Here is a 59,696-nt window from a genome sequence, read left to right on the forward strand (position 1 = left end):
CCAGGATACATGATTGCTCCTTCTCTGATGTGTTGTGCGTAGGCCGGACAATGTGCGCAGGGTGAGACCACCTATCATCCCTCAACGTAGACCGCTCTCTGGCCTTAAAGTGCGTGATATATTCACTAAAATTACTTTATCTCACCTGAGGGGGCTACTTCTTGGCAAGAGAATGCTGTGTCTGTGTTCTAATTATTTTTGGTTCAAAGTGTGTCTAAATATATATTACTCAAGCCTTTTTATGAATCTATGAGTTTCTTTGCATTGGTTGGTGTCTGTTAGTATGTTGTGAGGGATAGTGAGAAATCACACAGAGACGTTAACTAGAGTAGACAAATTTTTAGTTTTGCCTTTTTGTTTTTTTGTTTTTGCTTAAAGGCAAACATAATTTTGCCATCACACAAATTTGGCAATGGCCAAAATGACCCTTTGGGCCTTCGTTAACTTGATGTAACATTAACATAACAGAAAATAACTGCAACAAACATTATGCAATAACAACATTGCTGCATGCCTACATTAACCTGGATTAGGCAACAAAGGGTGAGCTCCATCACCAAAATAAAGTCAATAAGATAACACTCACATTTCCTCATAATGTTTTCCAATCATAGAATGATTCCACCATGACAGGCAAGGCTACCTCACATCTTTCACACAGATATTACCTGTCTGTAGAACAGACAATATTTAAGCATGCTATACTGGAAAGGATGAAAATACAAAACTCACTTGTTAAGACATAGAGAGAGCGTAATATTGTGAATGCTGTTCGCCTCAAATTAGTTTACTAGAGATTGCTAATAACAAAGTTGACTACTTAACTAAAGGCAAGCACACCTTTCCTATGCATTAACAAGTGATTAGTGTATTTTCATCCTTTCATGTAACAGTATAGCGCATTTAAATATTCTCTTTTATACACATGTAATATCTGTGTGAAAGGCGTGAGGTAGCGTTGCCTGTCATGATGGATTGTTTCATATGTTTGGAAAACATTGTTTACAAATGTGAGTGTTAAATTATGTTCTAAATGTTGGTGATGGAGAACACCTGTTTTTTTCTCTAGATTAGAAGCACCAGTTACATGTCACTGGACATCTCCAAAGTTTGGATTCATAAATCCTCATATGTAGGGGAAGGGGAACGGGGAGGAACAGCCTGGGGGTGCTGCTGGACATTGTGGCCAACATCGCCCTGTGTGGGGCCATACTGTTGCCCATGATGCTGTTGTTGTCCAGCCTCCTGGGCCTGTTGGTGATACTGCCCAGAGTAATAATGATGATGGTGAGGGGCTTCTTGTTGGCTATGGTAGGCCCGTGGATCATACCCACCAAGATAGCCAGATCGTCCCCAACCAGGTTGGGACCAGCCTCCAACACTGGGTGGGTACAAGTGGCCATATTGGTGGGGTTGGCTTGCTGAAGACATTTGGGGCTGCGGAATAGAAGGATGGGTAGGGGGAGGAAGGGGTTGAGGTGTTGGCCCACGTATTAGGGGCTGTTCAGACCCTGCTTGAGCAAGCATCTGTGTGGATGGTCTCATGCGCATTAAATTTCTTGGTGAGAGCTGCCACCTCTCCAGAAATTCAAACACCTCATATGGGGTATTGGGGGGGGTGCTTGCATCAAGCCGGATCTGAATACACCCCCTAATACGGAGCCTGAACTCACGGGTAAGGGCACGGAGATAAAGGGTGAGGCTACGTGCATAGGCCTCCTCACCATCATCTGTAGTGACTCTGGACAGGTAATTCAGCACCCCAGTGTCCACATTGGTCCTGCTCTCTTGAATGGCGACCTGGCGCCTTCTTCTTATTCGCCGTGTTGCTAGAGCAGCCTGTGGGGAGGGCCTGATCTGGGCAGTTGGGCTGCTGCTCAAGTTGCCCATCTCTTCCAGGATGGGTGAGGTTGCAGCTGCAGACCGTCCTGGTGGTGTGTTTTGTCGGGCAGCCATTGTGTGCTCTTGTGATGCCTCCTCTTCAGACATCCTTCTTGTAGGGGGAGAAGATGGGCCAGCCACCTCATCCCCTACAGGATCAATAACGGGCTCTGCCTCTGAGGCCATTCCTCGATCCGTAAGGTTGGATTGAGTTCTGTTATGAAATAGAACAGAGGCAAAAATACATCAATATTTTTGTCCCTGTAAAGTATTTGTGTAATGTTTTTGTGTCATGTGGTGTGAGGTATGTACTTACGGTCTCAGAGCCAGAATTGGGGCGAGGAAGTTCAGCCGGTCATAATATATATATTTCAGCTTTACATGGCCAGCATCCCCACTCCTGGACCGCTGCTGGCGTTCCCGGCGGTATTGGTCCCGGATGCTTCTCCACCGTTTCATCACATCTTCAACTGCAATGTGACAGGAAAGATTGTCAAAATCACATATTTGAGTGGTCACATTTTCAAACAGTAGTCTAGGCATGGGGCCTTATGGGGTGTGCGTTCTACCCATGGTGGCATATGTAATTGGGCCGATACCCAGGGTCTCATTAGCTCCCCTGAAAATAATTTTTGTGGCTAGGAGGATGAGGAGCTTGTGGCCTAACCCCTAATTATGGCTGTGTGAAGCCACGTGTCACATCCTAATGTAACGGCCTCATGAGGCTAAAATTACATGCCCAGGAAGGGGGGGGGGGGCGCTGATTGTAGAGTCATTTTATAGCGCGCGCTAACGTTAATTATATTTTTATGGTTGCACTTACGAATTTTCTGCTGCTCCTCACGTGGTCTGTCACCGAAGTCATGGTACATCTGGCGACAGATGCGCCTCCATGACGCCTCCTTTCGTGTGCGGTTCGCATAGTTTGCGTCGCGTGGGTCCCATATTTCTGGACGCTCCTGCACCAGCACAATTAGCATCTCCACATTTATGTAAGTGGACGCCATGCTGCTGCTGTACTCCGTGGAGGCGTACTTCCTGGATGTCTGGAGCGCTTTTTGAGCTCATTTGCATGTCTACGCTTCCTGATGATGGATTGGCCCATTTCCTGTCACCAGCCAAAAGACCTGCGTATTGCTCGCAGGTCACACGTGTGGTCAGTGTGTAATCCGTATTTTTTGCGCACCCATTGACTTGCATTGGCGTGCTAAGGGCGTAGTACGCTGACAATCGCAGCATGCTGCGAGTGGCACGGAGCGTAGGATACGGAGGAGAAATATACGCCTGGTGCGAGTGACCCCATAGAGAATCATTGGTCCGTGTCTAATGCGTGCTTTTTGCGCCTCGCATGCACCCGTATTCCTCGCCAGTGTGACTCCGGCCTAAGGAATCCCCCTGGTCTTCCCATCTTTCCCCCAAAATACGGTATGGTCTTTGATGCAGTATAAAACCTAACAAACCCCTGATTCCAAAGGGTAAAGACCCAACAGGATAAAATAATTGCAATAACACTCTACTAAATAAAATACCATTATTGAAACAGGTTTAAAAACCTGATCAAAGACTGTAAAAAAAGCAAAGGTCATCTCAATAGGACACACCAAGATTGGGCAATAAAGTGTGTAAACTGATAGACACATTGGTTTCAGTCCACGATGACACAGTAGGCTGGAACTAAAGTTAATGTCAAAAAAAGAAAGTGACCAGCGTTTATGTTCTTAATATTTATCCAATAGGTTAGCAGGGAAAGTAGTAGGTAAAAGAGCAATATTAAGTAGGAAGTGGTATATAATATTAAGGTAGTCAAATAATGGCATTCGGTCTATTTTACCAAGTCCCCATGCCTAGAAGCTGTTTAAAAACAGAGATTGTGAGGCTAGATACAAAGAGTGACAAAGGGGAATTGTTAATGCATCTGGAAATAGATTACATATGTATAGTGAGGTGGCCTATGTAGTCCCAAGCCCCGACGCACGTTTCACCGTGCTTCTTCAGAGGGCATGTGTGATGGGACTAGAATACAGTACATTTCTAGATGTAGTGTATTGTAATGCTATTTGTATGTATCAACAAACAGGTAAATGGTTCAAATGATTTTCTGCAATGTTATTCAGCTACTTAATACTGTGTAAAGCAGCAATCACTGTGTTATCTAAGGGGTTACATGCAGGTACTTATCCATCATGTACTACCATCAGGGAGGCATATGAGTGCCTCCAAATTTATTCTGAATTGTGATTTACAATTTTTATGTGACCAATACATTTATATGTAACTGTGCCACACATTAACATATACTGTATATTGCTTATATAAATACCGTAGATATATCTAGTACTACTTATGAAAACATATCATACAAAACTATGCACTGTATATACAAAAATACATGTGCAGCTACATAATGTAGAATCACTATAAAGAAATGCATTATGCACATACAGCGAGTCAAATAAGTATTGAACACATCACCAATTTTCTAAGTAAATATATTTCTAAAGGTGCTATTGACATGAAATTCTCACCAGATGAATGTAATAACCCATCCAATCCACACAGGTAAAGAAATCAAACTGTAGCTGTCCATAAATTAAGTGATGTAATGAGAAATGGCACAGAAAAAAGTATTGCGCACGTTTGCTGAAATTTATTAATTCTTTGTACAAAAGCCATTGGTGATGATGGCTTCAAGACGCCTCCTGTATGAAGAAACTAGTCGCATGCATTGCTCAGGTGTGATTTTGTCCTTTTCACTCTTCAAATCCTGAAGCTCCTTCTATAAGCTAAGCTTTTTCTTTCCATATATTTTCTATTGGATTCAGGTCAGGTGATTGGCTGAGATATTATAGCGGCTATATTTTCTTTCTCTGAAACCAATTCATAGTTTCCAATCCTGTGTGTTTGGACTCATTGTCTTGTTGAAAAGTCCACCCCCATTTCATCTTCATCATCCTGGTGGATGGCAGCAGATTTTTATCAATGTCCCAGTACATTTGTTCATTTACCCTTCGTTCATTTATATAACGTTTGCCAGTGCTGTATGCTGAAAAACAGCCGTACACAATGATGTTCCCACCTCCAAACTTCACTGTTGGTATGGTGTTTTTGGAGTGATATGCATTGCATTTTAGCCTGCAAGCATGAAGTGTATTATGGCATCCAAAGAGTTCAAATTGTCTCATTTGACCAGACTTTATTCTCTCAGTATTTCACAGGATGTCTAAAGGGGGCTTTACACATAGCGATATCGTTAGCGATATTGTAGGGAAGGTGACCTGACGGACGGACGGACTTGTCAGAATAGAGAAGGAAAGGTTTGCACAGGTTAGACAGGTGTCAGTTACTACAGTAGGGAAATAGCTAGGAAAGTGTAGTGGACGTGCAGTACCTTGGGTTGACCATTAGAGGGCAGGGAGGAGTGTGAGCAAAGGACTTGACATCAGCTTAGGACTTAGGAAACCGTTGGTCATGGGGGCGGAGTTACAGGGAATCGGGAAAGATATAAATTTGAAGGAGGGTTCCAGAAAGTGCCAGTCCCCCAGGGGGAGCTCCAGTGACAGGAGGACTACGACCGTTTGTGTGCTGTGAGGAAAACCGTACCAGGGGGACTGAGGAGAGGACTTGTGTGGACATTCCCGGTACCCCAGGGGTTCCACGGCTGTGGAGCCCTTGCCACTGACCACTAAATAGTGGAAAAGACTGTCAGGAGTTCGGTGCACTGTAGGGCAGGTTACGAAGACCATTTTAAAAAAAAAAATGTGCTTTAGTTGTTCAATATTTTTGTAGTATGATATTCCTCTTACAGGATGGGTTGTGTTTAATTGAGAAGCATGACAGAGCGGGAATACAGAAGAAGGGTGTCCATGTCCAAGGAAGGGGGGAAGAAGAAGACATGCAATGTTTTGTTGTAACATGTTGGTTGTGAAAGCAAAAGAAAATGAAAAAAAAAAAAAAAAAAATGGGGTACTTGTGCTATTATAAAGTTGTTTGATGTATAATATGCAAAAGTAAAATGCAACAGGTAAGGGAAGGTCTGAGGGACCAGCGGGAAGTGTGAGATCCGAAGAGGGTGTGAAGAGGGTCTGGGAGACCAAGACGCCGACCATGACATGTAATTGAAAGAAAGGTACAAGAGGTGGAAGATGTGAAAAAGACAGCCATCCTAGGTCAGGTCCCCGACACCACGGACATCCCTGAAGGAGGAAGGTGGACGCCGGTAATGATCTGGTTGGTGTGAGGCCTAGATCATGGCGTACTGGACAGTGGAAGGTAACAGAAGGGGGAGAGTAGGGGAAGGTACACGCCATAGAGAGAATATGGGTGTACCTAGCCCAATTTGGAAGACTTTGTCATGTGGCGTGCGGCTGGTGAGTAGCAGTAGGCTGCTCAGAGCATGGTGCTCCCAGTATGGTTCGGCCCCCTGCAGGTAGTGGGTTTGGCCCAACAACTGGTCCGACAACAGAGTGTAGGTGAAGCTTCAGAACGACGAAGGCAGGGATTACAATTGTCGAGGACGACAATAGACAGGAAGGGGGAGTGTAGGGAAGGTGACCGGACGGACGGACTTGTCAGAATAGAGAAGGAAAGGTTTGCACAGGTTAGACAAGTGTCAGTTACTACAGTGGGGAAACAGCTAGGAAAGTGTAGTGGACGTGCAGTACCTTGGGTTGACCATTAGAGGGCAGGGAGGAGTGTGAGCAAAGGACTTGACATCAGCTTAGGAAACCGTTGGTCATGTGGGGCAGAGTTACAGGGAATCGGGAAAGATATAAATTTGAAGGAGGGTTCCAGAAAGTTCCAGTCCCCCAGGGGGAGCTCCAGTGACAGGAGGACAACGACAGTTTGTGCGCTGTGAGGAAAACCGAACCAGGGGGACTGAGGAGAGAGAACGTCAGGGGGGTGGTCCTGACAGGAAGAACCGCAGTAGAGATGAGGCTCTGGGTGTAGGACACCGTATTTGTAACGACGAAACCGACCAGTAAAGTGCTGATGGTGTACGGGCCTAAGGCAGCCACAGTGACTGAGCTGGCAGGATCGTCACAGCGTGAAAAGGGGCAGTACGTATAAATATGTCCCTGGTGTAACCCAGAATCTGTCTCCATCTTGTCTCTGTTTTGTCTCTGCGCGGTAAGAAGAAGGACCACCCCCCAGCTCGGCCCACCGACCCTACAATATCACTAAAGCGTCACCGACCGGCTCCCGTGCTGGCTATCGCTGATCGTGTGAGATCGTCCACGACCATTTCTCGCCGTCGGCTTCCTGCTGGCGCCGACGAGCAAGCTATGGACGCGGGCGGAAGACGGCGGTCATCGCTTCGTCTGAAAGGTAAGTACGACCGCCGAGCATCGCTACATCGCTGGCGAGATCTGCCTGTGTGGCAGCTCACTAGCGACCATTTAGCGATGCACCAGCGATCCTGACCGGGTCGTATTATGGTCGGGATCGCTGGTGCATCGCTAAATGTAAAGGGGCCTTAAATGTTGAGCAAACTGTAAAAGCGCTTGATCATGCTTTTTGTTCAGCAATGGAAACTTGCGTGGTGCGCGTGCAAACAGGCCACGGAGGTTGACTGCATTACTTTTTGCTTTCTTAGAAACAACTGTACCTGATGATTCCAGGTCTTTCTGTAGGTCTCCACAGGCTCTTGTACAACTCTTCTGATAATTCTTTGCACTCCTCTGTCTTACATCTTGTGGGAAGCATACAGATAAGCATGTATTACAACTTTTAAAACTAATCTGTAACCTTTATTCACAAATTACTATTGTAGACATTGCACAAAGATTAGATACGGTATACAGCACACAGACCCATTAGATCCATGCTGCGCAATGCTCTCTGCTGGCTAGTAGCTGATGTTGGCGTGCCTGTGACGGGGGGAGCTTAGCAGTGACGTCCTACGTTCCCGTTGCCCGCTGAAATCAGCTGCTGGTTTAAGAAGACAACTCACTTGGTGGGGGGAGCGAAGGGAAGGCGCGCATATTTTGGTGTTTTTTTTTTTTTTTTTAATTTGTAAGTACACAGTGCCTGTGGCCATACTACTACATCGATTACTATAGGCTGTGCATTATTTTAGAGGGAGGGCTTATAGGGCGGGACTTATGGCGAAAGGCGGCGATACCAAGTGACTCAAACACGAGCCGATTCAATCATGATGATTCGGAGACAAATGAGTTCCCCATGTATGTCTTTGCTGGTGACAAGAAAGAGAGTGTAACCAATGAGGCAGAGATTCCTGAATTGGGTGTTCCTGGGGGGGGGGGGGGTGACTTTGAGACTACTCAAATGTAGGATCTTACTTTTTAAAGTGGCATATGACAATTTGAGTCTTGTAAATGGGGCCACTCAAGAACCAGTGGCTGACACTAGGTTTCCATATTTAGCATTAAGTGAGGAGCTGCTATATCGGATCACTAAACTGAGAGAGGAAGTGATAGAGCAGTTGTTAGTAGCAACTCCCTATCGGCATAGGTTACTAGACCTGGACCTGTCTTGGGTGGGCAGCTGGGATTCGACAAAACTCTGGAACAGGTCCTTCAGAGGTTCTACTGGCCTGGGTGTCAGGGAGAGTGTTAACTACTGCAGGTCCTGCCTTACCTGTCTGCTAACTGCTCCCGTATCCACTTCCGCAGTCCCCTAGTGTGTCATTGCCTGTTATAGAGGTCCCATTTGACTTGATTTCCATGTACCATGTTGGGCCCTTAGTTAAATCAACACCAAAACATCCTGGTGGTGATGGACTATGCAACACGGTACAACTAAGACACTTCTCTGTCAGAAATATAGTGTAAGAGCTAGTCCATATTTTCTCCCAGAGGGGCCTGCAAAAAGAGAGCTCGATGGACCTAGGAACTCTTTTAATGTCCAAAGTGATAAGGGAGCAGTGTAAGGCTTTCCAGATAACTCAACTCCAGACATCAGTGTACTAGCTGCAGATGGATGGCCTGGTGAAAAGGTTCAACAAAACCTTAAAATCCATGGTTAAGAAGGTCGTGGAGAAGGATGGCAGAGACTGGGATTGTCTAATGCTGTACTTGTTGTTCTCTATTAGGGAAGTTCTACAGGCCTCTACGGGGTTCTCACCGTTCGAGATGCTATACTGATGGCATACACAGGGATTTCTGGATATTGCGAAGGAGATCTGTGAAGAATAGGTTACACCCCACTGGAGCATCATCGAGCATGTGGCCCAGATGCAGGACCGGATCACAAAGGTGATGCTGATTCTGAAGGAGAGCCTCCTTCAAGCACAAGAGGGCCCAGGCAAGAGTCTACAATTGGACAGCGAGGCTGAAACAATTTAGCCCTGGAGACCGTGTATTGGTGTTGGTACCCACGGTTGAAAGTACATTTCTGGCCAATTGGCAGGGGCTTTATGAGGAAGTCAAAAGCTTGAATGATGTAAACACCAAGGTCCACCAGCCAGGGAGAAGAAAGCCATACCAAGTGTATTACATCAACCTGTTGAAACCATGGTGAGACAGGGAACAGGTGGAAGCTACATGCCTAGAGGCCATTCCTGAACCCAAGGTCGAGGATGTTACAATGGCAGAGACACTGTTACCGGCCCAGAAACAGTGCCGAGAATTGCTTTAGCAGAACCGAGACCTGTTTTCCGAGTTGCCAGGACGTATGCAGGTTATGAAGCATGAAATCCTGACGGAACCAAGTTTGGGTGAACCAAAAGCTATATCGGATTCCTGAAACCTGCTGCGAGGTGATCTCTGACACACATGCTCATTGTTCTCCTCACCTTCTTCGAGGAGTCAAAGAACGGCTGGTCCAGCCTCATTGTCCTGGTGCCGAAGCCTGATGGATAATGGCACTTTTGTAATGATTACAGGAAGTATCCTATACCCCGCATTGATGAACTCATTGAGAGGCTAGGATCTGCCAGATACATCAACACACTGGACCCGACGAAAGGGTACTGTCAAATCCTCCTGTCTCTAAGTTCCAAGGAGAAGACTGCTTTCTCTACACTGGACGGGCGATTTAAGTATACCAGGATGCTGTTCGGTCTGCAGGGAGCCACAGCTACCGTGCAGAGAACTATGGACTGGATCCTCCCCTCACACAAAAAGTACACCGTAGTTTACCTGGACAACATTGTGATCTTCAGCCCGGATTGGGAAAGTTGCCTGCCGAAGGTCCAGGTGGTACTGGATGAGCTGAGGATGGCAGGTTTTATCATAAACCCAAAGTAATGTGCCATGGGGAAAGCAGAGACAAAATACCTGGGCTACATCATCGGAAGGGGAAAATAAATTCACAAGTGAAAAAGGTAGAGTGAAACCAGAATTGGCTGCAACCCGTCTCCAAGAAGCAGCTTAGGACATTTCTGGGAATTGTGGGATACTATTGGTGATTTATCCCCAATTTCGCCATGATATCCACCTCCTGACTGATCTTCTTAATGGCACAAAGATGTCGCTGGCCAAATGGTCCTCTGAAGCAGAGATGATGGCTCAGGAGTTTAAGCTTGCCCTAGTTAAACAACCGGTCTTGGTTGCACCCAACTTTACTAAGGAGTTCTTGTTCCAGATGGATGCTTCAGAGGTTTGTTTGGAAACTGTGTTGTCACAAGAAATATATAGGGACAAACATCCAGTCCTGTGTAGGAAACTCTCCTCCTGTGAAAAGAACTACGCCATTGTAGAGAGAGTGCTTGGACATCAAATGGGCAATTGACACCCAGAGGTACTACCTGTTAGGCCTGACGTTTAGGCTAGTGTGAGATCATACTCCCCTGAGGTGGATAAGGGAAAGGAAGGGGAATAATGAGTGGTTTCTAGTGCTTCATAACGATTAGTTTTGATGTGGAGCACAGGCCCGGAAGCTACATAGTAATGCACACAGATGCCCTGTCTAGACTTCCCTGTTTGGTGACTGAAAGTGCCAAAACAACCGACTTTTGGCGTTGGGGGGGGGGAATTCAAGACAAAGTCACTGGCAAAGGACTGCAAGGAAGATATGTTCATCTGAGGCTGTTGGCTTCAAAGATCTGAAACATAGACACTTGCTCCAGTACACAAAGTGCTGAAAGGGGCTAATCGGCCATTTTAAGAGTTAGGCTTTTAGTGGACAGCTGTAGAGCTGGGGGGAGGCTGTTCACCGTATCTCCTCTCCAGGGTGGAGTTTAGAAGGTAAATAGACAGCCTTCTGAGTTCTCCGGTGTTTGGTGTGTCTGGAGCGGGCATGTCATGATCCAAGGTGGATCTGACAAGTAAATGGACAAAGTGAACTTTTTTTTTCCTTTAGCTTGGTGCCAAAGTGGGTTCATTGCCCCCGGTGGCCATTAGAATTATTACACATGGTGTCGTTCATTCTAAGTTGCCCCGGTAGTGGTGAGCGGTAGTGCACTTTAGTTTCTTTGGTTTAATGTGCACTTAATTACAAATCAGGTGTGAGGCTCTATAAAAGAGTTCAGGTGTGTTTGTCACGGTTGGTGATATTGGGAGTTAGTCATTCTCAAGGAAGCCTGGGTGAAAGAAGGAGCTGAATGAGAGTCCTGGGCAGCCCAGCCAGAGGGGTTGAGTCAGCTATGGAGTCTGCATGGAGGGCTGGCATGGCGTGGTGGAGTCGCAGTTTATGGTGTCAGCAGGAGGTGCTTGCATGGCTTGGTGGAGTGGCGACGATGGTGAGAGTTGCACTCAACATCCTGGACTTGGTTGCTGAAAACTGGACTCAAGCATGCTGGACTTTTTGGCAGAAGCTGGACTCATCTTTGGGACTCTGTTTACTGGGCAGCTGCAACTGGTGGTGGACTCTGCTCCAAGGCTGCACTATGGTGATGGATCCTGTTATGGTGATGGATCCGGGTGGAGGAGAAGATGCATGCAGGTGGTGGGCTCTGTTGCTAGGATCGTGCGCAACAGAGCAAAGCTAAGTGGTGTTCCCCCTGTATTGTCATTTTCCCTTGTGTGTGTTTAGTGCAGTGGTGGGATTAGTTTCTGCACCGACCAATTCCCTAGTGAGGGTTTAGGGTCAGGGCGAGTCAGGGTTTTAAGGTTCCTGTGCGTCACCCGGTGCGGAACCGGCATAGGGAACATTAGGAGTGTAGGGACTCTGGCTCAGGGGAGTGCAGGAGGTCTCCACGTCCCTATTCCCTATCGCAGGGCCCACCATTGTTAATGTTACCCAAGTTCCCCTTTATTTAAATTCGCCTTACTGGAGGCGGGGTTTCCAGATTATTGTATAAATACGTGTAATACCTAAATTCGCCAGTTGGAGGCGGTGTATCAAGCTGCACGTCTTATTATTTAAATTCGCCCAACTGGAGGCGTGACACGGCAGCTCCTGAGAAGTGTTTGTATTAAACCGTACTGAATCCGGTTTTTATATCCTGAGTAGGCAGATATACAGTCTCTGAAGCTGTGGAGATCTGATATAATTTTGTCTTGTTTTCCTGTTTGGCTCGAAGGGCTGTTTATTTTTAATTCGCACTGGTTTATGCCACATGTATATAATAAACTAGTGGAAGACTTAAAGAGACAGTCTACCTGTTTCTTCCTCTGTGTGCAGCAGTGAGCCGATCCACCACGATATACAGGTGCTTCTCACAAAATTAGAATATCATTTATTTCCGTTCTTCAATCCAAAAAGTGAAACTCATATATTAGTCATTCCAAACAGTGATCTATTTCAAGTGTTAATTTCTGTTAATGTTGATGATCATGGCTTGCAGCCAATGAAAACCCAAAAGTCATTATCTTAGTAAATTATAATGCTTTATAACACCAGCTTGAAAAATGATTTTAAAATTTGAAATGTTGGCCTACAGAAATGTATGTCCAGTAAATACACTCAATACTTGGCTGGGGCTCCTTTTTGCATCAGTTACTGCATCAATGAGGCTTGACATGTAGGCGATCAGCTTGTGGCTCTTGTGAGAGAGTCCCTGGCATAGTATGTGAAGGGAAATGCGTGTCACTGCGCATACTGCGGTCAGTGATTGTAAAGCCAGAGTGTTTTTGCCTCCAGCATGATAGGTGCTGAGAGGGTTAATAGTAACCTACGTAATGGGCTGGTTTTGGTGAACCTTCATAGAGTGGGTGAGCAGAGGTTTTCTGTATCTCCACATGCAGAGTCTTGACAGGACCTGTGATGTCATGGTCATGTGACCATCACATGGGTGTGACATACCTGGCCCTGAGAGTCAGTATGTGTTGTATTTAGGAGAGCAGTAACTCCCATATAGCTCCCGGAGGAGTTAAAGGACTGAGCGGGATAACTGCAGGTGGATCCTGCAGGGAATGGATTCGTAAGGACTGTGTTTTTGTTTTTTATAGTTATTCCAGCATGGCTCTTTCTTTTTTTTTTTTTTTTTTTTTTAACCCTGCCAAGGTTTGTCATCCCCCAATATACCAGCAGGTGATTCTATTCTCTTCCAGAATGGGTTTCTATCTCTACTTGAGGAAGCAGCTAAGATTATCAACCCCTTATACACTGCTGAGGTGTTATGGAAGCCCAGGTTGCTTTGATAGCAGCCTTCAGCTCGTCTGCCTTGTTGTCTGGTGTCTCCCATCTTCCTCTTGACAATACACCATAGATTATCTACTTCATTGTAGTATCTATCAAAAAGTCAGTTGAGGGCACAAAAAACAAGCACACACAAAGATCCATCGAACGAAAATTGAAAACATTACAGGTGTCAGAAAACACATTTCAATTTTTAATAACTTTTGATAATCTTATGAACCTGGATAATCATATTGCCAGGTCATTTTTGTCACATAATGAATGTTCTAAAACAAAGCCTCAAATACAGTGACAGAATTATTTTAATAAATATAATAAATAATAAAATTTATGGCTCTTGAAAGGAATAAAGCGCAAGAACGGAAAAACGTCTGATCGGGAAGGGGTTGTCCAATACTCGAACAATTCCTTCTTAGATAATATATTCCCTAGAAAAAAATAAAAATAACAGGTACTCCCCTCCCGCACAGGCGCAATTCAATCAGAGGTAGCTGTAGGCTTCTTCATGAACTCTTCCATCGAACGATGACAGCATTATACACCCCTTGAACTCTTTCTAGCAGCTTCATCCGGTGATCACCGGAAATAGCTTTCCAACAGTCTTGAAGGCGTTCCCAGAGATGCTGGCACTTGTTGTCCAAGACAAGGAACCAAAGGGATTTACATAGAAAAAAAGAATTGCCAGCTCACCAGTTTGATCCTCCCGGTAGGGCACGGAACTTGGAGCTTGTGTGGGCTGTAGTAGGGGTGGGCCGCACTGACGGGATGGTCCCTCGTTTACCGCGCACAGATGTCATAGACACAAGATGGAGGCAGATTTCGGGTACAACAGGTCCAAGTTTATTAAGTCGTCCGCCTGACGACCTCAGCAGTACACCGCAATTCTTCCACAGCCCTCCATTTCCAGGCCCGGGAACATACACTGTACTTCTAGCGTAGTGACGTTCCTCCCAGCTTGGTCACTGTGGCTGCCTTAGGCCTGTTCACCAATAGCACTTTACCGGTCAGAGATCGTCGTCAATTTGGTATGCTTCCCCCGGGGCCTCGTCTTTACTGCGGTTCTTCGTGTCGGGGCCATCCCCCCTGACTTCCATTCTCCTCAGTCCCCTAGTTGAGCTCCCCTCACAGCACATACTCCTTCACTGACTCCTCTCCTCAGAGCTCCTCCCAGGACTGGAACTTTCTGGAACCCTACTGTCCTTTTTATAACCTTCCCAGTTCCCTGTAACTCCGCCCCCATGACCAACGGTTTCTCTAACCATAAGCTTCTGTCAAGTCCTGAACTCACGCTCCCCTTCTGTCATAACTAACATCTGTCTAAAGTGCACAAACCATCCCTTCTTCTTCCTGACAAGTCCGTCCGTCAGGTCACCTTCCCCACAGGGCAGCAGTACGAAGACAACTTTGTGTAGGAAGGTGTCGAGGAAAAGATCTGGTAGGATTAATTAAAAACAAAAAATTCATTCCAAACTATGGCCGACTAAGAACGTGTGAGCTTGAGCCCCTGCTTATCACTGGGACATGCTATATTTAACAGTAATTTTTAAGTTTTTCTATTAAATTTGTTTTTAATTATTCTGATTGGATCTGTTGCTGGACACCTTCCTATACAAAAAATGGACCAAAAAGGGTATACCAATAAATAATAATAACAAGAAATATACGAGGTAACCCCAAGTGCTATAAATGTGACTTCTGCAAGGGTTTCTTTGCTATATGGATTTGTAGCACCTATTTTTCCACATTACAGGGGTGGTGCCAACACATTTGTTTTTCTAATGTTAGGTCATTAACCCCTTAACAACCAAGACATTTTGTATGTTAAAGACCAGGCCTTAATTTTTAAATCGGACCACTGTCACTTTATGTGCTTATAACTCTGGAACGCTTCAATGGATCCCACTGATTTTGAGAATCTTTTTTCGTGACATATTGTACTTCATGTTAGTGGTAAAATTTCTTCCACATGACTTGCGTTTATTTATGAAAAAAAAATGGAGATATGGGGAAAAATTTTTAAAATGTGAAATTTTCAAACTTTTAATTTCTATGCCCTTAAATCAGAGAGATATGTCACAAAAAATAGTTAATAAATAACATTTCCCACATCGCAGGGATGCCGACCTGAGGCAGAGGGAGCCCCTACCCTCTGCCTCCCCCTCTGAACATTGTGATTGCGCTTGATCACAGCAGAGAGGGGGTTAACAGCTAGGTGTGGTGGGTACGCCGCTCCTAGCTGTCAGTGCAGAAGCTCAGCTACTGTAGCGCTGAGCTCATGCACTGAGATTGGGCAGCAAAGGCTCAAATTTCAGACTATCCTGCCCGATTGCTGCTGTGTTTGGTCAGCAGGGGCGTATCTAGGGGGGGCAGCCGGGGCAGTTGCCCCGGGCGCAGCCAGCAGGGGGCGCAGTCCGGGCCGCCTAATGCAGCGGTCCGCAGTGTCCTCCCTGGCGGCTGCGTTCTGCCGCCCCCCCCGGCCTGGGAGTCAGCGGTTCTCTGTGTCAGCTGTCAAGCTGACTGCTGGCGCAGAGAAGGTGCGGCATGCCGGCTCCCAGGGAGCAATTGTACTGGCGTCTGTATAGATGCCAGAACAATTGCAGCTCTGACCGCCGGGCCAGAGCGACGTCAGCAGCGTGCATGTCATGTGATCACGCTGCTGACGTCACTCCCCGGCGCCCAGAGCGAACGCTCAGCGCTGGTGGTAAGTGTGCTCCAATGTGGAGCTGAAGAAACCACCGGCGAGGGGGGTTAATGAGTGGGGATGGGGTTAATGAGTGGAGATGAGGTTAATGTGGGGATGGGGATTAATGAGTGTGGGGGGTTAATGAGTGGGGATGGGGTTAATGTGTAGTGGGGTTAATAAGTGGGGATGGGGGTTACTGTGTGTGGGGTAAATAGTGGGGATGGGGTTAATGAGTGGGGATGGGGGTTAATGTGTGGGGGGTTAATGAGTGGGGATGGAATTAATGTGTGGGGGGTACATAATGTGTGGGGGGGATTTGGGAGTATGGACGGGGGGGTTAATGAGTGGGGATGGAATTAATGAGTGGGGATGGGGGTTATTGTTTGGGGGGGTTAATGAGTAGGGATGGGGTTAATATGTGGGGGATTTGGAGAGGGGGGTACATAATGTGTGGGGAGGATTTGGGAGTGGGGGTTATTTAATGTGGGGGATTTGGAGTGGGGGGACATAATGTGTGTGGGGGAATTGGAGTGTGAATGGGGGGGTTATTTAATGTGTGTGAGGGATTTGGAGTGGGGATGGGGGGATTTAATGTGTGTGGGGAGATTTGAGGAAACAGTATGGGGGTTCGGTGCAGACAGTATGGGGAGCGAACGGGTTAATGTATGTGGACACAGTATGGGGAGTCAGGGGTATGTGTGAGCAGACAGTATAGAGAGTGAGGGGGTAAATATATGAGGAGACAGTATGGTGAACAAGTGGGATGATAGAGGAGACAGTATGAGGAGGGAGGGGAATAGTGTGAGGTGACAGAATATTGCAGATATTTGTATTCAGGAGCATTATAATGACACTTCTATCTTTAAGGGCATCGTGTGGAGATTTGCTGCAGAAGACCGGAGAAGATGGAAGTCTGCAGAGGCCGCTGTGGATGAGAAAACTCATCATGGGGTTTGGACAAGAAGAAGAAAAGGAGAACGACTGCAGAAACGTCATCTATAAGGTACCTGGATGTAAATGTTATTTGTGATGCTGACTTATTCTCATGTTTTTATTTGTTAGGAACATTAAAGGGGTTGTCCAGGTTTGTGCTGAGTCTGCAGTCATTCTATGTGACTGCAGCCTTCTGAATTCTCACAGTGCGCACTGAACACTGTCAGGATTCTCTCATGCTGGTAATTTACATCCATGCGGTCACATGCTGACTAGACATGTGTGGCCTCACTCAATGAAAATGAACAGAGCGGGGCCGAGCACGTCTAGTCGGAATGTGGCCAGAAGTATATAAATCACATACTTGTGCTGACATGACTGTACATCGGCAAGTAAGAATCCTAAAAGTGTGCAGGTGCATTCGTTGTGAGAATTCAGAAGCTGCAATGTCAGGATTCAGCTCTGCAGGTTCCAGTAGTCATCACATGGACACTTCACTCATATGCGATTTTCATACTTGACAATGAGCTTCTCTTCCTGCTTTCAGTTTTTTACTGAACATTGAGAGCATTAGGGAGAGCAGCTCGTGGGTACATGGCTAAGTGTGCAAGTCGCATATGTACTTGGTGTGTGGGGGGGGGTGGGGTGCCGAACCAAATTCTTGCCCCGGGTGCCAGGAAGCCTAGATACGCCTCTGTTGGTCAGATTGACTGACCAGTCACAGCCCTTGGGGTGCAGGGACCGACTGCAAGGGTCCCTGTACCCCTTGCTGTGCCTCTCAGCTGTCATAGACAGCTGTCGGCACTGAACTGTCACTGCGTGTTTTCAGTGTCCGTTCAAAGCCATAACGTGCACAGTCCGTCCTGGTGCGGTAAGTTACAACCGCCCATGACGGACTGTACACGTCAATAGACAAAGGGGTTAAAGTCCTATTGCAATGCAAATTATGGGTCAGTCTGCATTGAATTTGGAATAAAAACCCAACAAGTGCGTAAGTCCTTGACCTGTATTACAGTAAAAGTAAAATGCATGTAAAAGTTTGGGCACCCTTGGTCAAAATAACTTATTGTGAACAGTTAACTTGAAGATGAAATGAAAAGTGCTAAAGTTAAAGATGACACATTTCCTTTCTATTTTAGGCAAAATATATAATTGGTAATCTTTCATTTTAAAAAATACAAAAAGGAAAATATGCTGATGCAAAAATTTGCTCTCTCTCTGAGCTTTGTGTGCTCAGATAAAGATAAACAAGGTTTCAGGCCTTAATTAGCCTGTTTGCCTATTAGGGTTATGGCTTGTTCACTATCGTTGTTAGGAAAGGCTATGTAATGCAAATTTCGCAGCTTTATAAAACCCAGACTCCTCCTAACTAGAGTTGAGCGAAACGGGTCGAAAAAATTCAAAAGTCGCCGACTTTTGGCAAAGTCGGGTTTCATGAAACGAAACCCGACCCTAGGATGAGATCGGCCACGAGGTCGGGGACTTACGCGCCAAAGTCGCGTTTCAAAAGTTTGTTTTGCGCTCTTTTTCAGCCACTCAGGATCCACGGACACTGTGGGCAACGTGATGACATAGGCACGGGTCACCACCATCTTTCAGAAGGGCATGCAAGTGATTGGCTTGCTTTGGTGGGCGTCACAGGGGGTATAAAAGGGCGTGCACGCCGACCGCCATCTTACTTCTGCCGATCTTAGCATAGGGAGAGGTTGCTGCTGATTCTGTAGGGAGAGCGTTAGGCAGGGAAGAAGACCAAAAAACTGCTTCTGCTGCTAGCGATTTGGCCTGCACAACACACCAGTCACTGTGTGTGCAGTGCAAGGGAGGCTATATAGTGGTGTATCAGTGGTGTTGGTTGTTGGGCTGCCTTCTAAGGCTTCCTGACAGGCTGGCATTGCTGTTTACCCACTGCTCCGCAAACTGCTTTTTTAAAAGCAATCCAATCTCACTTATCCTCTAGTCACTTAGGTCACAGCTGTGCCATCGAGCCTGTCACATAGCGCTCAGATATTCATTGGGCCTCACACAATCCAAAAAGTGTCCAGTGTCCAAAAGTGTGTGCAGAGATTCAAACTCTCACTTATCCTCTAGTCACTTAGGTCACAGCTGTGCCATCGAGCCTGTCACATAGCGCTCAGATATTCATTGGGCCTCACACAATCCAAAAGTGTCCAGTGTCCAAAAGTGTGTGCAGAGATTCAAAATCTCCCCTGTCCTATAGACACCTTGTACCTTGTTTTGTTTTACATACTATATAGTTTGTTGGATTTTGTCTACATTTCTACCAAAAATGAGGAAGGCTGGTGGAAGAGGCCGTGGAATTGGGCGGGGGTTGGCAGCTGGTAATGATGGTGTTGGTGGTGGAACAATGGTAGTGGCAAGAGCAAAATAGGACCGAATGCAGGAGGTGTTGAGCCTGCGTCATCGTCTGGCTACATAAGGCCTCGAACGCTTAGTTTTCTAGGAGTTGGCAAACCGCTTTTAAAGCCAGAGCATCAGGAAAAAGTTTTGTCTTACATTGCTGACTCAGCCTCCAGCTCTATCGCCTCCTCTTCTTCAGTTGTAAAAAGTAAAAGCACTGAGTCGTCATTGGAGGCTCATGTTCATTAACCACACCTTTCCTTGTGTCCTTCACCCCAACCAAGATTGAAGGATGACGCAGGCCATACTACTGATTACTCCATGGAGCTGTTTTCACATACCATGCCTGGATTATCAAGTGAAGTGGTGAATTACCCAGGCCAAGATGAATCTGACATGGAGTGCACTGATGCACAGCCGCTGATGGATGATTCTGCTGGTACATTCACTCAGAGCACTACATTGTCCTCGCAGTGTACAGAGCCAGATTCTGACCCTGATGAGACTCAGGTGCCCCTTCCCGCACACTATACCACCATACACGGTGAAACAGAGGAAGGTGCACATGACATAAAAGAGGAGGTGATGGATGACCCAGTTGTTGACCCAGATTGGCATCCATTGGGGGAAGAGGGTGCTGCTTCCAATAGCTCAGATGAGGAGCATCCACAGCAGACATCGACATCGCAACAGCTGTTATCTGGCAGGCCCGGAGCACTCCAAAGACAGGTTCCAAACATCAAAAGAGTTGCTGGACAGCTTGTCCAGAGGGTCAAAAGATCACAGCGTGCTAGGCCGCAAAATGTCTGCCAAAGTAGGAAGAGTGCAGTGTGGCACTTTTTGAACAAAATCCTCATGATCAGGCCAAGGTTATCTGTAAGAAGTGCGCAAAGACCTTTAGCCGAGGGAAAAATCTGAAAAATTTGAATACCAGTTGCATGCTTAGACATTTAACCAGCATGCACTTGCAAGCGTGGACACAACACCAAACCTCAAGTGCCACATGTGCAACTGATCACAACGAAGGTAGTCATCAACGCTACATTGTTTCCCCCACTGTAAGCCCACCGGTTAGCACAGCAGCAAATGTTGAGGTGTCGTTGCAAGGCCACAGCAGTTGGGGAATCCCACTGTTATATCAATGAAAGACTGATTCTAGGCCATCAGAAAGAACACCAACTCCATCACCATCATCAACCCTCTCTCAGTCCGCCCTGTCCACCGCTACTTCCACCATATGCAGCTCTCAAGTCCAGCTCACCCTCCCAGACACTATGAGTAGGTCAAGAAAGTACTCAGTCTCTCATCCGCGTAAACTGGGTTTGAACGCCCACATTGCCAAACTAATCTCGTTTGAGATGATGCCCTTTCGGTTGGTGGAAAGCACAGCTTTCCGCGAACTCATGGCCTATGCAGTACCACGCTATGACCTACCCAGTCGCCACTTCTTCTCTCGCAAAGCCATCCCAGCCCTCTACCATCATGTGAAAGACCGCATTGTCCATGCACTCAAGCAGTCAGTGAGCGGAAAGGTGCACCTTACAACTGATGCATGGTCCAGTCGGCATGGCCAGGGCCGTTACGTGTCCATCACTGCACACTGGGTTAATGTGGTGGATGCAGGGTCCACAGGGGACAGCGGTGGTGGGACAGTGCTGCCTAGCCCACGGTATAGGAAACAGTTGGCTGTAGGCGTTCCACCCTCCTCCTCCTCCTCCTCCTCCAGAAGCGAAAGCTCGTCCACAGAGCGCAGTCGTACGAGCACTCCATCTGCAGCTGCCACTGTTGCACACGATGTGTCCCCCTATCGAGCAGCTAGTGGAAAGCGTCAGCAGGCTGTGTTGCAGATGATGTGTTTGGGCGACAGACATACCGCCGAGGTGCTGGCCGAGTACTTGAAGCGACAAACTGAGTGATGGCTGGGCAGTGTACATCTTGAGGCAGGCAAGGTAGTTAGTGATAACGGCCGTAATTTTGTGGCAGCCATAGCCCTTTCAAAACACAGCCGCATACCTTGCTTGGCTCACACCTTGAACCTGGTGGTGCAGTGCTTCCTCAAAAATTATCCGGAGTTAACAGCCCTGCTCCAGAAGGTGCGAAGACTGTGCGCGCACATCCGCCGGTCGCCTGTACACTCCGTTCGTATGCAGAAGCTGCAGCGATTGCTCCACCTTCCCAACCACCGCCTCATTATCGACATTGCAACAAGGTGGAACTCCACCCTGCACATGGTGGAGCGGCTGTGCGAGCAGAGGCAGGCCATAATGCATTTGTGGGAGGATACACGGCCAGGCACTTTGAGAGCAGACATGGAGTTGACAGGTGTGCAGTGGTCGAAGCTGAAAGACCTCTGTAAAGTCCTTCAGTGTTTTGAGGAATGCACACGGCTGGTAAGCGCAGACGACGCCATCCTAAGCATGAGCATCCCACTTATGCGTCTGCTCATGCAAACTTTGACGCACCTTAAGGAGCAGGCGTCTGCAGCCAATGTTGATGAGGAGGAAGAGGAGGAGGGAATCCTTGATGACATTCAGCCATTGTCTGCTCAGGGACCTCTCCTGGACGAGGTGGAGGAAGAAGAGGAGGAGGAGGATGATGATGGGGATGATTACTTAGGGGAGGAGGATGCATCTCGTGGGGCAAGTGAAAATGTTGGCGTGGCAAGGTCTGGTACAGGGTTTGTGCGTGACTGGAGGGATGTGGATTCGCCAGAAAGTGCTCCTCCACCCAGCACTCGCAGTGCAACATTGACACCGGGAACACTGGCCCACATGTCAGATTATGCCTTGCGGATCCTAAAAAGGGACCCCCGCATTGCCAAAATGATGAACGATGACGACTACTGGTTGGTCAGCATCCTGGATCCACGCTATAAAGGCAAATTACAAAACATCATGCCACAGGAGAACCTTGATCTAATATTGGCTAATAAACAAGCATCTCTGGTAAATCGGTTGCCTGAGGCATTCCCAGCACACAGCAGCGGTGATGGTTCTCACACGAGCCGTACGGGCCGGGGGCAGTTTGGCAGAGGTGTTCGTGGTGCACACAGCAGAAGTGGCGTTGGAGACAGGGGTTTCATGACAATGTTGTGGACTGATTTTTCAAATACCGCTCACACAACTGGTAATACTGCATCGATGGAAAGTGACAGGAGACAGCAGTTGTCAACCATGGTTACAAACTACTTTTCCTCCCATATCGATGTTCTCCCACACAGGTCATTCCCCTTTGACTATTGGGCCGCTAAACTGGACACCTGGCCTGAATTGGCACAATATGCCTTACAGGAGCTCGCTTGCCCAGCTGCAAGTGTGCTATCGGAAAGAGTCTTCAGTGCAGCTGGATCAATCCTGACAGAAAAAAGGACCCGTCTGTCAACCCAAAATGTGGATGATCTAACCTTCATTAAAATGAACCATGCATGGGTTTCCAAGGATTTTGTCCCACCTTCCCCTGATGACACATAGGGTGACAGAAAAATGGCTTGCTTTGGTCCACCTCTTCCTGGGACTTGACCTATTTCGCCTTTTGCATCAGCTGAATGTCCAACATCAACATATGCCACTTTCTAAAACTCCCTAACTGTGCTGCTTCCCCCCCCATGGCCGGGGTCACCACCTAGCGCACGACACCGTGCGAGTGCCGTTGCCCTGGACAGGTGGGTAGGCCGACTCTTGGGCGCGGGCACTGGCACAGGGTCCCTCATAGTGCAATCAAGTGTCTCTGACGGTGGTGGTGCACTCCCGCCGTCAGACACACCGCTGTACTATGAGGGGCCCAGTGCCAGTAACGACGCCCACGAGTGGGCCCCCCTTGCTTGGGCAGGGCCCCAGCATTTGCAATCTTTACTTCTCCCTGCTCCTCCGCTGTGTAATCTGGGCCGTCAAATCCATACTGGGCCTGACACCGTCTGAGCCTGCCTCCTGAGACATATTTTGAATGTGTACGCTATCCATACATGTTATCCGGGGATACGGTACCCTTTCTAACCTTTGTGCAATCACGTGCAATCCATACTGGGCCTAACACCGTCTGAGCCTGCCTCCTGAGACATATATTTGGAATGTGTACGCTATCCATACATGTTATCCGGGGATACGGTACCCTTTCTAACCTTTGTGCAATCACGTGCAATCCATACTGGGCCTAACACCGTCTGAGCCTGCCTCCTGAGACATATATTTTGAATGTGTACGCTATCCATACATGTTATCCGGGGATACGGTACCCTTTCTAACCTTTGTGCAATCACGTGCAATCCATACTGGGCCTGACACCGTCTGAGCCTGCCTCCTGAGACATATATTTTGAATGTGTACGCTATCCATACATGTTATCCGGGGAAACGGTACCCTTTCTAACCTTTGTGCAATCACGTGCAATCCATACTGGGCCTAACACCGTCTGAGCCTGCCTCCTGAGACATATATTTTGAATGTGTACGCTATCCATACATGTTATCTGGGGATACGGTACCCTTTCTAACCTTTGTGCAATCACGTGTAATCCATACTGGGCGTGAGAACGGCTGGCAAGCTACAGCACCTGTGGTTTGCACGCGTAAGTTTTTCATTTTTTCAGGAATGACGGTTAGGCCTAATTCCGGAACTGCAGTTGACCTGCACTTACTGGGAAATCATTGTTCGCGGGTAATAATTATAATCACTCAGTGATCCCCATCACCAACGTTGCTCAGTGGGTTATCTGCACCTGTAAGCGACAAACGCTGGCCTTTTCAGTGTAGCGCACATGCAGCCATGGACATGTAAGGGCATGACTCACCAGTTATTGGCCAATCTCATGTTCCAGAGCCTCACGTGTCCCTCTAGTAAGCCGGACTCGGACCGCGGGGCATGACAGAGTCTCGTTCGTTAACAGAATTAAGCTTGCAATGTGTGCATCTGTTCTGTAGCTGGCATGGTTGAGGTTTCCCAGGTGGAGTCGAATTTAACTGTAGGCTCCACTCCTGGTGGTGCCCTTCTGGACATTCCTTTAAGGTTCAGCTTTGCAACCATACTGCCCACGTAAAACAAACACTTTGCCTTCATGAACGCTGTTTGGAGGGTCATGACTCGTGGGAATAACGCCGCCCAATCAGTTAACCTGCTAGAGAGATCCTTCATTGCTCCCAAGCATGACATCACACTCCCTAGGAGGAAGGTAATGCCACTGTGGCGACCGTACTCCTGGGGGCGACACAAGTGCACTGATGCCCAGCGACTGCTCGATGAATCTGCTGGTACATTGACCCAGACCACTACATTCCCCTCTCACGCTACACGGCCTGAATCTGACCCTGATGAAACTCAGGTTACCCTTCCCATATACAGTTCCATCTTACACGGTGACAAAGAGGAAGCTGCAGATGAAAGTGCAGGTTCGGCCCACCCGCCATCAGACACACCACTGTACTATCAGGGGCCCTGTGCCAGTGCCAGTGCCGTCGCCAACGAGTGGGCCCCCCCTGCTTGCTCAGGATCACAGCACTTGCAAGGTTGAAATACTGTGCAGCGAGATGGAAGATGGGGACGACGAGGAGTCCAGACTAGTCCAGGGATTCCCTAGCGAGGAGACTTATTTGATTGTTTTCAATGTTGGGACAGCAATTTTTGGGGAGCACTATACCCTGGAGAATGATAGATGGGGCCCACCATACACCGGAACATTCCAAAGGTGGACATCAGACACTGGAGCAGCATTTACAGGGCCCATTATACACTAGAGCATTAGAAATGGGGCCCATTATGTTTGGAGCATTATTTGGGCCCATAAGACAGTGGAGCTTCATCCATGGGGACCAACATATACTGTAGCATTATGTGGAGCTCATCATATACTGTTTCAAACATTATATGGGACCAATGATTCTGTATGGAGAAATAGATGGGCCTCGTCATGAGATGTAAAAAGTGAAGTATTTTTCATTGTACTATACCGCTATTTCTCTGCCGTATCGGAGCATGATCATTGATGAGTTGTGGTATGTGTTAAAGGGGCGCTCTTTCGCCCAGGGCACATGAAAACCTGCAGCCAGCCCTCCCCCCCACAACTTTAGCCAAATAACCCCCATTTTTCAGTGCGTAACTTGTATTATGAAGTTAATTAAGGTTGACAAGCTTAAGTAAGAAGAATTGATGCTTTTGGCATTCAAATGGGCACTGTAGGTGTGTTTCCTGTCCTCCTCTCACTGCTGACTTTTATTCCCCATTGACTTACATTGGGTTTCGTGTTTCGGGACGACCCCGACTTTTCCCTATAATCGGACGATCTTGCTCGACCCGACTTTTGGAAAAGTCGGGTTTCACGAAACGAAACGCGACCCTAAAAAACCAAAAGTCGCTCAACTCTACTCCTAACCTTGTGTGAAAAAAACAGCAGACATGGGTTCTTCTAAGCACCTACCTTGCACTTTGAAAATGGTGGAGGCCCATAAAGCAGGAGAAGGCTATAAGAATGCAGCAAAGCGTTTTCAAGTTGCCCTTCCCTCAGTTTGAAATGTAATTAAGATATGGCAGGTAACAGGAACAGTGGAGGTCAAGATAAAGTCTGGAAAACCAAGCAAAATTTCAGTGAGAGCTACTTGTAGGATTGCTAGAGAGGCAAGGTGGAACTCCTGCTTGACTGCAAAAGACCTTCAGAAAGATTTCGTAGGCTCTGGAGTTGTGGCACATTGTTTTACTGTTCAGAGACACCTACAGAAATATGACCTTCATGAAAGAGTAATCGGAAGAAAACCTCTCCAGCAACCACACCATAAAACTCAGCGTCAGAAGTATGTAAAAGAACATCTAAACAAGTCTGATGCTTTTTGGAAACAAGTCCTGTAGACCAATGAGGTTAATATATAACTCTTTATCCACAATGATTAAACGTATGTGTAGAGAAAAAAAGGGCACAGAATTTCCGGAAAAGAATATCTCGCCAACCATTAAGCATGAGGGTGGATCAATCATGCTTTGGGGTTCTGTTGCAGCCCATGGCACGGGAAAGATTTCACAGGTAGAGGGAACAATGGATTCAATTAAATTTCACTAACTTCTTGATTAAAACATAACACCATCTGTGAAAAAGGTGAAGTTTAAAATAGGATGGCTCCTACAAATGGATAATGATCCTAAATACACGTCAAAATCCACAATAGACTACATCAAAAGGCGCAAGCTGAAGGTTTTACAATGGCCCTCACAGTCCCCTGATCTAAACATCATTGCAATTCTGTGGCTAGATTTCATAATGGCAGTGCATGCAAATTGACCCAGGAATCTCACAGAACTGAAAGGATTTTCCAAGGAACAATGCATGAAAATCCCCCAAACAAGAATTGAAAGACTCTTGGCCGACTACAAAAAGTGTTTACAAGCTGTGATACTTGAAAAAAGGGGGTGCTACTAGGTAATAACTATACAACAGTCCATTTTGCTTTTTGTAATTTTTAAAATGTAAAAGATTAAAAAATATATATTTTTGCCTAAAATGCATAGGAAATGTGTCATCTTTAACTTCAGTCCTTTGAGAGATCATTTCATCTTCAGCTTGCTTAAATGTTTACAATAATAGTAATTTTGACCAGGGGTGCCCAAACTTATACATGCCACTATTTATATTCACGTATAGTTATTTCTCACTGTTGTTAAAGAACTACGGCGCTCCTCTTTCCCTCTGTCTCCAGATTCTTTCTCTTTGCTTCACGTGTGGAAGAAGCTGTCAGCCATACAAGACATTGGCCGTGCTTCATAGTTTGTGTTTATTAAGTCACTTCCCTTATTTTTCGGACCATAAGATGCACTTTTTTCCCAAAAATTTTTTGGGGAAAGTGGGGGGTGCGTCTTATGGTCGCAATGTACTAACCTCCGAGGCTGGTGCGGGTGCCGTGGGGGCTCTGTAGTGCGGTGGTGGCAGCGGGCTGTGCTCCGGTGCAGGGGTAGCGGCTCTCTGTGCTCCGGTGCAGGGGCGGCGGCTCCGCCGGCATTTCCTCCAAGCCAGGAGGCCCCCGCACATCCCTTGCTGGCCGCCGCCATGTTGCGGTGGCCTCCAGGAAGATGGCCGCCGGACCGGGGACGGCGCATGCGCAGGTTCAGATCTCGTCCCGAGATCTCGGGGTCGAGATTAAAATCTGGGCAACGAGATCTCGTCCCCCGAGTTCTGAACCTGCGCATGCGCCGTCCCCGGACCGGCGGCCATCTTCCCGGCGTCCATGTTCCCGGAGGCCACCGCAACATGGCGGCGGCCAGCAAGGGATGTGCGGGGGCCTCCGGGCTTGGAGGAAATGCCGGCGGAGCTGCCGCCCCTGCATCGGAGCACAGAGAGCCGCCAACCTCACCCCACAGAGCCCACCTGCCCCAGCACAGCACAGCTGACCCAGCACAGCACAGCTGACCCAGCACAGCACAGCTGCCGCTGCCCCAGCCCAGCTTCCCCAGCACAGCCCAGCTGCCCCAGCACAGCCCACCTGCCCCAGCACAGCCCAGCCCACCTGCCCCAGTACAGCCCAGCTGCTACAGCACAACCAACCTGCCGCCACCGCTCGAGCCTGGACCACTAAATGACCCCTGTGACCACTCCTCCACCTGTGCCGGATCCCTTCCCAGGTAAGCTGAATTCGGACTGTAAGACGGACCCCCATTTGACACATTATTATTTTTTTCCCTATTTTCCTTCTGAAAATTGGGGTGCGTCTTATGGTCTGGTGCGTCTTATAGTCCGAAAAATACGGTATTTAATTTTTATTTTTGTAAATGCTGCAATTGATAAATTGGCTTAAAACATCTGGAATCGCAATAACAGGTAAGCACATAGAAAGCATACTTAAAAAAAGTAAAAAAAAGATGCAAATAGATTAAGGGTATGTGCACAGGTTGCGGATTCTACTGCGGATCCGCAGCGGATTTGGCCCTGTGGGTCCGCAGCAGATTCTCCTGCATTGTACAGTACCATTATATACTATGTAAATTGAAAACCGCTGTACACATGCTGCGGAAAAATCCGCGCGGAAACGCAGGTTCATTAAAGCAGCATGTCAATTCTTTGTGCGGATCTGCAGTGTTTCTGCACCCATTGACTTGCATTGAGTAGGGCACATCCGCAGCAAAACCGCAGGTCTAAAAAAGATCTGCGGTTTTGCTGCGGATGAAACGCTGCAGATCGGGAGGGGGGAAGAGTGTGGGAGGAGTGTGGGCAGTGAATGTGTGTGTATGGTGTGTGGGCAGTGACTGTGTGTGTGTATGGTGTGTGGGCCTGAGTGTGTGTCTGTGTGGGTCTACGGGGGTTGCCGGGGCTGTCCGGGGGTCTGCATGCAGGCATCGTCCGATGGGACGACAAGTCCCGTTGGGCTATGCCTGCTACACTGACAGTGAGTGACACATTAGCCAATTGTGGGACAGTAGTAGTCTCATCATCCGGCTAATGTGTTGAATGTAAAAAACAAACAAAAAAACATACAGAACATGCACCATACAACATACATATAACACATAACACAGTACATACTTACCAATCACCTAATTTCCCAAAAGCCCTCGTCTCCTTTAATAAAAATAACATAATAAACCAAACTATACTTACCTTTCCACCATATTCCAATTAATAACGAAGGTCCCACAACAATCTCCCCTATAGAACAGTGACGTCAGTTGATGTCACTGCTCTACAGGGGCTCCAGCGATGAAATGACAGGCGGAGGTAATCCTTCGCTGTGTGTCCCTCCGCCGCCAGGAAAGACGTCCAGTAACCCTAACCCTAATTCTCACGCAGCATTGCTGTAAAGTGAGGCCCTGAACTCAGGTAACCTCAGTGATGCACTGCAGGAGCCATTGTCTCCTGTCAGTTCATCACTGGGAGGCCCTATAGAGCAGTGACATCACCTAATGTCACTGTTCAATAGGGTAAATCGTTATTCAATGGACTGCGTCGGACAGTGAGTATACGATTTATTTTTTTGCTTTTTATTACAGGAGATCGAGGGCGTCTCTTGGATTCGGGAGTGCAATAAAAATATGAAAACCGTATCGTGTTTTTTTTCATTAAAATACTTTATTCTTATGTGTGTGCTTTTTTTAACCCTTTAAAACTATAAGATTTATAATGGATAGGTGTCTTATTGATGCCTCTCCAGTATTAACCGGGCTTAATGTCACCTTACAATAGCAAGGTGACATTAACCCCTTTTTACCCCATATCCCACCGCTACACAGGAGTGGGTAGAGACGGGCTAAGTGCCAGAATTGGCGCATCTTAGAGATGCGCCATTTCTGGGGCAGCTGTGGGCTGGTAGTTGTAGCCGGTGGGGGGGCAATATCCATGCCCCCTTCCTAGGCTATGAATATCAGCCTAGTCTTTCCGGCTATAAACTATAGGGGAACCCCACGTCTTTTTTTTTTTTTTTTTTTTTTTGGGGGGGGGGGGGGGGGCCCTATTTTAATAGCCAGTAAAGGCTATGCAGACAGCTGCGGGCTGATTTTCATAGCCTGGGAAGGGGCCATGGGTATTACCCCCTTCCTAGGCTACAAATACTGGCCCCCGGCCGTCGGCTTTCCCCCTCTGGCGCAGAAAATTGCACGGGAGCCCATGCCATTTTTTTTTCTTAATTTTTTTTTTTTTTTTTTATAAATGAAACATGTTCATTAATAAACATGGATATGGAAATATCTATGGATATATGTATAGATATACCGATAGATAGAGCTATCCATATATCTGTCTATCTGTGTGTAATGGAGTGTAGGTTGGACAAATGTATAAGGGGAGGTTGGACTGAAATGACATCATAAATATTTTTTTTTTGTTTTGTTAAATAACATATCTTTATTTAGCTTACAAAAACGCATACAAATCCGCATCAAATCCATTGCAAAAACACATAAAAAACGCATCTGCGGTTTCTGCCAAGAGATGCGGATTTTGTGCAGAAAAATCCACAGTAGAATCCTCAACGTGTGCACATACCCTAATGAATCATGTGCAAACAAATCAAAAGGGCAAAAGCACACAAAACTAGAGAAACAGGTGCAAACATAATAACAAATCGGGGCCATTGCACAGCTCTGTGACAGTTGTTATTGGAGGTAGAGAGTGCTTGTCCAGGATTGTGTGTGAACAGTATTACAAATCAGCAGGGGTTAACTTGGCCTCTCTGCTGCCTGAGGCGAACTGCAAAATGGCGCTCCCCTGTAGTAAAATCAGTACAAATAAATCTGATTAATTCTTTACTAGCCTACCCAGATGCACATGTAAAATACATACACTTTAAAATAGGAATATATTTGAAACCTTGATCTTTACACTTCTTCAGGGACTCAATGCCGCCTGAGGCGAAGTGATCAACTTGCTTCATTTTAGGTGCACCCCTGGCCGGGGAACAGTGCTTACTGTAGCGCTTCTTTCCCAGCAGCCGTCCGTGTGGGACTGATGCGGCACACAGTTGCCACACGTATTACACACATGGACACGGATATCTCCACTACTGGTTTTACCTGTACCGGAAATATCGGGATGTGTGAAACCAGCCTAAAGCCACATTCACACGTTCAGTATATTTGTAAGCCAAATCGGGAGTGGGTGAGAAATCCAGAAGTGGTGGCATGTTTTTATTATACTTTTCCTCTGATTGTTCCACTCCTGGTTTTGGCCTTCAAATACTGAGGTAAAATATTGAACGTGTGAACGTGGCCTGATAGAGGGTTCTGCTACTTCTGACTTCCCACAGACAGAAGCTGCAGTCACAAGATGGTGCAGATAAAAGGTGGAGACGGTGACAATATACACAGGATCTCTCTATACAATATCAGTGTACAGGTAATACAGTGATCACCAGTGACATTACACACAGGAGCTCTGTATGTAGTGTACAGGTAATATAGTGATCACCGGTGACATTAAACACAGGAGCTCTGTGTATAGTGTCAGTGTACAGATAATACAGTGATCACCGGTGACATTATACACAGGAGCTCTGTATATAGTGTCAGTGTATAGGTAATACAGTGATCACCGGTGACATTATACACAGGAGCTGTGTATATGGGTCGCCCTCTCAGGGCTGTGGGGTACTCTGTACCAGGCCGGTCTCTCATAGGGGAATGTCACAGCAGCGGTGACTCGGTCTGTGGCCCTGGGCGCCCATGTAAAAGGGGATTAAGTGATGGATTAAAGTTTATTAGGAAATGATTCGTGACGCCACCTGTGGTGTTCGGCAATGGAGATGTTAAGCCGACGCTGCAAGAAGATCCTCTGGGACAGATGGTGTAGTGCAGCAATGATGATGTGGCCCTCCACAGGTAGAGCTGTAGTCCCAGGGCAGAGTAGATGAAGTGACGGCGAGGGGGGAGACGTGGATGGTGCAGTATTAGGCACAAAAATGTAGCAGTACTGAGTGGGTTGGCGCAGGAATAAGCGGAGGACACCAGGGCATGTAGTTCCAAAGCTTTACTCACAGTCTGTTGTGCAAACAGGTGCCCGCATACGTGCTGTGTCCTCCAGGTCCGGGGCTCAGCCAACCTCCACGCAAGATGAAGTGCTCCCTTCCAACACTCCGCCAACATATGTGCCTTTTCTGAACGTCTTCCTTTTGCGCCTATAGTGAAGTACTCTCAGTACTGAGTTACACTGGAGTTCCTCCTGTCAGATGTTCCTATGAACTCTACTTGTACGGCAGACAGCTGTAGCCTGCTTCGGGGACTCCTTGCTACTAAGTCCCGGCTCTCTCGTTGCTGTTGTGCCTCCAAGTCTGGTGTGGGAATAAAGTGGTGACAACTTCTATTCCTCCGGTGTCTGTCGCAGGACCATTAGTATCCATACAACCTCGGGGACCGGACCCCGGCCTTGTGCTGTGAACTTGGGAAGGGTTCTGCTGTAACCCTAATCCTTAGTCCTCCTCTCCTTATGTTCCGTACTAATCCTTCCTTCTTATGGAGAGAGTCAGGCTTTCCATCAATGTTCCTCTCCTGTGCCAGCGGACCCAGGTCACTGAGGTTGGCTGCAGCACTTCCTTCATCCATCCCACTCAGGGGATCTTCACTCCTCCACTGACTCTGTCAGACTGACTAAATCCTAAACTTTTCCCGCTCTTTTGGTGCCAACTAAATTCCACCCGCCTCCCAGCACGCTTCATGTTCCAAGCAGGGAGCCACCAAAGGGTGCTATGCTACACTACTGTGTTGTGTGGGATGCAGGTGTTGGAGCGTGGTCAGGTGTCTCCACCTTACCTGAATGGTGGGGCACCACACCTCAGGAGGAGGTGCAGTACCTCTGTGGCGACTGAACCCTCAGGGGCGCCACATACCCCCCCATTAAATACAGCATGTTTGCGGGCTGCAAGTGAAACAAAGGTAGACAAATAAGGAACATGCAAAAAATTTTTAAATGCTTAATAAACAATTCTTATCTAAACTTCCCAATATGGGAGGCACTGACTCTTAAATGTTACAAACAATTTAACTATCTGTGTCGAAATATAGTACCTAATTAAAGTGCTATTGGCAGTAAACTCACTACCAGTTCAAGTATTATCATTAACACATTTCTTTCACCTTTTACTATTACTTTTAGATTCTCGGTGACAACCGCCGATGCCTGGTTCATCACCTGCATTTTCAATCTTCATTCAAATTTTCATCTTTATTCACACATTAACAGGAGTCTATACTCTGCAAAACATTCACTATTAGTCTGATTCCTAGATCTCATGACCAACTATATCCTATATAAAATCTGTTCTATTTCTTTATTAAACACTATCACTATTTACTTCAATTATGTAAAGTAGACACTGATCCAGCCAAGATGTCTAGAAATGTCCCTATTAAAGCAGGTCTATGTAAAACCAAGAAAGGGCACCTAAAGAGGTGCAACTATTTACAGGACAGTTCTGGATCATTTATTGTCCATGATCTGACAGATCAAGTATAAAAGGCTGCCAAGGAAACTGGGCAAACTGGAATAACATGATGAACAAAACCAAAAATGAAAAAGGCATAACAGTGCCTATACCCTCCTGGGTAATAGTTAGTTACTGATGCTTAATGATGGTCTCCTCCTGGGGTGGTGGAAGCGGGTCGCTTGGGCTGCTTCCAGGGGAGAACTGAAGGACATCCTCTTCTTGCTGATTGTCCACAATTTGCAGGTATTCCCTCTCCCAGGAAGTGAGGTTGGTATCTGCCTGTGTAAATGGAATGGCAACGGGAGTAACTGCTGCCTGTGAGGGTAGCATTTCAGCTGCTGCTGGTGGTATCTCTGCTGCCAATGATTCTGCAGGAGTTGCAGCTGGTACCAATGGATATTGTTCCCCAGTTTCAGGTGGCACCACAGTTAGCAGTGCTATTGCCTTGGTTTTTGGCCTAACGTCTGGTGGCACCGATGTCTGTGGCCGCTTGTAAGGTGAAAGGCGAATGTTCAGAATCTGCGGCAAAGGGAACCCGTGATGCATATTAATACCCGTCTGCTGTTCAAACTCTTCCACCGAACACATAAGATGCCGAATGGGACGTGTCTGCTCCAGTCTTACTCTTTTCAGCAGGGATTTCTTCCACTTCCCCATCGCAGTCAGCTTAGTGTCTCTAAATTGGGAGCATAGCTCTTCCATTTGTCCCATGTGGAGTTCGAGCATGCCGGCCGCAGTGCATGAAAACTCAGGGGGTAACCCGTTGGCAGGGGTGGCGGCCATACCTGGAGCCTCCCAGCGGTGCACGATGTTCACTAGAGTTGCCCGTCCCAAGATTGGAGACGATGGCGGGGCAGATGGTGGCTCAGGGTCCGCAGGGGTCTCCAGTGGGACCTGCGCAGCCACGTCAGGTCCAGGCAGGAGCTCAACTTCCTCCGCTTCAGCCTCCAGGCCCCCTGAGAACTTCTCATGACAGGCCGCGCTCAGTGGTGATTGCAGCGTGGAGATGGAGACAGGCGCCGCCGGTGACAGGGCAGCGGCTGTAGGTTCCACAGGTGCTGCCTGGGGGAGATCTTGTGCAGCAGCGGCGGGTACCGTGGATGAAGGTACCGGTAACATAGCAGCGACGGCGGGTACCAATGACGCAGGTACCGGTGATGGAGGTACCGATGGTGTAGGCCCCTCCCGGGCGTGCTGCCAGTTCATGATCCAGAGCGCCTCCTGTCTCAACCGCAGATGGTGGGTCAGCTGACCAATCTCATCCTCCAGCTGCTGGCAGTTCATGGTGGAAGTCGGATCGGAGCCTTCAGCCAATGCGTCGGGGAGGTTCAGCTCAACCTCCTTGCGCTGTTCGGGCCTCCCTCCATCTTCAATCATGGCGTTCTGGCGTTCTTCGTCCCTCCTGGCCTCTTTTCCTGCCACCGGCTCTCGCTCCTCCTTCTGGGGGCGGTGTCTTCTTCCTACTCCTCCATACCAAGCGAGTATCCGAACCTCTCGGGGGGGGGCATGTTGCAGTTGCATAGAAGTTCAGGCAGGGGAGGCCCAGGACAGTTCGCGGTCTTTTCTTAGGACCACCCATGTTGTCACACCCTTCTTCACCGCGCCGACGGCCATTTTGAGAGTCCATTTTACAGTCTATTAATTTGGTTACTCTGCACATTCTCAACAATGTTTAAGTCCGATAAAACTCAGGCACACAGAACCCGGTGGCACCGGGCTTCGTCATCCTGTTCGTGACGCCAAAAATGGGTCGCCCTCCCAGGGCTGTGGGGTACTCGGTACCGGGCCGGTCTCTCAGAGGGGAATGTCACAGCAGCGGTGACCCGGTCCGTGGCCCTGGGCGCACATGTAAAAGGGGATTAAGTGATGGAATAAAGTTTATTAGGAAATGATTAGTGACGCTCCTGTGGTGTTCGGCAATGGAGATGTTAAGCCGACGCTGCAAGCAGATACTCTGGGACAGATGGTGTAGTGTAGCAATGATGGTGTGGCCCTCCACAGGTAGGGCTGTAGTCCCAGGGCAGAGTAGATGAAGTGACGGCGAGGGGGGAGGCGTAGATGGTGCAGTGTTAGGCACAAAGATGTAGCAGTGCTGAGTGGGTTGGCGCAGGAATAAGCGGAGGACACCAGGGCATGTAGTTCCAAAGCTTTACTCACAGTCTGTTGTGCATACAGGTGCCCGCATCCGTGCTGTGTCCTCCAGGTCCGGGGCTCAGCCAACCTCCAGGCAAGATGAAGTGCTCCCTTCCAACACTCCGCCAACATATGTGCCTTTTCTGAACATCTCCCTTTTGCGCCTATAGTGAAGTACTCTCAGTACTGAGTTACACTGGAGTTCCTCCTGTCAGATGTTCCTATGAACTCTACTTGTACGGCACACAGCTGTAGCCTGCTTCGGGGACTCCTTGCTACTAAATCCCGGCTCTCTCTCGTTGCTGTTGTGCCCCCAAGTCTGGTGTGGGAATAAAGTGGTGACAAGTTCTATTCCTCCGGTGTCTGTCGCAGGACCATTAGTATCCATACAGCCTCGGGGACCGGACCCCGGCCTTGCACTATGAACTTGGGAAGGGTTCTGCTCTAACCCTAATCCTTAGTCCTCCTCTCCTTACGTTCTGTACTAATCCTTCCTTCTTATGGAAAGAGTCAGGCTTTCCATCAATGTTCCTCTCCTGTGCCAGCGGACCCAGGTCACTGCGCGCTGGTAACTAACGAACACAGCGACGCCAGCTGATCGCTGGTGAAGCTGTCTGTGTGACAGCTCACTAGCGATCACATAGAGGCTTACCAGCGATCCTGACACGTTGATATCGTTGTCGGGATCGCTGGTAAGTCGCTATGTGTGACTCCAGCTTTACTCTCACTAAATACATCAGAAACATCAGCCAAATAATCAGGAATATCATGAGACTGGGGAGAGGTGGAAAAAACAGGAGTGTCACTAAGAACACAATGGAAACCCCAACTCACCACAGACACAGATTTCCAATCCAAAACAGGATTATGAGTTTGCAACCAGGGAAAACCCAGAACAATAGTATCATGCAAATTGTGCAACACCAAAAATTTACAATTTTCTTGGTGGTCCGGGGCGACCCGCATTATCACCTGGGTCCAAAACTGGGGTTTAGTGTCCACCAAAGGAGTAGTATCAATACCCGTTTAAGCATGCCGTCATACATCCACTACTTAAAAAACCATCCATCGACCAAAACTGTGCCGCTAACTATAGACCTGTCTCTAATCTTCCCTTCATCTCTAAACTCCTGGAACGCCTGGTCCACTCCCGTCTTATCCGCTATCTCTTTGATAACTCTCTTCTCGACCCTCTCCAATCCGGTTTCCGCTCTTTACACTCTACTGAAACTGCCCTCATTAAAGTCTCTAATGATCTACTAACAGCTCAATCAAATGGTAATTACTCCATGCTAATTCTCTTGGATCTCTCTGCAGCATTCGACACTGTGGATCATCAGCATCTCCTCACTATGCTACATTCCATTGACCTCAAGGACACCGTTCTCTCCTGGTTCTCCTCCTATCTCTCTGACCGCTCCTTTACTGTATCTTTTGCTGGCTCCTCCTCCTCTCATCTTCCCCTTACTGTTGGGGTTCCTCAAGGATCAGTCCTAGACCCCCTCATCTTCTCTTTGTATACTGCCCCTATTGGTCAAACAATCAGTAGATTTGGCTTCCAGTACCATCTTTATGTTGACGACACCCAATTATACGCTTCTTCTCCTGACATCACGCCAGCCTTTCTAGAAAATACCGGCGATTATCTAAACGCTGTGTCTAACATCATGTCTTCACTATATCTGAAACTGAAACTGTCAAAGACTGAACTCCTTGTGTTTCCTCCCGCTACTAATGTACCTATACCCGACATTGCCATTTCCATGTGTGGTTCCACTATTACTCCCCAGCAACATGCCCGCTGTCTTGGGGTCATACTTGACTCCGAGCTTTCCTTTGTCCCCCACATACGATCACTGGCTCGCTCTTGTCATCTGCACCTCTAAAACATTTCTAGAATTCGACCTTTTCTTACATTTGACTCCGCAAAAACTCTTACTGTTTCTCTTATTCATTCTCGTCTCAACTTTTGTAACTCTCTTCTAATCGGTCTCCCTCTTACCAAACTCTCCCCCCTCCAATCTGTCTTGAATGCTGCTGCCAGGATCATATTCCTTGCCAATCGTTACACTGATGCCTCTACCTTGTGCCAGTCATTACACTGGCTACCCATCCACTCCAGAATCCAGTAAAAACTTATTACCCTCACCCACAAAGCTCTTCATGGCTCAGCACCACCCTACATCTCCTCCCTTGTTTCAGTATCCCATCCTACCCACGCCCTCTGTTCTGCTGATGACCTGAGGTTAGCATCCTCAATAATCAGAACCTGCCACTCCCGTCTCCAAGGCTATACATGTGCTGCGCCAATTCTTTGGAATGCACTTCCCAGGTCAATATGATTAGTCCCCAATCCCCATAATTTTAAGCATGCCCTGAAAACTCATTTATTCAGACTGGCCTACCGCCTCAGCACATTAACCTAATCTATCCCTATGTGGCACAACCAAAAGTTTTTACCATAACCAGGTTCCCCGCATCTTGTTCCCACATGCTTTATGCATCCATTAGCCCTCTGCATCTGTACTGTTACACACTTAACATTATGGTTGGTTCATACAATCAGGGCAACTGTTACCACCCACCTTTCATGTCTCCCTTTTTTCCTCATAGATTGTAAGCTTGCGAGCAGGGCCCTCATTCCTCTTGGTATCTGTTATGATCTATGTGATTATTGCTATGCTGTAATGTCTATTGTCTGTACAAGTCCCCACTGAAATATAAAGTGCTGCGGAATATGTCAGTGCTATAGAAATAAAATTTATTATTATTATTATTACCCCTCAAAGGGATAGGAGTCCGCAGGGGTATCATGGGAAAACCACAACATTTAGCAAAACCTAAATCCATCAAATTCAAAGCTGCTCCTGAATCTACAAAAGCCTTAGCGGAAAATGTAGACAAGGAGCAGATCAGAGTAATTGCCAAAAGGAACTTAGGTTGTGCACTGCCCACAGCAAATGTGTGTGCAAAACGCTTTTCTCGTTTAGGGCAGACAGAAATGGTATGAGAGGCGTCTCCACAGAAAAAACACAGCTTATAACGCCTTCTAAACTCCTGACGCTGCACCCTAGACAAAACCCTATCACATTGCATGGGTTCGGACGTTTGTTCAAAAGGCGGCAGTGCCTCTCGTGTAGTTTTACGTTCACGTAAATGCCGATCAACTTGAATGGCTAATGACATAGAATCATCAAGACCAGAGAGAACAGGAAATCCCACCATAACCTCTTTCACGGTTTCTGCCAAACCCTTCCGAAAGAGAGCTGCTAGGTAATCGTCATTCCATGTAGTAAGGACCGCCCACTTTTGGAATTTTTGACAGTATAACTCTGCAGAATCCTGACCTTGGTTCAATGTCAATAAGGTTTTCTCAGCTTGATCAATAGCATTAGGTTCATCATACAACAACCCCAAGGCTTGAAAAAATGCATCCACATTAGTCAGAATAGGATCTCCAGGTGTCAGAGAAAAAGCCCAATCCTGGGGATCGCCACGCAGCAAGGAGATGACAATTTTAACCTGCTGCACAGAGCTCCCCGATGAGTTAGGCTTCAAGGCAAGAAATAGTTTACAATTATTCTTAAAATTCAAAAATTTAGACCGATCCCCAGAAAACACACCAGGGGTAGGGATTTTTGGTTCATCAGCAGATGATTGAGCGAGATATGTGGAAATTCCCCGCACTTCAGCAGCGAGCTGCTCAACACGATCAGACAATTGCTTAATCTCCATTAAAGAAAAAAAATCCTCCTACGGCCCCAGAGAAAAAAAAATATATATATATAAAAAAATTCTGACACTTTTTTTTTTTTTTTTTTTTTACAATTCTTTCCTGCTTTTGAGTACCCTAGAATCTGCGGTTTAGGCTAATGATTCTGTTATGATTGGGTCACTGAGGAGGAGAGCAAGACCAAGCTAAGCCACAGAAAACCAGAGAGGTTGGTAACTAAGTGGATTGCAGACGCCTGATCCTATCCACACAACTAGCAGTAGCCGTGGAGCATATTAGTGGAACGCACTAAATATTAAAAAATAGAAAGTGCGTTTGCCGCCCGGGGTCCAATCGGATCAGGAGAAGGACCTGAGCACATGACTCTCGATCTCCAATGGGAGATCGTCTCGTGAGCATGCCCAGTAGCGGGACGAGAGGACTTAGCCTCTGGAGTGGCTTGCTGCAGGACAGCCTGCGCTGCTATTGCTGACCCAGAGGTGGCAGCAACAACCAGTCCTACAGAGCTGGTCTGAGCCGAGCGTCTGGGACGCCGAGATTGCTGTGCAGGCTTCTGAGTGGTTGGTGGAGAATGGGAGACCACTGGATGCAAGGCTCTGGATTCCTGCTGTGCAGCTGCAGGAACCCGACGCCTAACATTACTCCCCCCCTCTGAGCCTCGTTACGCTCAAAGGCCATGATCAGGAGTGGAGCGTGGATGTTCTCCACTGGCTCCCAGGTCCAGGCCTCTGGACCATGACTCTTCCAGTCCACCAAATAAAATTTTTTGCCACGCACAATCCTGCATCTCACAATGGCATTAACCTCAAACTCATCTGAAGACAAGTCTGATGACCCGGCAGAAGACTCGGAGAACCGGGCCATGTGAACAGGTTTGAGAAGGGACACGTGGAAGGCGTCAGAGATGGCTAAATGTGGTGGAAGAGCCAGGCGGTAGACCACCGAGCTGATTCGCTTGAGAACCTTAAAAGGTCCGATGTATCGCGGCGTGAACTTGGTGGACTTGGCCCGGAGCTTGATATTTCGAACAGAGAGCCACACCAAGTCGCTGGAGGAAAAGGTTGGAGCGGGGTGCCGATGTGTGTCGGCGGACGCCCTCATTCTTTCTTTAGAGGCTCAAATAGCATCCTGGGTGCGATCCCAAATGTTGTGAGCCTCCACTGCCCAGTCTGCCACCCTGGAATCAGTGGAGGACACTTGCATCGGGACAGGGATGCGCGGATGCTGGCCATAATTAATTAGGAACAGCGTCTGACCAGTGGAATCAGCCACTGCATTATTCAGGGCAAATTCAGCCCATGGTAGTAAGGATGCCCAGTCATCCTGCCTGGCAGAGACAAAATGTCGCAGGTACGTGACCAGAGTTTGGTTGGCTCTCAACCAACCCGTTCGTCTCGGGATGATAAGCGGAGGACAGATTTAGCTCAATACTGAGTAGACTGCAGAGCTCCCTCCAAAACCGAGACGCGAATTGGGGACCTCGGTCACTAACAATTTTGTCCGGCATGCCATGCAAACGGAATACATGTTTTATGAACAGTGTGGCAAGACCACGAGCGGAAGGCATCAGCGCGAGTGGCACCAGATGCACCATTTTAGAAAAATGGTCGGTGACCACCCAGATGACCATACTGCCACCTGACTTGGGCAGGCCAACCACAAAATCCATGCCAACCATCTCCCAAGGTCTGTCTGCCACCGGCAGAGGATAGAGTAACCCAGCCGGCCTCTGTCTAGAGGATCTGTTCCGCACACATGAGACGCATGCCTGTATGTATTCCTTCGTGTCCTGGGCCATGTGCGGCCACCAATAAGACCTTGCCAGGAGTTCTGTGGTCCGCTTATTGCCGAAGTGACCACCCACCCTGGCTGCATGTGCCCATGCGAGAACTTCCGGCTGTAGCTGAGGAGGGACAAAGTTCTTGCCCGGCGGCACTATAACAAATATATCGTGGCACTACTGCGTTGGTGCACAAAAGAAGGTTCCCACACCAGTATAGTTAATGAACAAAAAATTTTGGCACTCAACTTGTTGCAAAGTGAAGGTTTTATTTGCAGTCTCAAATGTTTAGACGCTTCGGCTTATACAATCAAGCCTTCATCAGTAAGCTGCAAATCAGATACAAGTGTACAACACAAGTCAGATGCTACATAATGTACAGTCAAACAGAATAACATCCAATGTATACCAAAACAAATTTATAATAGTGCAATAGTGATGGAAGGGATGGGTTGAGGTAAAGGGGAATGGGGAAGGGAAAAAGAAAAAAGCCTATAGGAAAAAAGGAAAGTGAAAAAAAAGGAAAGTGAAAAAAAGGGAAGGTTTATAACCTACCAAGACTGCTCTCATGGAAAGATTTGCAATGTATCTGGAGTGACAGAAAAATATATTTAATATGTTATGTCAAATTGTATGAGGAAATAGCATGAATCCAACAATAATCTGTCACTACTCACTCAGTATCAAGCCACCACTGTAATAATGGTGTGGATAATCTGATCCATGTTAGTAATCAATCTTGTTTATATCTTAAAAGATAAAAGGATAAGTAAAAAAGGATAAGGCCTGTTTCACAATTCCGTTTTTGTGTCCGCCAAACGGATCCGTTTCCGTTTTTTTGACGGAAACGGATGCCAACGGATCCGTTTTAACAAAACGGATCCGTTTTTTTGACGGATCCGCGGTAACCGTAATGGAAGTCTATGGGACAAAAAAAACGGATCCTGCAAAAAATGGCGGATCCGTTTTTTTACGGAAAACAACGGATTTTGATGGATTTGAAAAAACGGAAGTGTGAAACAGGCCTAAGTAAAAAAAGGGGGGGTAAAAATGTAATAGAAAGCTTCAATATAACTGCCCCATGTTTGTATAATAAGTGCAAATGAAGTATTGTAAATACCAACCGGTAATGATGTGTAACTGAACTGATGGGTAATATTGTAGTAAGATTCTATATGATGAGTCTGGGGACCATAAAAAAGATAAAGATATTACACTCGGTGTGCTCAAAATTGAAGTAGTCAACATGTCCCAATAAATCTACTCACTTAATATCAGGTTTGCAATCCCTTAAAAATTCATGCTCCATAGAATGGCGTTTACAACGCTGTGTGATGTAGCTGATGGGAAAAGTACATGAAGGGTTAAGTCCTGCTGCAGACTACTTGCTTATCTGTGTGTGCTGGGATGAGATGGGCTTACCATTGTGGCGTAGTGTGCCCTGGAGAACGCGGTAGCCACCGCTTGTGACCCGGGTGCCCATGGCTTGTAGTGTGGATGTTAAATAGGCAGTGGGCGGGAATCACTTGGACTGACAGGATCGCGTCACCGGAAGTGACGTTGCCGTTCATATGAACGAGCAGGCAGAGTGAAAGGAATGTAGGGGCGTGTTGTGGGAGGTGGCGCTGGAGTTCACGTCATCCCACTGTGTGTAAACAAGCGTCCGTATTCTCCAGAATCTTGCACAGGGAGAGAGCTTGTAGGAAAAAGAGAATAAGGGGATATGTATGAAGTGTTTGAATTGAGTGAGGGTCATCAAACAAAATGGATAGAATATGATCAATAAGATCAGTATACAAATTTTACCAATGTGTCATTCACTCATTAGACAGTATTAGAAGGGGTTGCATTATAGCTTCCTACAACTGAATGAGGTGGAATGTATCAATTGGTGTTCTAGATCAAGAGAGACATAATAGAATACAAAGTGGAAAATGGTTTAAAAAAACTATACTATGTAAAAAATTAGTTTGAGGGAGGCAGGGAGGGGAAGTCCGAGGGAGGAATGAGGACATTCGGTGACAATTGCGTGTAGTTCAGAATTGACGACTCTGTAAAATTAAGACAATACGTTAGAATCCTGTAATAATAACATGACCTAGTGACAAAACTAGTTACCATCTAAACGTTAGTTACAATTGACAGATTATGGGGATATGTAGTCACAGACCCATTATATAAAGGAAAGTAAGTCATATTCTCTATTGAGACCTTTCGGTGCCAAAGTTTGTAATTCGTGTATCCAAAAGGCTTCTCTTCTTTTCAGAAGTTGGATACGATTGCCACCCCTTCGAGGGAAGGGCACATGTTCAATCACACAAAATTTTAATTGAGGGATGGTATGGCCAGCCGTAATGAAATGATGTGGTAAAGGGAGTAACGTGTTACCACACCTGATTGTGGATTTGTGCTTACTTATGCGGTCCTTGATGGACTGGGTGGTTTCTCCAATGTATAAAAGACCGCAAGGGCATTTAATCAGGTATATTACATGCGATGTGTCGCAAGTGGAGAAGTCCTTGACTTTGTAACGTTTCCCAGAGTGTGGGTGATGAAAATGATCTCCCTTTAATACATTACTGCATTGATTACAATGTAGGCACGGGTAGGTACCTGTTTTGGGTGTGGAAAGGAATCTTTGAGTTGTTGACCTCACTCCTGGGCCTATGTCTGCTTTAATCAGGGTGTCCCTAATGTTTTTGGGGCGTTTATAGCATGGTAAAAAGTTCTGTTGGAATTCTGTGACCTCTGGATGAGCCTCTTTTAAAATGCCCCAATGTCTCCGTATGGAGCGATGTAAAATCTGCACATACGGGTGATAAGTGTGAACAAAGGGTAACCGTCCTGAGACCCCACTACGGCACTGACTCGAGAGCAACTGGGGCCACAGTCTTGAAACTCTCAGTAGGGAGAATTAGCCGAGGCTCAGCCTCCTCTTCCTCCGCTGAAACCACAGAGTGGGACAGAGCATCTGCACGGACGTTCTTCTCTCCAGACAGATAGTGCAAGGTGAAGCGGGAGAAGAAGAGCGACCACCTAGCTTGACGAGAGTTCAAGCGCTGGGCCGTTTGTAAATAGACCAGGTTTTTATGGTCCGTATACACCTGGAAGGGAAACCAGGCCCACTCCAGGAGATGTCTCCTCTCGGAAAAGGCCAACTTCATTGCCAGCAGCTCACTGTCCCCAATGGAGTAGTTCTTCTCTGCCGGTGAGAAGGTCTTTGAGAAGAAAAAGCAGGGATGCTTCCAACCTTGAGCATCCTTCTGAAAAAGGACTGCTCCTGCACCGACGGAAGAAGCATCCACATCTAGGATAAAAGGTTTATCCACATCGGGACGGTGTAAAATGGGAGAGTCGGCAAAATAGGTCTTCAGAGACTAGAAGGCCTTGGAGACCTGTTCTGACCAAGCCTTGGGATTAGCTCCTTTCTTAGTGAGGGCAACCAGAGGAGCTACCAGTGTGGAGAAGTGGGGAATGAACTGGCGGTAATAGTTGACGAACCCCAAAAAGCGCTGCACCGCTTTGAGCGAATGGGGCTCCTGCCAGTCTATTACCGCTTGCAATTTGGCAGGATCCATAGCCAACCCCTGGGCCGAGATGATGTAGCCCAGGAACGCCAAGGACTCCTGCTCAAACTGGCACTTCTCCAGCTTGGCGAAGAGAGAGAGAGTTCAACCGGAGACGGTCGAAGACCCTGCAGATGTCTCTCCGGAGGGAAGTCAAATCTGGCGAAAAGATGAGGATATCATCGAGATAGACCAACATCGAGGTAGAGAGCATATCGCGGAAGACAGCAGGCGCTTTACAGAGGCTGAAGGGCATGACCAGATATTCATAGTGGCCATCCCTGGTATTAAAGGCTGTCTTCCACTCGTCTCCTTCGCGAATGCGGATCAGGTTGTACGCCCCCCCCCCCCGTAGATCTAATTTTGTAAAGATCCGGGCCCCTCGCAACCTGTCAAATAACTCAGAGATCAACGGAAGAGGGTACTTGTTTTTAACTGTTATGGCGTTGAGACCTCTGTAGTCAATGCAGGGACGTAACTCTCCACTCTTCTTCTGTACGAAGAAGAACCCTGCACCAGCCGGTGACACCGACTTTCTGATACAACCTCTTGCCAGGTTCTCCCGGATATATTGAGACATAGCCTCCATCTCGGGGAGTCATAATGGATAAACGCAGCCTCTAGGAGGTTCCGTGCCTGGCAATAGATCTATCGGACAATCGTAAGGACGGTGCGGCGGAAGCGTCTCCGCAGATTTTTTAGAGAAGACGTCCACGTACTGGTGGTATGGTTTGGGAAGCTTGGAGAGATCCGCGGGCACTTCAGTGGAGGCTACCTGAAGACTGCCCCTCAAGCACCTTTCCTCACAGTCCTTGCTCCAACCCAGTATATTCCCCGAAGCTCAATCAATATGAGGTGAATGGCAACGGAGCCAGGAAACTCCGAGAAGCACCTGGTCGATGCCATCTGGCAAAATGAACAGGGACAAAATCTCACGGTTGGATGGTGAGATTGAGAGCCAGAGTGGTGCTGTCTGGTGGGTAACCTGAGATGGTAAAGTTGCACCATTAACCACCCTGATGGTCAAGGGTTGGGGCAGTAACACCAGCGGAATAGCGTGCTTTTGGGTGAAGGACGAGGACATAAAGTTCCTTTCTGCCCCGGAATCCATGGTGACCTCTGCCACCCAGGTGGAAGCTCCGCTATCTAAGGTCCCACGGAATACCGGTTTGGGAGAGAAAGGTTTCATATCTGATAGACCCCCACCAACGACCACTGGACGTGATGGTTTTTTCAACCGCTGTGAACACGTGTTAGCCGAGTGACCAAACTGCCGGCACTGGTAACGTGCGGAGCTTCGAACCGGACGCGGCTTGGGACCGGCATGGGACACATCCATAGGTTCAGAAGGTATCAGCTCCTGAGGGGGAAATTTACGCGGCTCGGAGAAGGTGGGAGCCAACACAACCCTTCACCTGGATTGCGCACGCTCCAGCCCGCGCTCCGTAAACCGGAGATCAGTGCTGGTGGAAATGGCAATCAACTCCTCCAGAGTTGTTGGGACCTCTTTGGTTGCTAGAGCATCCTTGACATGCTCGGCTAACCCTCTCCAAAACACAAGGACGAGTGTCTTATCAGGCCACTCCAGCTCGGAAGCCAATGTCCGGAATCGGACGGTGTAATGGCTGACCGAGAGGGACCCCTGTGTTAGGGCTAATAGTTGGAGAGTGATGTCGTGAGTGACCCGTGGTCCCAAAAAGACCTGCTTAATGGATGTGAGAAACTGAGCGGTGCTCAGAACCATGGGGTCATCACGCTCCCACAATGGCGTAGCCCACTCTAACGCCCTGCCCGACAAGAGAGAGACAATAAACCCCACCTTAGCCCGCTCTGTAGAGAACCGTGCGGCCAGTAGCTCAAGCTGAATAGAGCACTAGCTCACGAATCCCCTACAGGTGGCGCTGTCACCCGAAAACTTGTCGGGCAGCAGGAGGCGGGATAATGTCAGTGCCGGTGTGAGCGTGGGCATACGTGAGACAGCCTCTGCGACTGCCTGAATAGCGGCCGCAGTAGCATTCGCAGCTGAAGTGGGACTCTCGAGACCCGCCAACCTGCCCTCCAGATGCCGAATGTACTGCCGCAGCTGCTGTTGGTACGCCATTACTAGCCAGACCCTGGCGCTAGTATAATGTTAGGGACGGCGGAACGCACTAAATATTAAATATAGAAAGTGCGTTGGCCGCCCAGGGTCCACCGTGCAGTAGGTGTTAAAACTGCTGCTAGACAACGGCAGATGCGCTATATGGCGGTATACTGCGCACGGGTTCAACATCACCCGATGTGTGCAGAGAGGACTCTGTTAACTCACAGAGGCGCTATAACATAAACATATACACCGAGTCTGTTAGACTCACATGTCTCAGCGAAATTGCACGCACGGTATCAGGTCACAGGACACGGGTCTAAGACAGGGGACGGTGTCCATCTAGACCTATCGTGCGTGCAGCATCGCTACTGCGGACGCCGGTAAATGCTGCTGAATGCAGCGCAGCGGCAGACACAGCCGCTATGCGATAGTGCCGTGAGAGATGTGGCACCACCGGACGCTAGTGTAGAGGTGCGGTGTGCACAGTGGCCTAAGGTTTGCCACTGACTGGCGCTGACTCTTTCTATAGTTCCCTATCCACATGTGTAATATCAGAGGGAGGGGAATCTTAATAAGTCAGTCACCAGAATCATACATCCATCACCATTCACACATCTAGCAAGAAGAGTCTATACTAGCGCATGGCCGAGCGGCCATGTGGGCCTTTTATAGCCGTGCGCTGCCGGGACCTCCTAGATCTCTGAGATGGACCAATCAGATCGGGAGAAGGACCTGAGCACGTGACTCCCGATCTCCAATGGGAGATCGTCTCGTGAGCATGCCCAGTAGCAGGACGAGAGGACTTAGCCTCTGGAGTGGCTTGCTGTAGGATAGCCTGCGCTGCTATTGCTGACCCAGAGGTGGCAGAAACAACCAGTCCTACAGAGCTGGTCTGAGCCGAGCGTCTGGGACGCCGAGATTGCTGTGCAGGCTCTTGAGTGGTCGGTGGAGAATGGGAGACCACTGGATGCAAGGCTCTGGATTCCCGCTGTGCAGCTGCAGGAACCCGACGCCTAACAGAGCATACCTACGATGATCCTAGATGCCTCGACACAACCGGAGAGCTAAATAAGCCTAAAGCAAGAAAGGGGAAATCTAAACTGCCCCCAGAGCAGACCCCAAAGGAATAGATAGCCCCCAATCATATACTTTATTGTCGGTGAGACAAGATGAAAACACAAACGCAGGTAGGAAAATAGACTGAGCAAATGATGGGGCCCACACTAACTAGACAGGACAGGAAAGGAAAGACACTGTCTGCAATCACGCAAAAAATGTCCAACACGTCTGATAGAAAAATACTGAAGTCACACGACTTTGCCCACTATATCAGCACTCCGGAACATTCTGAAAGCAGAGTAAAAGTGGCCAATCTAATAAGGGACAAAAACAAACTGACACAAGCAGTAACATATGGATGGAGATTCAGCACAGCCCCAGCCGGAGCTGGCTGACCACACAAAACTGAAATAGACAGAACCAGATCAAATGAGAACAATAGCAAAATAACACTTAGCTGAGCATGCAGGGACTGAGCTGGAAACTAAGACCTCAGGAGGCAGGAAAAAATCACCAGCAGGGATAGAGGGAGTCGGCTGTCTTAAATCCAGTCAGAAACTCCAGATCTCCAATCGTCCTCCTCCTTATCAGGTGGCAAGCCTCTGTTAATCAGATCAGCTCCATTACCTCCAGTAACCACCAGAGGGAGCCCAGAAAGAGAACTCACGACCCCTCTGTCAATATAACCAGCTCCACTACCTTCACTAGTAACCAGAGGTAGTCCAGAAAGCGATTTCACAACAGGTAATACAGTGAACACCAGTGACATTATACACAGCAGCTCTGTATATAGTGTCAGTGTAAGGTAATACAGTGATTACCTGTGACATTATACACAGGAGCTCTGTATATAGTGTCAATGTACAGGTAATACAGTGATCACTGGTGACATTATACATAGGAGCTCAGGAGCTCTGTATATAGTGTCAGTGTACAGGTAATACAGTGATCACAGGTGACATTATACACAGGAGCTCTGTATATAGTGTCAGTGTACAGGTAATAAAGTGATCACCGGTGACATTATACACAGGAGTTCTGTATATAGTGTCAATGTACAGGTAATACAGTGATCACCGGTGACATTATACACCGGACCACTGTATATAGTATGCACTGTATAGTGTCAGTGTACAGGTAACACACTAACTCACCAGTGATTTCTCTAGGTGAAGTTCTTCATCTTTGGTGTTCATCTTTCATCCAGCACAGACCGCCATCACTTCTTCCAGCCAGGGCTCATCTCTGCAGGAAATAACAGTTATCTAGAGCACCACTTCTAGAACACATTACTTAATTTTATCCCAAATTCTAAACTACACCAGATGAAGAAAAAAAAGCGACAGTGTCGCTCTGCGCATTAACAGGACCGCCCACCCATTTAAAACAGAATCCTTAGAAAATAAAATAAATGCATCTCTGCAGTAATAATATCTCTTAATTAGCATGTAAAGCAGGAATAGAACAAGCCACAAAATAGATTATCTGTGTAGCAAGATGGATATTAAAACAACCTTTATTAGGCAAAATTGTAAAAAGCCAAATGTCACACCGCTGCGGCCGTCGCCGCTCCTTTCACCGCCGCCTGCCTCAACGCTGCCTCCTCACCCCCCGGCACACTTACCCGTCCTCGGCGTCCCTGCGCGCTCCCGCTCAGTCTCCTGCTTCTGCTCCCCGACGGGCGCGTGGCCGCACTACCTTTAGCAGCGCACGCAAACTCCGTTCCTCCATGGACGGCCGCTCCTGTCACTCTACCCTGCGAGGACCCTGACCCGGAAGTTCTAGGCACTCTCTCCTTATCAGGCCACCTCTTCCTCCTGGCGGTGCCTGATTGTCATTTGTGCTCCACAAGTGATTCTGGCCCCACGTCCTGCTGTGCTTTTCCCTGCCTGCGTTCCCCGTTGCCTGTGCCTGTATCTCAACTTCCTTCTCGGTTCTCCTTCCTCCTAGTGCCTGAATGCCTGTGGTCCCGTCTTGTCTTGTACCTGTGTCCCAGCCGTGTCGTCCAGCCTGTGCCCCTGCCTTGCTGCCTTGTCAGTGTTCCTGCCGTGCCAGCCGGCATTCCAGCCCTGACCGTCATCCGTGTTCCTGTCCTGTCGGTCCTCCACCAGCCTCTCCGGCCTCCCGCTGTGACTCCTGAGTCCGTCCTGCGGGTACCAGCTGCCGTGGTGATAGTCTCTCTTGGGCCTGCCCCTAACGCTCCCTGTATAGGAGGTGGTCCACCAGGTCAGCTCGCCCGAGGGAGGTTCGTTGCCACGGTCCAGCGGGTCCACCCCAGGAGTTCCTCCAAAGTTCTCACAGCACAATCAGGCCATGGACCCCGCTGGTACCTCTGCCACCGCCCAAAAGGAACTAGCGTTCCTGCGGGAGAATAAGTCCAGGATCATGGCTTTCATGAAAACCATGGAGTCCCGTCTCTCGGCTTTACAGCCCTCCGATCCGGGGAGCGCGTCCCAGCTGTCCAGTCTCCAGCAAGAACTCGCCCAGCAGCAAGACACCCAAGCCCACATACTTAATTACATGGCCTCGGTGGATAATCGGCTGCTCTCTTTACAATCCGCCGCCTCGGCTCCCGCTCCGGTCCCACATCCGTCACCCCATTTGGCTAAACCTCCGTGGTATAGCAGAGAGATCAAGTTGTGTCGGGGGTTCCTTAACCAATGCCAGTTGCATTTCGAATTGTTGCCACAACAGTATCCCGCCGACCGAGCCAAAGTGGCCTTTGTGGTATAACACTTGGAGGGAGAGGTGCTGGCCTGGGTAAACCCCCTGTGGGAGAGAGACGATCCTCTGGTCTCCCAGCTCGCAACCTTTATGGAGACTTTTCGTAAAGTCTTCGACGAGCCCGGTCGCCTGGTCTCTACCACCAAGTTCCTATTTAATCTTTGCCAGGGTACTCTCTTTGTGGGCCAGCACGCCATTCAGTTCCGTACGTTGTCCTCGGAGCTGGGATGGAACAACGAGGCCCTGGTAGGAGCTTTTTGGCGTGGGTGGTTCGCTCGAATTAAGGACGAGCTGGCAGGGCGAGACACACCAACGTCCCTGGAAGACCTCATTTCCCTGGCGACGCGTATTGATCTACGCTTCCAGGAGCGTTCCCGCGAAGCTGCCAGGGAGAGAAGACTTCCTCGTTCGTCTCCAGCTACACGCAGTCCTCCCCGCTCGCGATTCACCACCGCGGCTTCAGGACCAGAGCCCATGCAGGTGGACCGACTCAAGCCGGCTGAGCAACGTCGCCAGGAGAGACTCGCAGAAAAGTTTTTGCCTCTATTGTGGCAGCACCGCCCATCTTCTGCGTTCCTGTCCGGTGAGGCCGGGAAACGCCTCCGCCTAGGACAGGTAAGAGAGGCATCCCTAGGTGTCACTGATACACCTCTACCCTTGACTCTCTCCGTTTTGTTAAACTGGGGCTATAAACGTTTCTCAGAGGTAGCCTATATAGATTCTGGGGCAGCAGGGAACTTCATCCTGCTCAAGGCGGTAGAAAAATTGCGGATACCTGTCAGGTCCTTGGAGACTCCTCGGCAGTTAGCTTCAGTCGACGGTGCTCCCCTGCGGTTACCTTGGTCACCGAAGAGGTGGAGTTACAAATTGGAGCCTTGCATCGGGAGAAGATAGCCTTCTTCGTACTGCCTTCGTTATCCCATCCGCTTCTCTTGGGTCTTCCTTGGTTAAGGATACATGAACCTGTCCTAGATTGGCGGTCTGGAGACATTATTCGTTGGGGTCAGTCCTGCCAGACTAAGTGCCTCTGTCCTGTTGTGCCTCTCAAGACTTCGCGGCCAGCCACGGTGCCTGCAGACTTGCCTTTGCCGACGTCTTCAATAAGAAGGAGGCAGAAAGTCTTCCCCCGCATCGTCCATATGATTGCCCGATCGATCTTGTTCCAGGCTCTACTCCACCCAGGGGCCGAATCTATCCTCTGAATCCTCTTGAGTCCCAAGCCATGTCCGAGTACGTCCAGGAATATCTGGCCAGAGGCTTTATCCAGAAGTCGTCTTCACCCGCTGGCGCAGGTTTCTTCTTTGTCAAGAAGAAGAACGGGTCTCTTCGTCCCTGTATCGACCACCGGGGTCTTAATGAAATCACAATCAAGAACAAGTACCCGCTGCCTGTCATCCTGGAGTTATTCGATCGATTGCGGGGAGCACGGATCTTTACCAAACTGCATCTCCGTGGAGCTTACAACCTCATCCGTATTCGCTCCGGGGATGAATGGAAGACCACTTGCAACACCAGGGACGGGCACTATGAGTATCTGGTCATGCCCTTCGGTTTGTGCAACGCCCCCGCAGTATTCCAGGAGTTTGTGAATGATATTTTCCGAGACCTTCTGTACTCCTGTGTGATGGTATATCTGGACGATATCCTCGTCTTCTCTCCAGACCTGTCCACCCACAGAAAAAATATCTGTCAGGTACTGCTGCGTTTGAGGGAGAATCGCCTGTATGCTAAGCTGGAGAAGTGCGCCTTTGAGCAGTCGTCCCTCCCGTTCCTGGGTTACATCATCTCCGACTCAGGCTTATGCATGGATCCAGAGAAAGTGTCCGCTGTGCTCGACTGGCCGCGTCCTCATGGTGTTAAGGCAATTCAGCGATTTCTGGGCTTCGCAAATTACTACGGGCAGTTTAGTCCTCATTTTTCCTCTTTGTCCGGTCCCATCTCCTCTTTGATTTGCAAGGGGGCTAACCCTCACATCTGGTCATCTGAGGCCGAGAACGCCTTCCTGTCTCTGAAGCAAGCCTTCGCCACCGCACCCATGCTCCACCGCCCAGAGGCTAACAAACCTTTCGTCCTCCAGGTTGATGCCTCAGCAACCGGGACTGGAGCAGTGCTGTCTCAGAGATCTTCCTCTGGACGGCTTGTTACTTGCGGTTTCTTTTCCAAAACGTTCTCCACTTCGGAATGGAACTATTCCATTGGTGACAGGGAACTGCTGGCCATCAAATTGGAGCTGGAGGAGTGGCCTGCCCCTAATGCTCCCTGTATAGGGGGTGGTCCTCCAGGTCAGCTCGCCCAAGGGAGGTTCGTTGCCACGGTCCAGCGGGTCCACCCCAGGAGTTCCTCCAAAGTTCTCACACCAAATTAGTCAAACAAAAACAAAGGGGCAACACAGTGAAGGAAGTGACCTATAACCAACGAACAGAAAAAGGGGGGGGTTAAAAAGGTACTACTAGCCTCTCAGACCCTCAATATTAATCTGACCTGATAGCAAAATGACTATAGTTGCCCATAGGATATTGTTGTGAGCTCATTTTCTCGTTCACCTTTGATGTCCGATGAACTCCCTCTGCTGGTGAAAGGAGGTGGTGAAACTGATTTGGATGGGAGAAACCTGTCACCTGAACAGGTGGATTGCGATTGGACATCCGGAATCTCTGAGTGGATATAAGGCAGCCGACACCCTGTAGGGTTGCTGGTGATTTCTCTGCTCTGAGCTCTGGCCTCCAGTTCAGTTCCTGTCTTCTAAAGCTAAGTTTTGCTCTGTTATTGTGCCATGAGATTTTGTCTGATTTGCTTAGTTTTGTGTTCTGCCAGCCCCGGCTGGGGCTCTGCTGAATTTCCATTTTTGTCCCTGATCGGTTAAATCTCTTTTGCTCTGTCTTCAGAATACATCGGAGTGCTGATATAGGGATTTTGAAGTCTAGTGACTTCAGGGCCGTTTTTCTTATCAGACGTGTTGGGACATTTTTGGTAGGGTTTTTGCGGATTGCAGCAAGCATCTTTTCTGTCCTTTCCTATCTAGTTAGTTGGGCCCCATTGTTGCTCTGCCTGTCTTTCTGTCTGTGTTTGTGTTTTCATCTGTTTTCACCGACAATACATGTTGGGGGCTGTCTATTGCTTTGGGGTCTGCTCTGGGGCAGTTTAGATTTCCCCTTTCTTTCTTTAGGCTTATTTAGTTCTCCGGCTGTGAAGAGGCGTCTAGGACCACCGTAGGAACACTCCACGGCTACTGTTAGTTGTTGTGAATAGGATCAGGGGTCTGCAATCCGCTAGCTACCAACCTCTCCGGTTTTCTGGAGTTAGGTTGCATTTTTGTTTTTTCCTCCTCCGGTGACTCATTCATAACAGGATATGTCATCCACTTGTCCAAGTAAATCACAATAACATGTATGGGTATTACATCCTTTTCTTATAAGCACCACTTATTTGTACCATTTAAATGAGATCATGTAAATACTAGAGTTGAGCGAAACGGGTCGAAAAATTTCAAAAGTCGCCGACTTTTGGCAAAGTCGGGTTTCATGAAACGAAACCCGACCCTAGGAAGAGGTCGGCCACGAGGTCGGCGACTTACGCGCCAAAGTCGCTTTTCAAAAGTTTGTTTTGCGCTCTTTTTCAGCCAATCAGGATCCACGGACACTGTGGGCAACGTGATGACATAGGCAGGGGTCACCACCATCTTTCAGAAGGGCATGCAAGTGATTGGCTTGCTTTGGTGGGCGTCACAGGGGTTATAAAAGGGCGTGCACGCCGACCACCATCTTACTTCTGCCGATCTTAGCATAGGGAGAGGTTGCTGCTGATTCTGTAGGGAGAGCGTTAGGCAGGGAAGAAGAGAAAAAAACTGCTTCTGCTGCTAGCGATTTTGCCTGTACAACACACCAGTCACTGTGTGTGCAGTGCAAGGGGAGCCTATATTGTGGTGGATCAGCGGTGTTGGTTGTTAGGCTGCCTTCTAAGGCTTCCTGACAGCTGCATTTCTGTTTACCCACTGCTCTGCAAACTGCTTTTATAAAAGCAATCCCAATTTTTTTTTTGTCCTGCTGAGGTACTGAGCATGCATTTTTTCACACCATACAGCGGTGTACGCTCTTCACACAGTACCGTGTAACGGCTGTTATCACAGCCACAGTGAAGCTATCTGTGTGTCACTCTGTGAGAATAAGTCGAGGACATGTTCCGTTCTTACAGACCTGCACCTACTAGTTTTGTCTAGCTTTCAAACAGTTAAATATATTTGCTGTTTGATCACATTCAAAGCTATAGAGAGACAGCGTGTGTCAGTCCGTATACTTAAAAAACACGGAGCTTGACAATTTTACGTACACCGGACAGCCGTGTACGTGCACGCTCCTCTCAGTACCGTGTAACGGCTGTTATCACGGCCACAGTGAAGCTATCTGTGTGTCACTGTGGAAGGATAAGTTGAGGACTTGTTCCGTTCTTACAGACCTACACTCTAGGGAGATTCATATTCTGCCCAATTCTACATACACCTTGTAGTTTGTGATACACTAGCCAATTTCTGCCTGTGACATAGCGCTCTGGTATTCAGTGGGCCTCACACAATCCAAAAGTGTCCAGTGTCCACTAGTGTGTGCAGAAATTCAAAATCTCCCTTATCCTGTAGTCACTTTTTTCACACCTGTGCCATCGAGCCTGTGACATAGCGCTCTGATATTCAGTGGGCCTCACACAACACAAAAGTGTCCAGTGTCCACTAGTGTGTGCAGAAATTCAAAATCTCCCTTATCCTGTAGTCACTTTTTTCACACCTGTGCCATCGAGCCTGTGACATAGCGCTCTGATATTCAGTGGGCCTCACACAATCCAAAAGTGTCCAGTGTCCACAAGTGTGTGCAGAAATTCAAAATCTCTGTGATCCTGTAGTCACTTTTTTCACACCTGTGCCATCGAACCTGTCACATAGCGCTCTGATATTCAGTGGGCCTCACACAATCCAAAAGTGTCCAGTGTCCACTAGTGTGTGCAGAAATTCAAAATCTCCCTTATCCTGTAGTCACTTTTTTCACACCTGTGCCATCGAGCCTGTGACATAGCGCTCTGATATTCAGTGGGCCTCACACAATCCAAAAGTGTCCAGTGTCCACAAGTGTGTGCAGAAATTCAAAATCTCCCTTATCCTGTAGTCACTTTTTTCACACCTGTGCCATCGAGCCTGTGACATAGCGCTCTGATATTCAGTGGGCCTCACACAATCCAAAAGTGTCCAGTGTCCACTAGTGTGTGCAGAAATTCAAAATCTCTGTGATCCTGTAGTCACTTTTTTCACACCTGTGCCATCGAGCCTGTGACATAGCGCTCTGATATTCAGTGGGCCTCACACAATCCAAAAGTGTCCAGTGTCCACAAGTGTGTGCAGAAATTCAAAATCTCCCTTATCCTGTAGTCACTTTTTTTACACCTGTGCCATCGAGCCTGTGACATAGCGCTCTGATATTCAGTGGGCCTCACACAATCCAAAAGTGTCCAGTGTCCACAAGTGTGTGCAGAAATTCAAAATCTCTGTGATCCTGTAGTCACTTTTTTCACACCTGTGCCATCGAGCCTGTGACATAGCGCTCTGATATTCAGTGGGCCTCACACAATCCAAAAGTGTCCAGTGTCCACTAGTGTGTGCAGAAATTCAAAATCTCCCTTATCCTGTTGTCACTTTTTTCACACCTGTGCCATCGAGCCTGTGACATAGCGCTCTGATATTCAGTGGGCCTCACACAATCCAAAAGTGTCCAGTGTCCACAAGTGTGTGCAGAAATTCAAAATCTCCCTTATCCTCTAGTCACTTTTTTCACACCTGTGCCATCAAGCCTGTGACATAGAGCTCTGATATTCAGTGGGCCTCACACAATCCAAAAGTGTCCAGTGTCCACTAGTGTGTGCAGAAATTCAAAATCTCCCTTATCCTGTAGTCACTTTTTTCACACCTGTGCCATCGAGCCTGTGACATAGCGCTCTGATATTCAGTGGGCCTCACACAATCCATAAGTGTCCGGTGTCCACAAGTGTGTGCAGAAATTCAAAATCTCCCCTGTCCTATAGACACCTTGTACCTTGTTTTACATTACTATATAGTTTGTTGGATTTTGTCTACATTTCTACCAAAAATGAGGAAGGCTGGTGGAAGAGGCCGTGGAATTGGGCGGGGGTTGGCAGCTGGTAATGATGGTGTTGGTGGTGGATCTGATGGTAGTGGCAAGAGCAAAATAGGACCGAATGCAGGAGGTGTTGAGCCTGCGTCATCGTCTGGCTCCATAAGGCTTCGAAGGCTTAGTTTTCTAGGAGTTGGCAAACCGCTTTTAAAGCCAGAGCATCAGGAAAAAGTTTTGTCTTACATTGCTGACTCAGCCTCCAGCTCTATCGCCTCCTCTTCTTCAGTTGTAAAAAGTAAAAGCACTGAGTCGTCATTGGAGGCTCATGTTCATGAACCACACCTTTCCTTGTGTCCTTCACCCCAACCAAGATTGAAGGATGACGCAGGCCATACTACTGATTACTCCATGGAGCTGTTTTCACATACCATGCCTGGATTATCAAGTGAAATGGTGAATTACCCAGGCCAAGATGAATCTGACATGGAGTGCACTGATGCACAGCCGCTGATAGATGATTCTGCTGGTATATTCACTCAGAGCACTACATTGTCCTCGCAGTGTACAGATCCAGATTCTGACCCTGATGAGACTCAGGTGCCCCTTCCCGCACACTATACCACCATACACGGTGACACAGAGGAAGGTGCACATGACATTGAAGAGGAGGTGATGGATGACCCAGTTGTTGACCCAGATTGGCATCCATTGGGGGAAGAGGGTGCTGCTTCCAATAGCTCAGATGAGGAGCATCCACAGCAGACATCGACATCGCAACAGCTGTTATCTGGCAGGCCCGGAGCACTCCAAAGACAGGTTCCAAAAATCAAAAGAGTTGCTGGACAGCTTGTCCAGAGGGTCAAAAGATCACAGCGTGCTAGGCCGCAAAATGTCTGCCAAAGTAGGAAGAGTGCAGTGTGGCACTTTTTTGAACAAAATCCTCATGATCAGGCCAAGGTTATCTGTAAGAAGTGCGCAAAGACCTTTAGCCGAGGGAAAAATCTGAAAAATTTGAATACCAGTTGCATGCTTAGACATTTAACCAGCATGCACTTGCAAGCGTGGACACAACACCAAACCTCAATTGCCACATGTGCAACTGATCACAAAGAAGGTAGTCAGCAACGCTACATTGTTTCCCCCACTGTAAGCCCACCGGTTAGCACAGCAGCAAATGTTGAGATGTCGTTGCAAGGCCACAGCAGTCAGGGAATCCCACTGTTATATCAACGAAATACTGAATCTAGGCCATCAGAAAGAACACCAACTCCATCACCATCATCAGCCCTCTCTCAGTCCGCCCTGTCCACCGCTACTTCCACCATATGCAGCTCTCAAGTCCAGCTCACCCTCCCAGACACTATGAGTAGGTCAAGAAAGTACTCAGTCTCTCATCCACGTACACTGGGTTTGAACGCCCACATTGCCAAACTAATCTCGTTTGAGATGATGCCCTATCGGTTGGTGGAAAGCGCAGCTTTCCGCGAACTCATGGCCTATGCAGTACCACGCTATGACCTACCCAGTCGCCACTTCTTCTCTCGCAAAGCCATCCCAGCCCTCCACCATCATGTAAAAGACCGCATTGTCCATGCACTCAAGCAGTCAGTCAGTGGAAAGGTGCACCTCACAACTGATGCATGGTCCAGTCGGCATGGCCAGGGCCGTTACGTGTCCATCACTGCGCACTGAGTTAATGTGGTGGATGCAGGGTCCACAGGGGACAGCGGTGGTGGGACAGTGCTGCCTAGCCCACTGTATAGGAAACAGTTGGCTGTAGGCATTCCACCTTCCTCCTCCTCCTCCTCCAGAAGCGAAAGCTCGTCCACAGAGCGCAGTCATACGAGTACTCCATCTGCAGCTGTCACTGTTGCACACGAGGTGTCCCCCTATCGAGCAGCTAGAGGAAAGCGTCAGCAGGCTGTGTTGCAGATGATGTGTTTGGGCGACAGACACACCGCCGAGGTGCTGGCCGAGTACTTGAAGCGACAAACTGAGTCATGGCTGGGCAGTGTACATCTTGAGGCAGGCAAGGTAGTTAGTGATAACGGCCGTAATTTTGTGGCAGCCATAGCCCTTTCAAAACTCAGCCACATACCTTGCTTGGCTCACACCTTGAACCTGGTGGTGCAGTGCTTCCTCAAAAATTATCCGGAGTTAACAGCCCTGCTCCAGAAGGTGCGAAGACTGTGCGCGCACATCCGCCGGTCGCCTGTACACTCCGTTCGTATGCAGAAGCTGCAGCGATTGCTCCACCTTCCCAACCACCGCCTCATTATCGACATTGCAACAAGGTGGAACTCCACCCTGCACATGGTGGAGCGGCTGTGCGAGCAGAGGCAGGCCATAATGCATTTGTGGGAGGATACACGGCCAGGCACTTTGAGAGCAGACATGGAGTTGACAGGTGTGCAGTGGTCGAAGCTGAAAGACCTCTGTAAAGTCCTTCAGTGTTTTGAGGAATGCACACGGCTGGTAAACGCAGACGACGCCATCCTAAGCATGAGCATCCCACTTATGCGTCTGCTCATGCAAACTTTGACGCACCTTAAGGAGCAGGCGTCTGGAGCCAATGTTGACGAGGAGGAAGAGGAGGAGGGAATCCTTGATGACATTCAGCCATTGTCTGCTCAGGGACCTCTCCTGGACGAGGTGGAGGAAGAAGAGGAGGAGGAGGATGATGATGGGGATGATTACTTAGGGGAGGAGGATGCATCTCGTGGGGCAAGTGAAAATGTTGGCGTGGCGAGGTCTGGTACAGGGTTTGTGCGTGACTGGAGGGATGTGGATTTGCCAGAAAGTGCTCCTCCAACCAGCACTCACAGTGCATCATTGACACCGGGAACATTGGCCCACATGTCACATTATGCCTTGCAGATCCTAAAAAGGGACCCCCGCATTGCCAAAATGATGAACGATGACGACTACTGGTTGGCCAGCATCCTGGATCCACGCTATAAAGGCAAATTACAAAACATCATGCCACAGGAGAACCTTGACCTAATATTGGCTAATAAACAAGCAACTCTGGTAAATCGGTTGCTTGAGGCATTTCCAGCACACAGCAGCGGTGATGGTTCTCACACGAGCCGTACGGGCTGGGGGCAGCTTGGCAGAGGTGTTCATGGTGCACACAGCAGAAGTGGCGTTGGAGACAGGGGTTTCATGACAATGTTGTGGACTGATTTTTCAAGTACCGCTCACACAACTGGTAATACAGCATCGATGGAAAGTGACAGGAGACAGCAGTTGTCAACTATGGTTACAAACTACTTTTCCTCCCATATCGATGT

General features: G+C 48.1%; 1 protein-coding gene across 2 annotated transcripts; it reads right to left on the reverse strand.

Annotated features, from left to right (window-relative positions):
• Positions 1 to 324: 324 nt before the first annotated feature.
• On the reverse strand, positions 325 to 42,379 carry LOC141063466 (uncharacterized). 2 transcript variants are annotated; one of them, XM_073557509.1, is made up of 3 exons: positions 42,281 to 42,379; positions 2,198 to 2,351; positions 325 to 2,095 (listed from the first exon to the last, which is right to left on the reverse strand). In XM_073557509.1, the coding sequence occupies exons 1-3, from the start codon at positions 42,339 to 42,341 to the stop codon at positions 1,117 to 1,119; spliced, it is 1,194 nt and encodes a 397-aa protein (XP_073413610.1). In that variant the 5' UTR covers positions 42,342 to 42,379; the 3' UTR covers positions 325 to 1,116. The 2 variants fall into 2 exon arrangements, with proteins under 2 accessions (XP_073413610.1, XP_073413609.1); XM_073557508.1 differs by lacking the exon at positions 42,281 to 42,379 and adding an exon at positions 2,705 to 19,515.
• Positions 42,380 to 59,696: the final 17,317 nt, after the last annotated feature.

This window comes from Dendrobates tinctorius, unplaced genomic scaffold, assembly GCF_039654945.1.
Source record: "Dendrobates tinctorius isolate UK_male_01 unplaced genomic scaffold, ASM3965494v1 ptg000250l, whole genome shotgun sequence".
NCBI lineage: Eukaryota > Metazoa > Chordata > Amphibia > Anura > Dendrobatidae > Dendrobates > Dendrobates tinctorius.

Coding starts and splice junctions, on each gene's coding strand:
- LOC141063466 (XM_073557508.1), bottom strand. CDS start 2,888: ATGGCGTCCACTTACATAAATGTGGAGATGCTAATTGTGCTGGTGCAG. Junction 2,352..2,704: donor TGAGGAGCAGCAGAAAATTC/GTAAGTGCAACC, acceptor GTCACATTGCAG/TTGAAGATGTGATGAAACGG. Junction 2,096..2,197: donor CCAATTCTGGCTCTGAGACC/GTAAGTACATAC, acceptor ATTTCATAACAG/AACTCAATCCAACCTTACGG.